The 55,954-nt window shown below is 37.6% G+C and overlaps 2 protein-coding genes across 6 annotated transcripts; one reads left to right on the top strand and one right to left on the bottom strand.

Moving 5' to 3' along the window:
• Positions 1-1,111: 1,111 nt before the first annotated feature.
• cers1 (ceramide synthase 1) lies at positions 1,112-33,787 on the top strand. The gene is made up of 7 exons (XM_022669851.2): positions 1,112-2,444; positions 19,046-19,205; positions 21,108-21,288; positions 23,812-23,973; positions 25,953-26,100; positions 27,047-27,186; positions 30,068-33,787. The coding sequence occupies exons 1-7, from the start codon at positions 2,190-2,192 to the stop codon at positions 30,108-30,110; spliced, it is 1,089 nt and encodes a 362-aa protein (XP_022525572.2). The 5' UTR covers positions 1,112-2,189; the 3' UTR covers positions 30,111-33,787.
• A 22-nt stretch (positions 33,788-33,809) lies between these two features.
• Positions 33,810-46,061, bottom strand: ncln (nicalin). 5 transcript variants are annotated; one of them, XM_007246204.3, is made up of 15 exons: positions 45,766-46,061; positions 43,997-44,187; positions 43,325-43,469; positions 43,007-43,101; positions 40,997-41,077; positions 40,419-40,522; positions 40,228-40,316; positions 39,577-39,716; positions 38,089-38,312; positions 37,849-37,936; positions 36,952-36,990; positions 36,584-36,747; positions 35,409-35,462; positions 35,236-35,314; positions 33,810-34,940 (listed from the first exon to the last, which is right to left on the bottom strand). In XM_007246204.3, the coding sequence occupies exons 1-15, from the start codon at positions 45,944-45,946 to the stop codon at positions 34,878-34,880; spliced, it is 1,737 nt and encodes a 578-aa protein (XP_007246266.3). In that variant the 5' UTR covers positions 45,947-46,061; the 3' UTR covers positions 33,810-34,877. The 5 variants fall into 5 exon arrangements, with proteins under 5 accessions (XP_007246266.3, XP_007246267.3, XP_015460533.3 ...); XM_007246205.3 differs by having other exon boundaries at positions 36,584-36,744; XM_015605047.3 differs by having other exon boundaries at positions 38,134-38,312.
• Positions 46,062-55,954: the final 9,893 nt, after the last annotated feature.

The raw sequence follows: 55,954 nt of genomic DNA, 5'->3' as shown, positions 1-55,954 counted from the left end.
GGTGGCTGACTTCACATGCATCAGAGGAGGCATGTGTTAATCTTCACCCTTCTGGAGTGGAGGCATTACTAGTGATAGGGGAGTCCTAATAAGTGGGTTGGGTAATTGGCCTTACAATAAAAAACATACAACATAATCTAGAAGAGTGTGGAGGGGAAGGCACCTAACCCAAATAGCTACATAGGCAAGGAGGTCTATGCAGGGTTTTTGTAGCTAATACATATTTCTGCTGTTTTTCTGTTGTTGTAGTTTTTATGTTAGGTTTAATTTGTTGTTGAGCCAATGAGGGAGGATAATGGGGAAAAGGGTCCACGGTTTGTTAATTGTTGTTAGCTACCTGTTTTCTGCTATACTGTTAATTTAAACCAGCCTAAAATCTGCTGCTAACCTCTGTATAGTTGATGAGCTTACAGCTATTCTAAATGAGTTTGGAATAACAGTGACTGGCTATGTAATGGTCCTTTTTGTATTTGGTTATTTTCTTAGTTTAGAAGGCACTGGATGCAGCAGAGATGTTTATTTGCATCCAAAGGATGCTGTTTTAAATGCGATAGATAGTTAACCTAGGCAGCTAGCAGAAGAGCCTACAGTGTTGCTAGATAGATACCCACCCACCAATAATTTGTGATTTAAATAAATGAAATAAATAACAGGTTATTCTAAACCAGCCTTATTAAAGATAGTTAACATTTTGTAGACATTTTAAACCACAGCACTCAATCAGACATTATAAATAGAAAAAAAAAAAAAACATACAACATAATCTAGAAGAGAACCCTGGTCTTGGAGGCTGAATGCACACACACTCTATCTCTGTAAGGGGCTATTAATCAACTGATTAATTTGATCAACTGGAAGCAGGGAAAACACTAAAAATGCAGGGCAGTGGGCCTCCAGGACTGTGTGAGGAGTACTGATCTAGATTACATGCAGTCCATGATAATTTGGTCAATCTGGCAACCAGAGTGCTTATCCTTGTCCTACAGACCCCGCCCCCTGCGCTACACCTACTGGTGGAATGCCTATACGGCTCTGGTGTGTGTGAACCACTAGCCAATCACAACACAGGGGGGCGGGGTCTGCCAGAATACGGGTGGGGGGTAAAAACAAGGCCGGCGTCTTTACGTGACACCATCACTGTATGCCCTTTTTTTGGCTCCGTTAACTTCATTTTAGCGTGTTAGATTTATTAGTAATTTTAATCATCACAGCCGCGGTATTTAGTTATTGAGCGGTTTGCTTTTAAATACGTGTTTTTTTCATCCTGCTGAGCGGATTACAGCGACTATCTTCAGGATAAACCGGCTTTTTTCATCTCACGTTTTGTCCAGCCATCACAATGTGGAGGGGAAGGCACCTAACCCAACTAGCTACATAGGCGAGGAGGACCATGCGGGGTTTTGTAGCTATTGCATATTTCTGCTGTTTTTCTGTTGTTAGCGTTTTATTGTTAGGTTTGGTTTGTTGCTGAGCTTAAGAGCGAGAAATGAGGGAGAATAACGGGGGAAATGGGTCCACGGTTTGTTAATTGTTGTTAGCTACCTGTTTTCTGCTATACTGTTAATTTAAACCGGCCTAAAATCTGCTGCTAACCTCTCTATAGTAGTGAGCTACATCTGTTCTAAATGTGTTTTAGAATAACAGTGGTTGGCTATGTAATGGTAATGTTTTAGTCCGTATTTGGTTATTTTCTTTTAGAAGGCAGTGGATGCAGCAGAGATATTTATTTGTATCCAAAGGATGCTGTTTTGAATGAGATAGATAGTTAACCTAGGCAGCTAGCTAAAGAACATACAGTGTGGCTAGATATATACCCACCCATCAATAATTCGTGATTTAAATAAATAAATTACGGGTTTTTCTTAATCAGCCTTATTAAGATCGTTAACATTTTTTAGACATTTTAAACCATTGCACTCAATCAGACGTTATGTTAGCAAGCTAGGGGCTAGCTTACCTAACCTATATGTCTTAATTAAGAAGAAGAGACAATTAACCCTAGATTCCCCCGTTAAGCAGCTTAAAGTTTTTTTGGTATCTAATGTTAAGCTAACGCTTATCTAACGATTACATCGGGGAAACGTTTGGGACTCTAAAACATCAGGAAAAATCGCAGGAGACAAAGAAAAACAGGACTTTTTTTTCATTATTCTGTAAGAACATCTCTTTGGGACTAGCTACGCAGCGCCATGGAGGGCAGCCCCGCAGTGAGTGAGGGTGGCGGCGCGTCCCTGGAGCCGCTGACCGGCTTCACGGAGCTGCTGAGCGCCTCGTACCGCGCCATGCTCGGCGCCCTCAAAGAGTGCGCGGACTGCGGGCTCGAGCCCTCAGCGCGCGCCCTGCGCGAGCACGCGCACCTCTCTCCGTCCGAGGTCGCGCTGTTCTTCGTCTGCGTGGTCATGTGGACGGAGCTGCGGCGGACCCTCACCGCGCACGTGTTCGAGGTAAACGGGGCTCAGTGGAGATGATGCTGCACAACCAGTCTGCGCCTTATTCACTGTTCTATACCTTTAATGGCGAGAACGTTTACAGATAATCCACACACATCCCCTTTGAGCAAATTTAAAAGGGGTGTATCAATACAGTCCTTCAGGTTAGGACTGGGCGATATTGTAAATTACGATATTCTAGAAATATATGAGCGATTTTCTATTACAGCACCATTTAAACCTACCCACAAGCTGTTTTTTTCTATTACATTTAATTTCAACATTTGTTTATTTTTTGTACAAAATTGTAAGCAGACCCCTTCAAACTTATATACAGCTTTAATAATAAATACAGTGCAAACATAATCTCTATCTATGTATTTCAGGAAAAATGTACAAATGTACAATCTCGATTATCCCATTTTGAAAACTGCATTACATTGAGAGGCAGTAAGAGCAAAAACTGTCCCTGTCCTGTTGCTGCTGTCTCGCGACACCCACCTACTGTCCCGTGACACTCACGTACTGTCTCGCGACACCCACCTACTGTCCCGCGACACTCAGGTACTGTCTCGCGACACTCACGTACTGTCTCGCGACACTCACGTACTGTCCCGCGACACTCGCCTGCTGTCCTGCGGAGCTCTTTAACTGGCCTGAGAAGCTCAACGACTGTCCTGCGAAGCCTTTTAACTGTACCGTGGAGCTTTTTAACTGTCCTGCGAAGCCCTTTAACTGTCCTGTGGAGCTTTTTAACTGTCCTGTGGAGCTTTTAACTGTCCTGTGGAGCTTTTTAACTGTCCTGTGGAACTTTTTAACTGTACCGTGGAGTTTTTTAACTGTCCTGTGGAACTTTTAAACTGTCCTGCAGTTTTTTTGTAGACCTAATAAAGCAGATTAAATCAAATTATACAATGCAGACGTGGCAAGCAGTTATCCAACACTTATTAAACAAAGTTAAGTTATTACAATATTGTTGTAGATCATGTAATTTTGCTTGACGTTTACTTTAGGAGTTCAGGGGAACATGTTTACCTCGGTGGATGAAATGCAGAGATGAGTGCAGGTGTTGCTGTGAATTCAGAGGATTTAAAATACAGTAATCATGCTGATAAACTGTGTGTCTATTACTATTTCACCCAGTAACATTTGATCTCTCGCTATACCTCTTTAATTCTGAGAACAGAAGTTTTAACCAGAACCTAAGAAAAGTGGTTTCCCCACTGTTTATTACAGCAGGAGAGGATTAAAAGCACAGTAGTTGCTCAGGTGACCAGCCAACGCCGCTATAGCCAAAAAAAGTTTGATCAATAAAATACTAAAAATATTTAAAATGAATAAAAAAATAATTAATATAAAATAAAAACTCATTTAAAACACAATCAAAGGCTATCTAATAGTACGCAGAATGATATCTGTTTCAGTTTCAAATAATTGAAACAGCTTACCAAAACCTCAACCTATCCTTTATATTTGATTCAATTTATAGGTCCTCACTCATCTTAATTTATTTAACTAAACTGAGTTTTTATTTTTAGCCTCGCTCTGAATTCAGCTCCGCGCTGAGAGAGAGAGAGAGAGAGAGAGAGAGAGAGAGAGAGAGAGAGAGAGAGGCACGGCGCAGCGCATTTTGCCTGATATCTCTTGATTAAATATCAATAAATATGTGAATTATTTTTGTAATAATAATAGAAATCTAGCAGGCGTATTATATTTGTGTGAATAACATGAAATGTTTAAAATGAATACAGACATGTAGAAAAAAAACGAAGACAAGCTGTAACCTAGATATAAATAATTATATCTTAATAATAATATAATAATAATAAATAATATGATATTGTCCATCGGCACAACCCTAATTGTAACTAATACAAGTACACAGTGATGGGATTTTGATGGAATAGGCCAGTGTTTCTCAACCCTGGCCAAGGAGGCCCACTGTCCTGCAGTTTTTGGAGTTGTCCCTGCTTCCAATACACCAGACAATCAGCTGTCAATTATTGTGTTAATGTGGGGCTGTCAAAGTATGACAATTAATAAAATGTGCAGGGCAGTGGCCCTTAAAGACCAGGATTGAAAAACAGTGTAATAAGCAATAGAATAGGCTCTATCAAAAGACCACAAATTAAACGGTGTCACTGAAATCGTTTCATACCTACACTGCAAAAATCTAAATATCAGCAATTGAAATGATATTTTACATTATTTAAGTAATTCAGAGCCCAAAACAAGCACATACGTTTTTTTTCATGATGGTGATTTATGATGACTGATTTATGAATTTAAGTGTAACGCAAACACCTAGATTTTATTGATTATTTTTAAAGAAAATTTACCAAGAAAAAAATAAGCAAAATGCTGTGCAAATGCTTTAACTAAAATTTAGACTTTTAGACTTAATTTAGACTAATTTAGACTTTAATAGAATGTAGATAAACAATAATAAACGAGAATATAGCAAAAAAAAAATAATTTATTAATTAGACTGTTCCAGGAACTTATATACAGACACACATAAGTACACACACATCAGAAAAAAATGAATAATAAAAAATATAATTATACCAGAATGTGATATAGAATATAAAAGAGATATATGAGTGTGATAACTGTGAGATTAGGCTAAATACACATGTAATGTGTGTGCAGACATGAACAAGGTCGTTACCTGTGTCCATATTAGTTATTAATTTAAAGTCATACTATTTTTGATATTTGATATTTTGTATTATGACACTGGAAATATTATATAATAGATTTGATGGTCAAATCTAGGGGAATTATCTCATAAGTCTTAAGTCGTCTCAAAAAAACTAAGATAAGACACAATGTATCACATTGCGGCACAGTTAAAAGCTCCACAGGACAGTTAAAAAGCTCTGCAGGACAGTTAAAACAGTTAAAAACCTCCGCGGTACAGTTAAAAAAAACTCCGCGGTACAGTTAAAAACCTCCGCGGTACAGTTAAAAACCTCCACGGTACAGTTAAAAACCTCCACGGTTAAAGAGCTCTGCAGGACAGTAGGAGAGTGTCGCAAGACAGTAGGAGAGTGTCTCGGGACAGTAGGTGAGTGTCGCGAGACAGTAGGAGAGTGTCGCGGGACAGTAGGAGAGTGTCGCGGGACAGTAGGTGAGTGTCGCGGGACAGTAGGAGAGTGTCTCGGGACAGTAGGTGAGTGTCGCGGGACAGTAGGAGAGTGTCTCGGGACAGTAGGAGAGTGTCTCGGGACAGTAGGTGAGTGTCGCGGGACAGTAGGAGAGTGTCGCGGGACAGTAGGTGAGTGTCGCGGGACAGTAGGAGAGTGTCGCGGGACAGTAGGAGAGTGTCGCGGGACAGTAGCAACAGGACAGGGACAGTTTTTGCTCTTACTGCTGCTGATTACATTACAGTAATTATATTAATCAAATTAATTCAATGAATCTCCAAGCCTCACTTCCGGTATATCATGATTTTCAAAATCTATGTCAAGTCCAAGTCCAAAACTGCAAAAAAAAAACAAGACCAGCTGGTTTTCCCCAAAAAAACCCAACACACCCTATGCTGGTCAAGAGCTTAAGCTATTTAACGAGCTGGCCTACCAGCCAACATAGTGTATGTTTTGTTTAGATGAACAGTTGGTCTTGATCTGGATTTTAGATAACTATTTATTTGGACAACATATTGTCCCAGAAATTGTCATAAAAGATATTATTGATATTTTAAAAGCATTTTATGCCACTAATATAATGATAAAATCATGTCATAAAAAATAGATACCCCCTTTTAAACAGCATTATGTATGAATGTAGACAATAGAATTGGAGTAGGGAAAAAGAATATAAAATAAATAAGCCTAAAAATTTAACTTAAAACCACCAGCTTATCCTTATTAATGGGCTCTTAAAAGATAAATTCTCACTACCCAAATCTATTGTTATTTTCAAAGTATGTCATGCCACTGATACAAATAATTGTATGAATGTCAGGGTTTGACCCAGGCAGAGAGACGTGGAGGCGGACGTATTCACAGGTAGGGCGAATTTATTACATAAATGACAATGAAAGAATAATATTGTAATTACACCCTTTTAAAGTGCAGAGAGTTTTCAGTTATTAAAAAACTTATATAAAAATCTTAAAAAAAAATGCTAAAATCCTAAATAAATTAAACACAAACTGTGTAATCTCGGAGGGCAATATTGACGTCAGCAAAAATTATTGAGGCTATGTCCGTATTGTACAGTAAGTCGAGAACATACTTACTGTGACAGGCCAAGTCAAGACAAGACACCAACCTAAACAGCATCCTACTGTATTCCTGTAGTGCTCCAATTTATCTGTGCAATTAATACGTCACTATACATCAGCATAGGTCTATTATAATAACTAAACTTTAATCAATACAAAAGTATATTTTGTAACATAGTAACATTTGTTAAAATAAGTGAATAACCTTAAGCTTGAAATAAGATCACAAGGATCTGGTGTGGCCTGGTTTGATTACCTGAACTGACAGGACAGAGGTCTGAAGTACCATTGAGCATAAAGACCTGCTACTGTCTAGTTACACCAGATATGTGTCAGATGCATAATTTTGGCTGCTATGATGAACTACATACAAAAAATACATGAATGACACTTGAATCAGGCAAAAAATCATCTAAACCTTGTCATGATTCTGTATATAACTATTGCTTTTTTTATCTTTTTCTTTTTAAGAATACAGGCATAGATGCAACAATTATAACTGTGCTATTCAACATCATTTTCCCAAGCAGCATGCTATATTAGCCCCTAAACATTATCCAGTGCTCTAGTCTTACTGGATCGGAATCTGATGTTTTAGAGCAGGCAAACATTTACTACAGTTGCATGAAAGGGCAGCTACACTGCAGGAATGGAGGTGGAACCTCTGCTGTAAATACAGAGTGATGTGTAGATATGCTGAGTTGGTGCAACTTCCTGACCACACAGCATGTGGTTCACTTAACTAGAAGTGTGTCAATTTCTACTGCGCATATGGCTTTGTTTCGTGTTCGAGAGGGGAAGAGGATGCTCTCTCTCAAAGCCCTCAGACAGAGAGGCTCTTGGGATGTCTCAGAGTGACTTTGTGCATGATTAGTCACTCAGGTTTCTACAGTTCAGAGAGGCAGAGCTTTTGAGTGGCCATAATTAGATTAAAAGCCAGTGTTTGGCTTGATGTGCGAATGCAGAAGCCGCTACTAAAGACAAAACATTGAACAACTGAATTAACTATAAGCTTTTAACTGGTTCTTGTTAAATATTTGAAACAGTTGTGAAACATTAGCTCTGTCTCTTGCACTCTATGTTTATTAAACAGCATTTGAGATGGTGAAAGTGCTGGGTCATCAGTGAGATAGTATTGCAGAAAATGTGTGAGTGTGTGTGTGCATGGGTTGCCAGTATCTCAAGGCATGCTCTTTTGTGTAAAGAGCTATCTGAGCACTTTGACCATCAAACAGAAGTTTCTCAGTGGATGTAATCTTGACAATTATCACAAGTTGCTACGTGTTTAAGCACGTGCAGTTCAAGAGACTTTCCAATGTCCAACACAGAGACCATCATTATAAAAAAGTATAATGTATAATTTTAACAATTTAGAAATATACACAATGCATAATGCATATGCATAATTATGTACATAATTAGACCAGGTGCAGAAGGTGCTTAATTGTTTAACATTTATTTTTGTAAGGGGGTGTAACAAAATACAAAGGTCACATAAAGGAATTTCTGCTGTGTCATGTAAGTTCATCTGTTTGACTGTAAAAAATAATTTTGTTGAACCTGGTGATAAATAGCATTCCCCTGAGGTAGCTGGTACTAGCACGTTTAATGTGTTTTCACAGACATGCTCCAACTGTCCGATCCATCATGATTGCATGAGTATGATAGAAAAAAATACGTAATTCATTATTTATTTTATTATTTTTTATACATTTTTCTGCAAACAAAACAGTGACATTTAAAAAATAAAGAAGAATTCCCACAATACTATTCATATAAAAAATGTATTGGCTGACAACTCAAGATTAAAGTTTCTGAGTAGAACTCATGGCTGTGACACTTGGTTTGGCATTAAATTGATCAATCTTTGTCTATCACATGAACACGTCATCCCCAGCTTAACCCATACCTTGTAGTATAGTGTGACCTCTGTAATGTAACCGTTTGGTACTAATTTGTGTACTGTTAAACCCCGATTCTGTTCACATTAGCAGCAGAAACAGTTCTGAATGCAGCTCTAAAGCAGTCTGTTCTGTAGCTCACCTCTAAAGTAGGCCTAATTTAAGCTTATTGCATTGTAACTGTTACTGTTCCCAGAAGGTGCTTGTTCTGAACAGATCAGCATAATTCAGCTTTTATGACTCATGTGAGAAAAGCTTCAATAAAATTACCCCAACCAATACTCCCAGGTCAGTGTCCTTCACGTTGTTTGCATGGTATCATAATGTGTGTGGTAAGTGCTGGGATACAAAGAGACCAGCCAACTGGCACAAGCACATCAAGAGCTAATCTTTTGGCTCTTCATATGTTGTCTTTAGTGCTGAAGATGTTTATTTACCTTGTGCAAGTCAGTATAGTCAAGCCTCTTAAAGGCCATGTGATAGGCTTCAGACAAAATCTGTGCCATGGATTTGTTCAAAAACAGAATATGACAATATCTGTGAATTTAGAGTATCACATTTGGTAAGGTAGACACTTCTGTTTTCATTACAGATATTTAGCAAATTCAGTGAGAATTCGGTCTAAATTCAAATCATGCGTTTATATTTTGTACTTTGTACTTTCCAAAACTAAAAAGGTGAATAATAAATAAATAAAGAGTTTATTTATTGTTCTTTAATGTGGACATAGTAACTATGTGACATATGCTGAATTTGCTCAGATGAGACATGACTAGACTTTTTACAACCCTGTTGTTTTACCTCAGAATGAAACACAGATTTCCCTTTAATGGAGAGCTATAGTACACGAAAATAAAATTATGGAGGGCTAAAATAGTTAAATTGACATTTTGTACTCATTTCCCAGTCTCACCGATCAGTCTCTGTCGCTAGTGAGTATGGCATGCGGTTATCTAACTAAAGAGATTGTAGCTGGCCTAGTGTTAGCTTTTAGCTTCTCCAGAAGCTTGTGTGTGCCAGATTATCACATTGGTGCTTTTGATAAGGTCAGCCTAGAGTTAGCCTTTAGCTGCTCCTAATGTTAGCTTTTAGCTGCACATTGGATAACAGTGTCACACCCCCTTGCTTTGGTCAGCTAGTAGCCATTAGCTTTTAGACTGTTTTAGACTTTTTTTTCCTTTAATGACTTTTACTAGTGGTATTGGCCTGTTTCACAGAGTTGTTTTACTTATGCTTTTCAAACAGGAAACAGCAGCATTTCACAATATGCCACTGACATATAACAAAAACTAGTCTTTTTGTAACATCTGCTTTAAAATTGCATTTATGTGCTGGCATAAAATAAAACAAGTTCCTGACATGTTGCTCTACCCACAGCACTGCAGCTCTTTGGTGCAGCAGTAAGAGTGTGTGCAGGCGTAGCTATTAATCAAGGCTTGCTCACATGCTCACATCATTACAGGGCTGAGTACCCAGATGATTAGTGGGCTCTCCATAACCACTCTGAGTGCAGGAAGCTGCTGTTGTCTAGTTCAGACCACACTGGCCTTCACATCCTTCTCTCAGCATGTTGAGAAGCAAGGCCACGCTAACCAGCTGGTGTGCTGTTGGTTGAGAGATGGATGTGTTTTTGTCAGACCTTTGCCTGGCCTGACTTTGCCATCTAGCTGCTTACTTGCAGATAATTCAGGTACAAGAGAATAAGTGGTGGGGTTGCAACAGGAGAGTTGCAGTGATAAGTTGTAAAATGGCACATGTTTTTAAACAGTGAGAGATAACCTGTAGTAACCTATGAGTCTGCTGTGCTTACTAGCCTTGAAGTACACACTCTAAGACAAAGTAAATAGTTTCATGAAATGAATACTGCACATATCTATAAGTGGAAACAGCTACTTCACATACTTTTTCCGTGATTAATAAAGGAAATGTTTACATAAATCAGGGCTAAAAATAGAAAGGACTGGAAACATTGTGGGAGAAGAACATGCATCTGTGTCCTAGAAGAATGTTGTTGATAAAGGAGTGGCAAGAATTTGGGCTAGAGGGGTATAAAACCCCTTAGCATTGACCTGGGAAGCAGTGGAAGGAATTATGGTTTCTGGATTCATGGTGCTGCATCCAGTGCTTTTGGGTTTTTTTGTTGCTGAATTCAATCAAATCCTCACAACAAGGCTCCAAAATCATCACTAAGCCTTTCCCTGACAGTAGATAATTCTCAGATACTATTCATTTTGGAAGAACCTAAGAGTCTAAGAGACCTAAGTCTTTTGGACCAAAACAAAATAGCAGATGTGAAATGTGCCTCAGTTAGGAGAAAGGGGCTTTTAGATTTGTTCTACCAAAAGACATGGTGCCAAAGCAGCAGACATTACCACCCACATTGGACCGTGCTGGATGGTATTGATTGTAACTGGCAGTGTCTGGCTAGAACTGTCTGTCCAAACTACCAGAAATCCCATCCACTTTTAATGCAGGAGAACCCACATTCAGAAGTCATGGCAATACTCATTAGACACAATAGAAGTGCTTTTCCCATGACTATTGGCATGTCAGTGTGTATCAAAACATGAACCTAGGTTTGAACTTTAAGATGTGAAAATCCCATAAGATTTACCAACAATATTCCAGAAGAAGAATTAAAAAATGATTTCGATTTTAAGACAGCATCTTAGACTTGATTGAATTGATTGTCAGTCATCAACAACCTAGATTTTCCCTCATTTTTTTTTTTATTCCACTGTCTACTTATTTAATGAGCACAGGAACATCCTGTTCTGTAGTGGCTCCCTAGTGTTCCTTATCGGATGTCACTCACATCCCCATAGTGTTCAGAAACACAGGAGAGTTTTTTCCTCTCTTGGCCCTGTCTAGACTGGTGGACCAGTTCGTGCAGTGCTCATGTGGACATCATTAAAGTTTACAGTTTTCAACCTTGAAGCAATGGAAAAATCCACGAAAGGGCAAGGTACTCTACTTCCTACTACATGTGTTGTTTAAATTCAGCTTTTCTTGTTATAAACTTTGAGTTATTACATATGATTATTGTAAATTGAGTCGTAGCTTAAGGTTATTGGGCACTATTCACGTGGGATCAGACAAGAAAGCACTGGCAATCACTTGTTTGTAAATGATTGACAAAAAAAAGAATTCACCAAGAAGGAGTTGTTTGAATTGAATGAGAATTTGTGCGGGTGTGGTGATGATTTACATACAAGGTTACAATATTAGAGGTACACTACCCAAAAGTAGTCTCTGAGAGACTTTTTATAGGGCATTGAAGCAATCGCTTTTACACCCCATTCTGGCAAGACCCAATGTCTAATTGGACCACATCTGTAATCGTTTGTGTATCTACCTGGGACATGACTGGCTCATGCTGAGTTTTGCAGCAATTAGGGCTCAGTAAAAAAAAAACAGTATTTTCTTTGAGATTTTTTTTTCTTCTTTTTTTTCTGTTTCTGGCTTTTAGTGTTTTTTTTTTCCTTCACATTTTGGATTTTCAGGTTTTAAATATTTAGGCAATAGGCAATTTAAAATGTAATAAATTACATGGTCTTTTATCTAAATTAATTGCATTCATCATCAAAGTATTTTAAACTGTACCACTGAATTGAATTTTAGCTGAGGAGAAAATTATACCAGCCCTTCTTAAAATGCCTAACAATGAAATGCAGATATTTAGAGAATTTAGTTATTTACCGCAGAACACTGTAAGGCAGCTAGCGGCTCAATGCTAGCTAACAGCAGAACTTAGCAGTGAGAATTGGAGGGTGTTAGCTTGGATGCTAACTGATTTCTGAGATTAATTAATGATTAATTTTTATATGGGACTAATGTTACTATGTTGTTTATATATGCTAAGTTATGCTGTTTGATATGATATATGTGTATGATGTCTGTACATTACTCTGCTCAGAGAGTACTCAGAGGGTGCTCAGAGAGTACAGTTCCAGTCATTTTTAGATTGTTTAATTTCTTTGTCTATATTCCTTTTTATCTGTGATGTGTTCCATCAGTGTTTTCTGAATCACAGAAATCATAGGGCCCTAAGCAATCTATAATCTATAATGCATTTTTTTTATCTGTGAGTGTATGAGCTCCGTATGGTCACTGGAGAAGAATCTTCTTAATGATTTTATGCATGAGTATGTCTGAGAACTGTATTGTTGCAACTGTGGAGACCAGCCTGTGACCCCAGCACTGCTTTCAGTTCAGCCCTTGAAGTGGTGGTGCTGTGTAATATCAACTCCTCTTCAAAGGTTTTTTGCTGAGATAAATGTTTAAGTTAGTCAGCTATCTTGAGGTTTAAATGCACTCTGGATTCTGCTCTGGACTGTTATTTTGAACCAGATAGCACACTTTACAGTATTCTTCACTGTACTCTAATTATTATAACCTCCAAATTAACCATCCCAACCACACGACTGGTGTGCTGTACTTTGGATTGGTTCCTGGTCCCATGTTTCTAGAATGTTCTTCCCTTTTCAGACTCATTAGGGTTGTAGGATCGATGTGCCCTGTGTTTTCACAACCACAATAAGGGAAGAGATGCTTAGCTCAGGGGTTCTTGCACTTACACAGTGTTTAAAGATGCCAGAGAAAGGTGTAAATAATTTAAATGGGACACACTAGGAAAAACTCCACTTTCAGTTCTTGTGCAGTGCACATACTGTACATGTGGGTAGCAGGATCAACTCACAAAGGCTACGGTCAATTTGCCAAGCTAAAGTGACCCAAATCTGATTTTCTTTTGTCCTTAATGTGGCACAGATCTTGTCTTTTTAAGTCAGATTTAAGTCACTTTCAAATGGGGTCCTAGATCACATAGATATTGGTGGGAATGCAAGATGAATGTGATTGGTAAGTCAGATTCTGTCAAGGAGTTGGTTAATGGTAAAATGACAGTTTGCAGTTTTTAATGAGGAGATGTAATTGCACTGAGCATGCTAAAAAGTACTTTTAAAACATGGATTGTGCTGCATTCTCTGTTCTGAATTTGGTAATTTTATTAAGGATTAGTAGCACCATGGTTGCTTAGAAAAAAGGTCCTGGGACCTACAAGACCCCCAGTTTTTAAATTAATAAATGTGGCTATGCAGAAATGGTAGCAGAAGCACACAGATGCTATTTATTACAGTATTTTGCCCTCTCCCCACTAAGGAACACTTTCAATTACTACTTTCAATTTAAATGAAAAACTCCTAAGGATTGCTTCTTTAAATTTAATAAAAATATGTACAGAAATAAAAACTAATTCAGAACACAGTACCTTCTTTCTGTATTTACTTTCTTGTTTTGCAGTGGGATATAAGATGTTACCTTGAAGCATAAGCATCCATGTAAATAACATGCTAAATTCAGTCAAAGGAGCATTTGTTTGGAGCCTCTTACCTTTTAAGACCGTGTCAGTGTCACACACTCTGCCCTGAGCACAGTGCGTGCCACCTTCAATTTCTGTTCAGGGTGGGGCTGGGTCTTTATCTGGTCTATTTACTTCCTTCCTTTTGGTGCTGCCTTAGATAATTGCCCAGCTTGGTATTAGCGCACAGCTCAGATCTGCTCTGTCTGTTTGTTTGGGGAGGGAGTGTCGTCAGAGTACTGCCATCTGATTCTGATGAAGAAGTTTAGACATGTCCTCTTTCTGACACTGGTCCCCTGGTGCCTCCGAATGAAAAAAAAACAGCTTTATTTAGCAGATCTTCACATGAAGGTTCTGACTTCTGACTGGCATCAGAATCGAGATGCCTAACAAATGTTTTTTGGTGACCTGATTGATTCAGTTTTGAAGATCAGGCAGATGCACAGAGAAGGCAGTGGAGACGTGGAGTAGTGACAGAAGAGAGGCTGCTGGGCTGGTGTCTTTAGGGTGATGTTGTTTTTCCTATGACCCAGGCTGCCATTTATGGGTGGTTGCTACGGAAACTGCATGTACATCGAAGGGCCTGTGTCAGTCAAAGAAGAAGCAGAGCAGAGAAGGACTGAGTTTCTGCACACCAGTCGGTTTTGCAGAGATTGCAGTTCAGCTCAGATGATATGAGTGGCCGGCAGCTTAAAGAAAGAGTTTAAAGGCTAGTTGTCTATTTGTACTTAGATTCTTGGTTTGCAGTTCTGCAGTTACTTACTGTAACCTAGGGCTGGACAGTAAGTTAATATACCACAATAAAAAATGTTTCAATACAAGTGAAATGACTTTTAAACACACTACAGACAAAAAGCAAATCTATTTATTCAATGCAGTGCCATTAACCTGTCATCAAGTTTCAGTGAGAAATCCATCTTAAAATAGTTAGCATAACATCAACTCTTCACCAAGCCTGCTCAGGGCAGCTGCTCTGTCTTTTAGCCCAGCATCTTAAACATGCACAAGTCTGGCTGTTAGAATCACAGATAACATGCTTTTCTAGGCCTTATAGTAAGATTCAATATTCTTCAGGCCATATGGTATTGATCAATTATTTGATTTATACTATTTAATATTTGGTCAAATATCTAATTTCAGTAAATATTTTCACCTTCAGTTAAGACGTAATTAAGTAGAAGAGGATCTTCGGAAAAACACACACATACATTAAATTATCAAAGCGTTTTCCACATTGGTCTAGTTTTCTGAAAGATATAAACTGTTTGTCACACACGTCACTTGTTTTATTTTAAGTTTAATTACAGGATGTTGTCGTCAGTTTACTGCATTCACACTGAACAGAAAGGGCAGAACAGCATGGGCTTCTGTAACCTGGCAACGTCAGTGTGCGATGACGTAAACCACATGCACTCACTTTTATACAATTGGTATCAATATCAGAATTACATTGTATAGGCTGAAATTAAGTAATATAATTGAATACATTTTTTTTCTTAATGTTCAGCCCTCCTGTAACACCTTAAACACTCTTTAGCAAACTGTCCAGAAGGAAATGGCCAGTTTTTTGTCAGAAGATCAAGGTGTCCTCTCTGTCCCACTATCTTTGTACTGAAGCGACTCTGTATCCATCATTTGAAGTACCCTGGGAAAGTTTTCCCAGTGTGGTGGTTTTAAAAAGCCTTACTCCAAACATCTCTTCGTTTGAATTGGCTTTACTTCTGCCACTGTAATCCATACAAAACAACTGCTGATGATGTCTGGACAGTTCCAGTCTACTCTCTCAGGGCTGTGGAGTGAGGTGGCTACTCTCTGCAGTGCTGTATCCCATGGCAGCGGCTACAACAAGCCGCAATAGGGTGGCAGTCACGCAAGACTACTAGCAGACAGATTGAACTGGGACTGGAGTGAGTGGTGAGGAGAGGGAATGCACTGCTGACAGCTGGACTCTATAAATAACTCTTGCAGGGAGGGATGGTGAGTCGCAGGCTCCATGTGGAAAACCCTGCTGATTTAAACAGGCATGACTCAGTGAAGGCACTCGCAGTCAAAGAGGCTGCTTATAATCCTCCCAGACTCCCATTCAGACAGTCTTAGACAACAGAGGCTCAAATATTTGTAGCCTTGTTTCCTTTAAAATAACAGATTCAAAATCACTGTGATGCTCCACTGACATGACATAAGGTGAATACTGACTACTATGGCTTCTCTGGGCTTGATAAGTGCTACTGCACTATGTATCTTTAGAGAAGCAGGCACGACAGCACTCGTGAAAATTTAAATTTGTGTAAAATCATGTAATATTACTGTACCTTATCAGTCTTCTTTTACTTTAAATGACATCTATATCTCTCAGCGGGGATGCACTGATCCAATATTAGGATGATGGTCATAAAATGAGCTGGATTAGGTATTGGGAAATGGATAACCCAATCCCCGTGTTGTGTGGATAGCTATATTCCAGTGTTTTCAGCTTCATAACACAACTACAGGCATAATACATATACCATGACAAGCATTAAGGCTATCCCTATCTACCCAGTTCCATTGACCTGTCATAAACTATCAGCAAGTAATTCAGCTTGGAGAAACAGCTAAAATTCCATAGCAACTAGTCTGTCCAGTCTCTATCTCAATATATTGCCCACATGTTGTCTCAATAAACATCAGTATATACAGTATATTCATTTTAGTGGTAGAGACAAATGACCGTTAAATGGTTTGTTTGATGTCGGTTCAATGTCCATTTTTGATCTGTAATGGAAGACAGCTGAGAGTGAGGGGGAAAGGGTTATTGCATGTCTGCCACAGCTGGTCTCAGGAGCCAGAAAAAAACATTTCTCACATTATGCTGCTTTGATGCAGTTAGGTGCAGATATTAGTTTTCTCAAACCCATTTTCACAGATCTTAGCCTGAGGTTGACTAAGTCCACATTGGCATAGTTGTAGATTGGAAGGTTTAAATATAATTTTGTCAGGCTTTGGGTCAGGTTTAGATTTTAAACTTGGTTCTATGTGTAAAACCAGACTATTGTTTTTAACGTTAATTACAGCTTTAGACCCACTCATTTAAGCTGATCGTTCTTCATTGATCCCTCAAGGGTGATTTGTTCAGGGTGCTGTCCGTTAGCATCACAGTGTGATTTGGTGCGTCTTGCATATCAGTCTCTGCCCATGCAATGCTCATCAGTGCCTTTCACGTACAAGGGAAAGTGGAGATGGTGTGAAACTGGATATAGACACTTTAGATGAAGACACTGCAGCAAACAAAGCCTTTCACGTCCATCTCTGATTACACCGGTCCTCAGCTTGGGTGTCCGCATGCTGCGCCGAGCGCATATAGTCTGTTGTGTGTGGAGATAAGAATGAAGGTACCCTTTCTGCCACATGGGCAAGCTGTGGAGTGGAGGGACACATAGAGCACCTTAATCTTAGAGGTCTGCCCAGGAAGTGCGTAGTTATTTTTACCCAACGTATGTTTACAAGTAGTTTAAGTCCTTCACTTCCTGTTTTTTGTTTCTGTGAAGCAGAAGTATACGCTAAACTAAGCAGAAGATTTATGAACTGTGAATAGATATTTAAATAAATAAACCTGTGTCAAAGCTAAGTATAATTTAAAGGTTTCAAAATGCAGTTGGCCCCAACCAGATGTGCAAGTAGTGTAGAGCATGGCTTAAAAACGAAACAGAATGCGTGATAAAATGTGCCATAAATATGAATATATGAAATATGAATATAGACAGATGGAGATATTTATAATGAATATCATAAAAAAATCAATATAAAGGCCAATTTACTGTGATTAGCAATGCTTTTAGTTACTTTGTGTTACTTTTAAAACTCATAGTTATTATGTGACTGATAGTAATGAACTAAAAAAAACAGGCATATTTTTGGATGCTCTTTGGCTTCCTGTGGCCAGGCATCTACTAATCAACTATGATCTACATTCTTTAGCCTTAAGAAATTTTAAAGCAATTTCAAACTTACCATTTTAGTAGAAAAATATTATTTACAGAAATTACTGTTTTCCTAAAGTAGTTAATTGCTTTTAAAACTTTAAGTAGGGTTTCAATTCAAGTCACAGAGCTGAAACCACATTGATATCAATCTCACAGATCTCAGAGCAAGCCTTGACCAAGATAGCGTTTCCGTCCTTACACTTGAGAACAGTGAATCATACTCAAAAATGGACTGCTTTTTTCAGAATTGTTCTAGTGTGATATATTTTTTAGACATAAGCTATATAACCAGAGGTATTCGCTCACCTGCTTTGCACTTATAAGGCTTGGATGCAGCTAATCAGACATGGAAACCCATTACATGAAGTTCTCTACACTCTACGTTTCTTGAGCTAATATGAAAACCCTCATGAAGTTTGGAGGTTTGTAGTGATTGACTGCAGGAAGTTGGTGGCCTCTGCACACTATGTATCTCAGCATCCGCTGACCCCGCTCAGTTATTATATGCTGATATAGCGAGATGCTTTTTTTTCCCCAGCCACTCCCACTGTGTTATAATATCAGTGACGGCATCAGTGCTGTGGAATATTTAGTAGTGAGGAAATTTCACGACTGGACTTGTTATACAGGTGGGATCCTCTCACAGTACCATGCTGGAGTTCACTGAGCTCCTGAGAGCGATCCATTATTTTATTATATGTTTGTAGAAGCAGTCTGCATGTGTTGCTGCTTGGTTTTACACACCTGTAGTCATGGAAGTGATTAAAACGGGTGAGTTTAATCATTTGAATGGGTGAGCGAATACTTTTGAGACAAATGAAATATGTGTATTTTATGGTGTTCCACAGGATTGTTGGTTTGTATACACTTCCATTTTATTCAGTGTAGCATTGCGTTATTGGTTCTACATTGTTGCTGATCTTAAATATTTGTTAGTGATGTATAGTCTTACTGTCAGCTGCATTTAAGTGAATGAAATGGGATGATTATTTTAGAATTATTATAAGTATGTTGTCTTTGATTTATTAAAAAAGTTAATAAAAAACCAGGAGGAAAATATTTTGTAAATTCTCCAACATTTAATTATTAAATATTATTAATAATAATATAAGAATATTATTTTAATATTAATAATAATATGCTTTCTCATGTTTTCTTCGCAGCCTTTTGCTTGGTGGTGTCGTATTCAGCCCAAAGATGTGGCAAAGTTGCCAGAAAGTGCTTGGAAGCTGGTCTTCTACACAATGTCTTGGTCCTACAGCTCTTATCTTCTCTTCTTCTCCAGCTACACGTTCTTCCAGGACCCTCCGTCTGTGTTCTATGGTAAGTCTACTGTAGGTCTACTTCCTCTAATGTCCTGAGATGGTTTTATAATGGAATTTGGAGAATTTTTCTTTGAGGATTAGATTGCATTTAGCAGCAAGAGCATCATGAGGTCATGATGTTTGATGATCTTTCCTCCACCACATTCACAAATGACAAACTCATAGTGAAAGTATTGGATGGAGCACCATCATTTGCACATTTATGTCAGCACTGACTACAATTTCTATATAAAGTAAATGTTCAAAGTCATAATTGCTGTTATTTACCGTATTGGCTACGCTACAGTAGCAAATCATATATTGTGCAGCTCAGCCTTACATGCCATGTGTTCCTATATAGGTGTATAGAGTATGAGGGAGATCCTTATTTGAAAGCTCTGTGTAGTACTCCTGCTGTTGGTTGTGAAAGTTAGAAAAGGATCCAATCAATAACCATTAGACTCAGAAACATCACATGCATCACACTAATGTGTTTCAAACTTCCCCTGAGGACCCTCTTCCGATACACTTACGTCATCTTCACGTTCAGCACTCTCCACAAACAGTTATTACTGTTGAAAAGTCCAGGAGAATTTCTTTTAAAGCCAGAATAACGATTATTAATAAAAATAATTATGATTTATTCAATTATGTAGCTGCTTTCTCAAACCAGGGATGCTCCACATCAAGAAAGCACACAACGGGAAACAAAGAAAGAACAAAGAAAGAACAAAAACAACCACAAAACTCACAGCTCCCCACCAGTCGGAGGACAATCTGCCCAGGCCAAAGCACAAAGTCACTTAGCTGGCTCAGATAAAAGTCCCTGCAAGCAGGGAGGAAATAAAAAGCCCTGCCCAGCTGAAAATGCCCAGAGCAATGAAGTACAGACATCGCCAGCTCAGAAAACATCCCTGCTGCAACCATGATGACCTGGCACAAAATATCAACAGCGCGAGCGTGCAAAACGTTCATGCTGCAACACAGGACAGGGTGATACAGCTCTGGAACAAATAAAGAGACCATTTCAGTTTCTGAATCAGTTTCTATGATTTTGCTATTTAGGTATATGTTTGAGTAAAATGAACATTGGTGTTTTATTCTATAAACTACAGACAACATTTCTCCCAAATTCCACATGAAAATATTGTTATTTAGAGTATTTAGTTGAAGAAAATGAAAAATTTAGTTGAAGACCTCAAATAATGCAAAGAAAACAAGTTCATATTCATAAAGTTAAGAGTTCAGAAATCAATATTTGCTGGAATAACCCTGATTTTTAATCACAGCTTTTATGCATCTTGGCATGTTCTCCTCCACCAGTCTTACACACTGCCTTTGGATAACTTTATGCCACTCCTGGTGCAATAATTCAAGCAGTTCAGCTTGATTTAATGGCTTGTGATCATTCATCTTCCTCTTGATTATATTCCAGAGGTTTTCAATTTGGTCAAATCAAAGAAATTCATAATTTTTAAGTGGTCTCTTATTTTTTTCCAGAACTATAGATGGCATACGCAAGGAGATCTTGTAAATTTGGAAGGTGTGTAAATGGCTGGAGCAGGGGTGAAGTTAGATATGACTTTAGGCTAGTTGTTTTCAAAATCTCTCTTTCGATAGGGTTTCTTTTGTGGGCAGTGGTGGCTCAGCAGTTAGCGTACCGGGCTATTAATGGCAGAATTGTGGTTTCAGCACTCAGGCTCAGTACAAGCTGCCTCTGTTGGGCCCTTTTTTATTTCTATTGGAATTTCTATTCAACATAAAATTAGGACACAATATGAAGAACAGACAGGTTCACATTATGTAAAAAAGGGGAAAAAATGCAAAAATGAAGATTGAAGGTTTTGCATGACAACAATATTATTATGGTTATAAATAAATTAAGAAATATTAAGTTCATAAGTGTATTCTGCTTGTGTAGACTGGAAGAGCGGGATGTCTGTGCCCACGGATATCGCCATCGCCTATCTGATCCAGGGGAGCTTTTATGGCCACTCCATCTACGCCACAGTGTACATGGATGCCTGGAGGAAAGACTCCAAAGTCATGGTGCTGCATCACATCATCACTCTGGCGCTGATCACCTTCTCCTACGCATTCAGGTCAGGACAACTGTGATGGACACTGCAAACCAGTTGGGGTGACAGAAAATCAGAAGCTGCATTATTTAAATAGCCTAAATGCCTTGCTTTTACTATTTATTGAACAGTAAGCATTTAAACATTCCAGCAGACACGCCAACACAGTACAATATGTCTTAAAAATAAATAAGTTATACAAATGATATAATATATAATTAATTTGCTTTGGTGCCAACCTACAAACCAGTCATTTCCAGTACAGCCATATGAGGAATGCTGCGCATTCTTAACTTGAGTAATATTAGTGTGAGCCTGGTCTTTTTTGAGCATGTGGATTCTGCATGTTCACAAGTAGTGTTAGGTTGAGGAAACTATAGCATTAAAAACAGCATACGTGTTCTTTTTGTTCTTTACAGCCTTCTGACCAGCTGGTAGAGCTTTTGGTAACTACTAAAGAAAGTTTGATTATATACAATTAACATTACTGTGTGAGTGTAGAATGACCAATCTACTTAGAAGTGAGGAGATAGTGGGAGAAGATAGGAAGATGATGACAGTTTATGTTTTAGAGATACAAGGTTTCATGACTGATGCACATATGCCATTGGATTGGCAAACACATGGAGATAAGATGATACAAATATGATGATTCAGTGTTTTGCAATATATTGCAGTACTGTAAGCAAGGCAATAAATCGTAACTACTTTAAAGTAAATTTTAGCAATACGGTAAAAAACATAATTATTTTATAGAATCTGAGTGAAAAAAGGTTATAATTTATCCAGTCAGAGCAGTGGGATCTGAGGTGGTCAGAATTTAAACAACACAAAATACAGTGCCCTCCATAATTATTGGCACCCCTGGTTAAGATGTGTTCTTTAGCTTCTCATAAATTGAGTTTTGTTCAAAATAATATAGGACCACGATGGGAAAAAAAAGTAAAGTCCAACCTTTAACTCAAGTGAATTTATTCAGTAGGAAAAAAATCCCACATTAAGAAATAATTATTTAACATCAAATCATGTGTGCCACAATTATTAGCACCCCTGATGTTAATACTTTGTACAACCCCCTTTTGCCAACAAAACAGCACCTAATCTTCTCCTGTAATGTTTCACAAGATGGGAGAATACAGAAAGAGGGATCTTTGACCATTCCTCTTTGCACATTCTCTCTAAATCATCCAACGACCTGGGTCCTCTCCTCTGCACTCTCCTCTTCAGCTCACCCCACAGGTTTTCAATGGGGTTGAGGTCTGGGGACTGAGATGGCCATGGGAGGAGCTTGATTCTGTGTGCGGTGAACCATTTCTGTGTAGATTTGGCCACATGTTTAGGGTCATTATCTTGCTGAAAGACCCAGTAACGACCCATCTTCAGCTTTCGGGCAGAAGCCACCAGATTTTGTTTTAAAATGTCCTGGTATTTTAGAGCATTCATGATGCCATGCACCCTAACAAGGTTCCCAGGGCCTTTAGAAGAGAAACAGGCCCACAGCATCACTGATCCCCCGCCGTATTTCACAGTGGGCATGAGGTGCTTTTCTGCATACTCAGCTCTTGTGTTACGCCAGACCCACTTAGAGCATTTGTTGCCAAAAAGCTCTATCTTTGTTTCATCTGACCAAAGCACACGGTCCCAGTTGAAGTCATAGTACCGCTTAGCAAACTCCAAACGTTTGCGTTTATGATTGTGAGTGAGAAATGGTTTCTTCCGTGCATGCCTCCCAAACAGCTTGTTGGCATGTAGATAGCGCCTGATGGTTGTTTTGGAGACTTTGTGACCCCAAGAAGCTACCATTTGTTGCAATTCTGTAACAGTGAGCTTTGGAGAACTTTTTATTTCTCTTATCATCCTCCTCACTGTGCGTGGTGGCAAAATAAACTTGCGTCCTCGTCCAGGCTTGTTTACCACTGTTCCAGTTGTTTTAAACTTCTTAATAATTCCTCTGACAGTAGATATGGACAGGTGTAGGCGAGTAGCGATTTTCTTGTAGCCATTGCCTGACTTGTGAAGGTCAACACACATCTGCCTCACTTGAATGGTATGTTCCTTTGTCTTTCCCATGTTGAAGATAAATGGCCTCTGTGTCACGTCATATTTATACCCCAGGGAAACAGGAAGTTTGAATTACTAATTAAATGTTCCTACATACTCTGATCAACTTCGTAAACTACTGTAGAAGTGACAGAAATACTTTTATTAATATTAATATTTATTTCCTAAGAATTGTTAGGGGTGCCAATAATTGTGGAACAGGTGATTTTATGAAGAATAATTATTTCTTAGTCAGGGATTTTATTTCCCCCTTAAAATTTACTTGAGTTAAAGGTTGGACTTTACTTTTTTTCCCCATCGTGGTCCTATATTATTTTGAACAAAACTCAATTTATGAGAAGCTAAAGAACACATCTTAACCAGGGGTGCCAATAATTATGGAGGGCACTGTAAACCACCGTCTGACACTAATATTTTTTAAAAAGTGGATTGCAATACTTCAATATATTTATCAATATTTCCTTTTTTTATGTGTTTTTTTTAAAGGTACCACAACATAGGTGTTCTTGTTCTGTTCCTCCACGACATCAATGATATCCAGCTGGAGTTCACCAAACTTAATGTCTACTTCAAGACACGCGGTGGCAGCTACTACCTGATAAACGACATCCTTTCCAACATGGGCTCTGTGAGCTTCAGTATCACCTGGTGAGACTTACACATACACGCTCACAAAGAAATACACACTAGGCTCTGAGTGGTCCAGCGGGCTAGGAGCTGCCACTATGATCGGGATATCATAGTGATCGCCGTTCATGTGTCTTGTCATCAGCTACCAGAGCCCTGAGATTGGCCTTGCTCTCTCTGGGTGGGTAGATAGTGCTCTCTCCCCACATCACTCCAAAGGGTGATGTCGATCAGCACAAGGCGTCTTTGAGCTGATGTATTAGAACCGAGTAGCTGCGCTTTCCTCCGAGTGCACTGTGATGCTACTCTGCAATGCTCCATCAGCAGCAGTTTGAAAAGAGGTGGTGGCTGACTTCTGGTAGTCTTCACCCTCCTGATGTTGGGCCATCACTAGTAATGAAGGGAGTCCTAATGAGTGGGTTGGGTAATTGGCTTTGTAAATTGGGGAGAAAATGGGATTAGGGTAAAACTTTATAATAACTTTCATTAATATATTCTTAACTAATGATCAGTAGATGTGAACAAAGCAGTAGTTCATCAGAATTTGAATATTACCAAATAATCACTGATGGCACTTAGTATTTATCCATACCTGTCAAGTCTCCCATTTTGGCCGGGAAACTACCGTATTTTACTCCTCTTTCCCGCCGTCCTCCCGTAATAGTATTTTCCCGTAAATTTCCCGTATTATATAAAAAAAAAAAAAACTTTATTATTGAGGCGACAGGGCACTGGTCACTGTGTCTCTTAACCAATGGTAGTGCCGGTTCAAGGAGAAAGTCCCGCCTTTCAGGTGAAACAGCCAATCAGGTTCCTGGTTTTGCGGAGCGCAATGTAGGAAAGCCCCGCCCCCCTCGCTGTGAGAGCTAGTCGGAGCAGCTGACGTTAAAGCATATCTGGATATACAGCGAGGTAACGGAGCTAAACATGTAAACTATGATGACGTTGATTCTGAAACAGACAGATCAAACCGGCTGTGTGCTTAAGAAAATACAGCTTGTGACTCAGTTAGCTTAACTTTACAATTAGATGTTCAATCTGCCCTGATCAGCCAATAACTATTTCATTTTCAAACTGTGTTTATTAATTTAGGATTGCAGGCCTACTGTAAGCTATAATGAACGAAACTGTATTTATTTTATTAGTTCAGGGCTAGTTTTAGAGTATTGTGGTGTAATTTATTATTTAGAAGGGGCAGAAGAGATGGTTGATCTGGAGAGAGAGAAAATGTGAAGAGGGCTGAAATTAACTGAATTGATCAATAGAAAGAAGTATTAATTAAATTATTAATTGTTTAGGCCCCTTTGGACTAATATTTACTTATGCAATATATCTGGTCCATGTCCTTTTTGTAAAAGCTGATGATTTCATGTAAATGTCTAGAAAAGGGTTTTACTTAGGCTGTAGTATAAGAATTACATATATAGGAATGTCCACAATATTTCAGTGTCAACAAAGATAGACCTGTCAGATTCTGATAATCTAATTGTAGTTTGTTAAAGGTTCCCAGGTGGTTATTTTAGATTTATTGTAAACCTGTCTTAAAATATAAGGGATTCTGTGGGCGACTCGAAGCAGGTGACGGAAAATTTCCAAGTCCAAAACTTGACAGGTATGTATTTATCAGCATATATATTCATATTAAAAATGTTAGCAAAATATTAACAAATACTCACTGATGATACTTATTATTTATCAGCATAGATATTCATATTTAAGAGATTAGCAAATCATTAGCTCATCAGAATTTGAACATTTAATAAATCACTAGTAAATACCAATTTTAAACCAGGCAAATGTTTATCAATTGCAGTTCAGTAAGTACAAAAAGCCAAAAGAGTCAGAAGTGTATAATACTGTGATATGTGAGGCCTGAACACACATTTATGGACAAAATAAAAACAGAATATAGACAAAGTCACCATCGGTATCCATACTTGTGACCGTATCTTTACTTATATTTAGAATAGTTCTAATCTTGCGTTCCTTTTTCTCTACAGGTTCTGGTTCCGGCTGTACTGGTTTCCCCTGAAAGTGCTGTATGCTTCCTGCATCTCCAGCCAGCAGACTGTCCCCAACATCCCCTTCTACCTTTTTTTCAACACCCTTCTGATCGCCCTGCTGATCATGAACATTTACTGGTTTCTGGTAAGGTCAGCTAGGGTACAATCCTAGCTGCATGCTTCAGCATTGCTTGGCCAGATTAGACTGGGTTGTTTAGCATACTCTGATTAGCTATAGTTTGCCTGATGTCAGTGTTTAAAATAAAGAAAACATCATATAAAAAAAAAATTATACCACTGATTCGATAACTTTTTCAGTTTTCTGGTGCTCATGATCACAAACCACTGAGTCAGTTTTAAGGCCAGCTTAAGGTAAAGCTTGTTTAATTTAGGGTTTGCCATGCTACATGATAATTATAAAGCAGATTTCTCTTAGCAGTGAGTTTTTAAACATGCACTTTATAATCCTATTACTGCAAAGCATTAGTAATCCAATCAGCTTGTTTACATGAACTTGGATAAATAGATAAGAGTTAACATGTTTCTATCATGAAGCAATATAAAAATACATCAACTAGACGATCCTTCGTTTTCATTGTATCGCCAAAAGTGTTTTGTTGCCTTCTCTCAGGTGCTGAGTTTAATTTTCAGTACACAGTTTTATAGCATGCCTAGACTGAGAAATCAGAGAACACTCCAGAAAATAGTTTACATGCAATGAGAATTACAATTACTAAGCTAACATCCATCTTTCTTTATCAGATTTCCTCTTTTAAATCCCATTTTTCCCAAATTTTGAAGGCTAATTACCCAACCCACTCAGAACTTAGAACTCCACCTATTACAAGCAAACGCTTCCGACTCAGAGGCCAGATTTCTTAATCAGATTTAAGAAATTAGAGTATGCTGTTTACATGACTAATTAAATAGATCAGATAGCTGCAGTAATCTGATTATGAACAGGCATGTTCTAAATGCACTCTCCAAGTGATATCTGCAGAAATTGTTGAATATTGAAAAGGTGGAATGTCCTGTAGTATTATGTTGGAAAGAGAGTCTAACCTAAACCGTCTCAATTTTGTGTTTTGCAGTTTATTGTAATGTTTGTGGTGAAAGTTTTGACTGGGCAGATGAAGGAGGTCAGCGATGTACGAGAATACGAAGAAGAAAACGCTCAGAAACCACTCCAACCCAAAAGGGACGATAATGGTCATCAGGACACTGGAGAAGGGTAAGACTGATCAGCACTGATTCCTCATATTCAGTTTTAGAAATGCTCAGTTCACTCAGTTTATTCTATTTTTAGTGCATCCGTTCTCAGTACACCTCCGCCACCTGATCAGGCTCTGATTACTTGTCTCAGGTGTTATGACAGCTGAAATAGAACACAAATATACAACGATGAGTCCTTGAGGACATCAGGGAACGCTTGAATTAAAGCAGACAATGCAGCTTTAGATCTCATCTATCTATTGAACTCTCCCTCCAGTCAAATCAGCAGATTTGTTTTGTTATTGTAGATTTCAGGCTTGATGAAACCGACATGAATGAGACGTCTGGCATGCAAATCAATTATGATTATTTTTGCATTTAAAATCAGTGGCTCCCACAGCTTCCACCAAATGCCCAGACCTTCGTGTTTAGGTCATTACACCTGTTACTCCAGACTGTACCTGTGTGAAACAACATATTCAAATTAGGTTATACATAAGCAGCTAATGATGAACTCGCAGTGACACAGATCCCCGTGCCATCTGCACATGTGATTTTAGGTACAGTAAATGGATAAACCAAAGATTTTAGGCAGTTAAGCACATTATTTAAAATGATTTATTTAATTAATGCATTAATACCCACATTAAGCACTAATAAGCACTAAACCATGTTGTACAATAACTTTAAACTAGAAAAGTTCATTTCCTGAATAAAACACAAATGGTTCCCAGTTCCTGCTAGGCTGTTTTGTATGGTTGCTGTGGTATTCCAGTTAATTTCTATGCTATTGTTCTATGTATGTTTGCTATGGTGATGAAAGTGCTTTCAAGATGGATGTTGAAAGGTGATTGTAATGGTGTTTCAAGCTGTTGTATGGTGGTGTTTTAGTAGTTACTAGGCAGTTGCTATGGTATCCCATGGTTGATGGTTGTTATAGGGTTTCAGGTGGATGCTGTGGTACCCTTCATGGTTTGGTGGGTGTTACTTGCATATTTGTATCACTGTTACATTAGGAGACTAAGCACCCCTTTCTTATGGAAACAAACTTCTCCCAGAAAATCACTACTTTTTGTGTTACTGTTGTTTGTACTTATTAATATCAGTGTTTTACTGATTAAATAAACACTTACTGCCCAAATAAGGAGCCTTGTGTTGTGCGTGACACACAAGGCATGCTGAAATCTGATTTGAGCATCCAGGCTGAGACACATCTGTACTCCTCTGATTATATTCGCATGTCAAACCACCTACAAATGTGATTTGGATCTTCGCATATTTCATATTGCATGTGATTTCTGGCTGTCTAGACTGTTAAAAATAAATCATAGAAAATTATACAATATAGTTATGCCAGAAATTAAATTTAGGCTAGCATTCTAAATGTAGCCTTGTTGTTGTAGCATCGCATAGTCACCTAGACCAGGAATTGAACCCATGTCCCCCACAGGATTTGGTAGATCAGTGGCGGGTAGTGTTATCTGTTGCGCCACGTCAACCACAAACACCCAAAGGATTAGCTAATTAGCCTTCTAAAAAATCCTCCAGTCTTAGTGCATTTATATGTAGGGTTTGGACTCTTTCCTAGCGAGGAGAGCAGCTTACTGAATCAGAATAGCCTGTTGTCACTGTCAGCCTCAGCATGAGATAAAGCTTCTTCATGTGTTAAAGACCTTTCCTGAAACTACATTTCAAAGCCAATAACCTTTTATGAACCTTTGTTTTTAAGAACATGCGGTTTTTAGGACTGTTAGATCTTCTACCCTTTAACCAGAGAGTCAAAAGTATTCAGATTCATTGCTTGTTTAGACTTGGGTATAGATACTAGGGTTTAAAGTACTTCTGTAGAAGTTGAAGCATCAATTCAAGCTTTTTCCTCAAGTAAAAGTCTAAAAGTCATGATTTCAAAACTACTTAAAAGTATAAAAGTAAAAGTAATGTCATTAAGGACAAAAGCTTAGGGCTCGCCACAGGGTCCTATATTATTAAGCAAAAAATCAGATTTGAGTCACTTCAGCCTGGTAATGTGAACGTAGCCTATAATGTTATATTAAAATGTTAATGTTGACAATGCACTAGGTTCCTTATTTAAGTCTCATATATATGCATTTTAGTACAATGTAAATCTATTAAAGAAGCTTTGTTGGGACGTTTCATTTAAGTTCTTTAGAGTCTCTTGAGCCAAGGATCATCTTCATACTAGACTACATACATCTGCTATGTTCTTGCTGGAGAGTGGCATGACGTGTGCAGGCGTAATGGATCACATACAAACCAATAGGTTGTCAGAATGGTATAAGTTTATACTTCTCATCTGAACACAATCAAATTCACGATTCCAATTTATCTCAAGCTGAAGTAAAATTGGGCTATGTTTAAAATGTAAGGAGTAGAAAGTTCAGGTAATTGTGTGAATATGTAAGGAGTAGTAAAAAGTTTAGATAACCAACATTTTTACTTAAGTAAGGAAACAAAGACCATGTACTTTGTTACATGACGCCTCTGGAGTTTACATGACCAGGGAACTGAGCTGATTACGGTCTCAGTATTTATCAGTGTTCAAATTTTGCCATCTCAGCCACATGGACATCATATCATGTCAAGAAGAGGGTTCAGAGTCCTTAAACACACATGATTCTATACTTTCTGTCAATTCTGTAGCTTCAAAGAAAGGTAATCAGCATTACTGTGTCTCAGCTCTCTATAGGTTGTGCTGATAGAGTGTGACCTGTGATACTTGGGGGAGATAGGATTGGATAACAGCACTATCTTACATAAACGTGATTTACTTGGATGGCCTTATCTCTGTGGCCTTGGGAGAGGTGATATCCAATTAGGTCATGATCACCAATCACCTGATATTATAGCTCCCCTATCTCTCTCTCTCTCTTTCTCTCTAGGAAACATATACAGAATGGTTTCAACAAGGAGAAGCATCTATAACAATCTCAATACTGCCACCTGCTGGTACCTAAAAGAGACTGCAAGGAACACAGGTGACCTAGTTTAACTCTTGACCCTCCACAGACTCCAGCAGTTATATGTTGCTTTAATCATCCTACAGGGGAATGACATCGTTTTAGGCTGTGAAACATTTCTCTGTTATTTGGCTTTTGTTTTATTGTGTTTATTTCTATTATTATAGCACTGTGAACGTTATTTCAGGTGTTTTTTAATTATTATTTGAAACATCACGTATGTCAACAAATTGAAGTGAAATGAAAGTCCTCCTGTGTGTAAGAAAACTTGTTTAATAATAATAATAATAATAATAATAATAATAATAATAATAATAATAATAATGAAGAAGAAATGAAGAATCTGCAGAAATGAGGGATCTGTTTTGATTCTTGGTTTAAAGCTGCATCCATAGCAGCTTTCTACTTATTCGTTTTTTTGTTTAGTATTTTAATCCCTAGACTGAAGGCATTATGAAGGGAGGCTGTTGCAGTATTCTGTCACACTGAGTCTGAGTGCATGGATTTGCTAGGGCTATTTATGTTTCATGTACTGATTGTCAGAGTGCACAGGTTACTATTAACCTGGCTTTCTACACAGTTCAGTCAGAATTGTATGGCCGCCTTCTTGGTTTTTAATCACTGTCCATTCTTCAGCTCCACAGGATCACCACAGGGCAGGTATTACTTTGGTGGCGAGTCACTCTCAGCACTGCATTGAAACTGATTAACATGGTGCTGGTACAAGTATCTCAGACACAGCAGTGCTGCTGGTTTTTTTAAACACCTCAGTGACACTGCTGGACTAAAAATAGTCTATTTAACAGAAATATTAAGCAGCATTAACCATTGATGAAGGATTAAAAGATGACCAACACAAACTGTGCAGATTCTGAGCTTCGATCTCTGACAGCTACAAGGTGGAGCAGCTAGAAAAGTGTGTCTAATAAAGGGGACATAGTGGAGCTGACAAAACGGACAGTGAAGGTAGAAACAAAAAGGTGGTTATAATGTTCTTACTGGGCTGTGTAAAAGTCTGACCTGCTTTATTAAGCCATAAGGAAGTGATGAAGAAAAACAGATATCACATTTTTTGCCATGTGGATAAAATGAAGGGAAGCTATTTTTTATGTCCTTGTACAGACAATAAACTGTCCAACCTTTTTTATTTTTAATTTGCATTAATTGTTGCATTGAAATGAAGGCATGCAAATTTCTGACTGAATGCAACAATGGCAACATGAGCTGATCGACTGGGCTGAATGTAATATTGCTGATCAAAATGAAGTTAGTACCAATGTTAAATAATATTTATTGCAGTATGTCATGAAACCAGTTGAATCAAATCTTTTGTAGAAAAAAAATGAATCCTGTATATCACAATATTTATGCACATATGATATTCCAGACTGCATGAGATCAGGATGATTTGGAATATCCAGAAAATGTAATAAAAATCTAGAATCTTCCCATCCCTGGCCAGTCCTGAGGATCCTATACTTTTATTGTTTACACATTTTTGTTTATTGCACTTTTAGATCATAACTTACTTGCGGAGTTCGCAATCATTTAGGACAACCTTTTCCAGGACATTTGATGTGGTTTTCATACAAAAAATTAGTATTAAAGGGGCTGTGAGTGGTGGTACCGCTATGATCTGAGGTACGCTGGAACGTATCCCGGATCATGCTGTTGCCATCAGCGGCTACAGTCTGACAGAGCACAATTGGTCTGGCTCTCTCTTTCCTCAGAGCGTGCTGGCTATCCAGCAGTGCTGCACCAGTGGCAGTTGAAAAAAAAAAAAAAAATTTAGGCCGTGTCCCAAATCTCCAGGACTGGACTGGGATAGGAGACCACTTCGACAAAATCACAATTCAAACCTTTGATGTCATTTATGGGTTTTCATGCATACATTAAGCCTCTACCTGTATCAACTGAGAGGATGAGAGAACCATTTTGGGACAAACCTCAGCAACAGATCGGGCTAACTGAGACCGTTTTCAGATGCTGATTTTATTTCTAATTCTAATTGCTGCTGTTTTTTGTGGATTACTTTTTATGTATATTGGCCTGATCCCCTTGTCTTTTATATTTGAGAGTTGATGACTACTATGAAACACTCCTGAAGGTGAAGCATTGGCCTAAACATCAGCGATACAGTTATTTAGGTTTATTAGTAAAATGTACAGATTTTCAGTTGTTCGCTATAAACTAATGAGACAAGAACCATTTAAATAGCTCAGCACAACTGATTTAACAAGAGGTTTATCAAATGTAACAATACTTCAGAGCACATTTCCAAATTATGTCTCAAATCAAGACATTATTAATTTAGTTAATAAGTAGACCTTATTAATTTACAGGATGACTGGAGATGTTGGAAATGTGGTTAAGAATAGAGAGTGGTCCAAATAGTAAGAACCAAGTGGCTTTTTGATTTGAATCTGGAACAATCACTTTTTTGTTTTACTTGGCTCAGTTCTTGTTTGATTGGTTTATTGCAAACAGCTGAAAGTATGTACATTTTGCATATGCACATAATGGTGTTAAATAGTTGTAATTGCAACTGAAGTTCCAGATGGTTTAGTACACTTTTAGTACAGTACGCTTTTGTCACTTATGCTAATATTAATCAATAGTTGCTCTTTAGAATAACTTACATAATACTGGGTAAGACATCTAGGTGAGAGGCAGCAAGACATTAAACCCAGAAGTGCTCTGCATTGGATTTTTCTTTTTTTTTTTGAAAGATCTTATGGGCCTTGTTATTAATGAAAAATGGCAGGAACTAAAATTATAAACACCTTTAACAAGTCTTCATTTTTCCTCTATTCCTAGGTGTGTAGCAAACATTACTCGTTTGACTTGTATTGTGAGCTGGAATAGAACAAAAATGTGCACTTTTAAATTTCAATGGTGAACAGATTAGGCTAGCCTTAAGATCAACTGGGAATTCACCATCACTTCACCATCAGTTATACACAGATGTACAAGCACTGTACTATATCTACGAGCTGCAGTGCTGAATGTGAATGTGAAGTGTTTCCTGCCTTTTAAACTGTTTTTTTCAAAACATTGTTCACTCCACACGCAGGCACAAACTAAATCCCAAAATGTTTTGGTTCCACTTTTGGAAGCATCTTTACCTTTTCTTTGGCTGCTTTTATCCATGTGTTTTGGTTCAGTCTGTTTCTATTTCACTGTCATTGTTAAAATGTTCTACGTATGTGCCAAAAGGGAACTTTGAACTACAGCTGAGGGTTTAAGACTGAGACCTTGGGCTTGGGGTGTCTAGAGATAATAAATTATGATAAGTGTGGGGTTTGTCGGACAGGTATTTATAGCAAATTGCACTGTAATTTATTATTGTTTCTACTGTTCATTAGGAAATTCAAACAGCTGAAGAAGAATGGGGGTTTATTAATTTCTTAATGTGCATTAAAAGTATTAAATGTGTGTTGATTTTAAGAAGATTTTTACATTTCTCTTTGGACCATGAATTTAAGAAAAGACTTGAAAGATTTTGTTTTGCCCTCACTTAATCTGACCACCTCTGTCTGTATGATGAATACTGTCTTTTTGCAATGGAACAATTTTTAATAATTCCACTGAGCCAGTGTTATTGTATCATATTTTCCCATGAAATAAAATCTGTAAACTGAATTGACAAATTGATGCACAAATGTTTCTCAATGGCAAACGTCTTTATTTTTCAATGTTTTATTAATTTATTTTTTTTATTTTGTTTGGTGCAAGACTTGTCAAGTTTTCATAGAGCAGACTCACACAGATCATAAAACGTAGATAATGTGTTAATCTCGGGGAACTAAAGAAACCTTTTAAAATCAGTGCAAAGTGAAGCATTCGCTTCCATAAATAACAGAGGAAAGACCTGTACCACCAACGGTTTCGCTCTCACTTACTGTGTCTTGAAAGTGACTGGCTCTCACGCAGAATGGAACGAGGGAAAAATATCAGAGGTATTTTGTTTACGTTTCAGCTGAAACAGACAATTATGGCTATCGATTGTGGAATATGTAATGACAGACTAAAAGATAAAGGAAAAAAGTTAGTAGAAAGAGGAATTTAATACTCTGGTTCTTCAATTCTTAAGACAATATTCGGATTAAAGAAAGGCAAACAAGGAGAGAAAAAAAAACAGGATGCCCAAATCGCCTAATGGAATATTTTTCAACTCACAGATTCTACAGTCTTTACATGCCCAATTTTACTACACTAGCCAGAATCCAGCTAGCACCTCTCTGATCTGAGGCCAAATATATCCTGGACCAGAACTGAGGAAATACACTTGTCAGACCTGAGCCTTCTTAAAACCCAACAAGCTTCATGAACAGCTTCTTCCAGCTAGCAAACACTTCACCAGCTGCAATTTGGCCCACTCTGACTTAGCTGCCCAAGAAGATGACCCACTGTTCGCTTGGCAGAGATCACCCAAGCTGTACTGTTGAGAGGAACACTTTAGCTTTAGGCTGTGGGACGTGGGAGTGAGGCAGTGTTAGAGAGGAACAGAAAAGGAAGACTTTAAAAGGCTGCTCCTGACCAGCGCCGGCAAGTGGTGGAACAGTAAACGACACACTTGGCAGGGAAAAATCAAGTTCCACTCCCAGAAAAGAAAAGAGGGAGGGGAGAGAAAAGACAGATCAGCAGATTTGAGAAAAGAACACACTCTTGGCTCCACAGTGGGACTGCAGGGAGTCCCTCATATTGCAGGGATGAGGAGAGCTGGAGCCGTTTAGTGCTGCTTGACTCGTGGTGCTGTGACCCGACGCAGGATGCCGTACAGAAACCCGAAATTCTGTGAACAGGGAACAAAGAGGTTAATAAAACACTGAGCTTTTTGACAACAGTAGCTAAAAATAGAAGTTTATCTGCAACAATTTGATCTCCATTTAGCAGCAATGAAATGCCTTTTGTGCCTATTTTCAGGGTTCCTCTCTTTAACTGTATATTTTTTACACATATGAAGTAGTACAATGCACGTCCCCTAAAAATGTAACCATTGGCTATCACATTATTAAAAAACTTTTATGAATAATTGAATAATATGTTTGAATCATTTTTCCAAAAAACAAAAACCCATTTTATCTCACCTGAACAGCCAGATAAACCAATCCAAGGTATGCAGCTATGCACAATGCTAACAGCAGGTCAAAGATGGCTGGTTTTACTCTGAAATTATTTTAGAAATAAAAATAACACTGTTAGTTACAGACTTGCAAAGGGATTGACTGCAATTGGGTGGTGAAAAATACATAATAATCACCTGTATGCATTCATAGTTTGTTTAAGCTGGTCATAGAAGACAAATTCTGGATCCCTGAAGAAAAGAAAAAAAAGACATTGCATTTAACACTTTGCTTAGAAGTATGAAAGTTAAGGCCAAAGTAGACTTCTTTGTCGAACCTATGCAATAGCCTACGGCACAGCAAGATGGAAATGTAACTATATGTCATGTATAGTTTTCATTATTGTAAGTCACTTTGGACAAAAGCTTCTGCCAAATGTAATGTAATGTAATGTAATGTGGCGCCGACAGCAGCAGCTGTGTTTCCAGACACACAGATGCAGAGGCACAAACGCACCCAGGCTACAACACATTGACTCGATGCAGAAGTATAAACCAGCCTTAAGGCTGACAACTACATACATCATACATCTGAGATTCTCCCAAAAAAATTACCAGAAATAATTAGAAAAAAATTTAACTGCATTGTATTAATTCCTGACACATTTTTCACTACTATATCCAGTACCAGTTAAAAGTTTGGACATAACCCTTCTCATGTTATTTATTTTTTTCTTTATCTGTATAATTTTCTACATGAAACTATAAAGGAACGCTTATGCAGTTACGTAGGAAACACAAAAATGTTAAAGCCAAAATATTGGCATTATTCTCTCAGTCTGCTTCATGAAGGGAACCTAAAATGGTTCTCCAATTGTCTTAAAGCTCCAAATCTTTTCAAACCTCCTTGATTTTTTTTGTGACGGCCAAATTCTTTTTTGTCTACTACCTAACTGGACGTGTTCATTCTTAGTTTTTCAAGTATTTGCTATTAATCTACAATGTAGTATATAACACAAATAAAAACAATTATTATTGAGAATGTGTCTTTAAACCTTTGACTGGTGCTATATATACACATTAATCCCTTTCCTGAACCCAATTTATACTTCTGTGTCGAAACTACGTTGTAGCCTGCGCGTATGCAGCAAGTGTGCAGTACGCAGCGGAGCACATTTATACTTCTGCGTGCGCGTATCAGCAGCTCTGTGCAAATCCTTTAGTGCTGTCTTAACTTGCAGTCCCATAACAATGTTTATTTTTGATAAATTTAATGTGTGGTGTTTTGTTTATTGTTGATCTCCAATAATAAAATAAATGAATGAATGAATAAATAAATAAATAAATAAATAAATAATCTACATAAATCATACCTTTTATCGGCTCTAACAAAATGCCTCTTTACATCCTTCAGGTAGCGGCCCAGGTAGTACTCTAGGGTGCTGACCACAGCACTGTCCTTATCCACCAACTGAGCTGCACGAGGCTGGGTGGTCAGCCAGTCCACCAGTGATGCCAGCTGCTCCTCCTGTACCTGCTAACATCAGATAATTATAATGAGCACAGCCATGATCAGACTTTAATTAATCATTACATTACACTATACCGCAGGATGATGAACTAACATTGTGTGTAAATATACAATAAGGGAATTTGTGTGGTTCTGTTATCAATACAAGCTATGAAATCAGGCGCTAAAACCACAGGTCAGAGATGGTGTGGACCGGAATCATCTACTCACCATCTGCTCAGTAAAGATCTCCAAGTCTCCATTGGTGCCCTGTAGAAAATTAACACAGACTTGAATTAAAGCCCTGCATTATGTGCTACATTATAGATAACTGGATCAATGTCTTCCTTCTAAATACAGTGTGTTACTATAGAAGCTGTATTAATATGGAATAAAAAAAAAATTAGCTCAACATTAACTTTTGAATAAATAATGCCCAGATGGAAACTGTTCAGGTCTGATGAATCTAAGCAGCCACTTAAATTTATAATTCATAAAACTTTCTCTAAATCTAAAGTTTTCCAGCATTAAGAATTCATATGTACACTTAAATACACAGTGTTTAACTGCATGGTGCAGAAATGTTTAGTGTTTTGTAAAAGCTTATGCTCAAGCTCATTTTTTTTATATATAATGTAATATGCATGCACTAAATTTTTGCACTTTAGTTTTGTGTAAAAACAATATTTAATTTTTTAAACTGCTGCAGTAATATATTCTTAAAATGTATAAAATATTATAAAATATTTATAAAAAATATAGTAAATCATCATACCATTATTTTTGGGCCATATCGGTCACCTTTATTGCTACACTGCAAGTAAGGCAATAGTTTTTTTTAATCAAAACCGAGTACAGCACTGCTATCTAGTGGGCGGGGTTTAAATACAGACAAAATGAACCACTCTGACACCAGTCTTTACACAAACTGTTGATAAATATCTTATTTTAAAAATCTGTTGGGGAAAAACAGACCCAGTATAGTAAAACATACTATTAAACAATATTTTTCTTAAACTCCTACTTGGAACAGTAGAAGCACTTTTCAGTCAGTCATAGCATGTGTTTAGAACTACCAAGTTTATTCTTAAACATTCTAGTGGCTCCTCACTCTTGGTGTAAACTCACCTTCTCTGTTAAGTTGTAGATGACCCTCGCCAGAGCCTCTGCGATCAGCTTAGTGTTCCGACTGAGCTTCTTCAGATCTACATGAGGCCTGTGACCAAATAAAAACCCCAACAATGTGAACGAAAGATCTGTGTAAACCGATACTCAAAAACTGTATTTAATGATGGGGGGATGGGTGGGTAAAGGGATGAACAGCACTATGACGGGTGACGGACAGATAGAGCACCAGTAGTCACCCACCCAGCGGTGGCCTCTCCCGCCCCATCCAGAGAGGAGGACACTGACCGCATGTCCATGATGGAGTTTCTGGTGGCACTGCGATGGCTCTCTAGGTGCGACAAGGTGAACGCTGGCAGCCGACGGATACCGAAGCGCTCGTGCTCCCAGGCCAGAGTGTCGTCCGCCAGGTTGATCTTCTTGTGCACCATGGAGAACTTCACCTCCGGGTACTGATCAGCGGCGACCTGATGGGAGAATAGAGTAAGGATGTGAGAGACTGGAGATAAAGTAAGTGCAGCTGTGTTTTAATCCTCTATGCTTTTTGAAAAAGAGTGAAAAAGAAAGAGTAATGTGCATTTTAAGTTCCTGATCTGATTATAAACTATTTAAAATCTGATTATTTAAGAAAGTGAGAAAATAGCAAACTTCTGTTTACATGCCACAGAAAAGAGAGCTGGATTTGAACTCAGTAAATGTATGTATACTCTTGTATGACCAATGTGTTTATATGAACTTTGGGAATGGAAAAAAAAACTCATAATTTACACAAGTATGTCCATAACCGGATTTTTGCTCTGCAATCTCACATAACATGGTGTAAATATTATGTAAAACTAAAACTTCACACTGCATTTTTTTGAAACGTGTGCAGGCTGAGAAATCCAAGAATAATCTGAGTAAAGGAGAACTCCAGTGTAAAACTGTAAACAGTAGTTTTTAATACGCTTCTTGTGCACTTTTAAAGTTTTTAATACCTTGTTTTAAATTACAGAGATTTACCTATAAAGTGAGAAACTTCTTTGAGTCTGGATAACAGTGTAAAAAGCGATTCATCACAGGCAAGTGCCCCAAAGTACCTGTTGTAAAGAGTGCAATGGGCAAAATGCACAAAATTACTCTGCGGGAAAGTGGAGATGGGCTATTCAACAAAGGTAAATACTTTATCACGTTTAACTACACCCAAAGTCAATTTCACACCGGAGTTCTCCTTTAATCTGAGTATTCTTGGATTTCTCAGTCTGCACAGGTTTTAGGAAAAATGCAGTCTGAAGTTTTAGATTTACATAATATTTACACCATGTCTTATTATGTGAGATTTCTGGCTGGTTTGCAAATCGAAAATCCAGTTATGGACATACCTGTGTAAACACTTGAGTTTTTCCATTCCCAAAGTTAATGTAAATACATTAATCAGATTACCGCCAAAGACAGATGTTGTGCAGTAACTGGATTTTGCATGTAAAACAGTACTATATATATATTAGTCTTGCTTATGGCTTTTGACACTGTATGACTGTATGTTAAATACATGCTCATAAATTCAGGGTTCTATTGTGGCTGATACGAATAATGTTTATAAAGCATTTGAAAGCAAACAAACAGTTCTTTTTCTGATAAATTATGCATGCAGTAATGCGATGTTAGTTTATGGGGCCTATGCTCCTATTAGATAACATCATTATTGTAGCTTGAGTGTAAACAGGCAGTGAATTATATGAGGTCTATTACCGTCTGCAGCTCTTTAAGCAGGGTGTGTTGTGGGCTGCCTTCTTTAGGTGGTTTAGAGACATGAAGGTAAAGATTGTCTCCGTTGCCCAGCGTGTCCAAACATAGCACAAACGCTACGTTGTCCTGCAGGAGACTGGACTCTGTTGCAGCAGTGTGACAAAAAGATGCAGGAAAGTCAAAATAAGAAGTAGTAGTAAAATTGTGTTTTAAAACAATTAAAAAAAGGTCAAAACAATGACTTTTTTTACATTTTTGTTCTTCACATTTTGGCAAAATTAGAATTAAATAGAAATTCTTTAAAATTACAAAAATAACCATATTCAGTGGTTGTGTTCGACACGGACAGAATTTGGCTCCTGCCTTTAACCCATCTGTGCAATAATTGCACACAAATTTAATACAGAGTGGTGGTCAGCCATCGCTGCAGCACTAGGGGAGCAGTGTGGGTTAGAGGGGGCATTTTGACATCAATTACCCAGGGCTCTAACCACTTGGCCACTACTACCCCAAAATGGCTTGGATATTAATGTATATAAAAATCTTTTTATTCTCCTGTACACTAGTTTTTTTTTTTTTTTTTTGCATTAAAGTGTTGTTATAAGAGAAATGTGAAATACACATGAAGTAAACAGATAAAAGATATTTAAAGACCTGTGTGGTCTAGATTATCCTCCAGCCAGCGTTTGGTTCCCTGATAGTTGAACTTTCCTCCTCCCGAAAGAAAGAAGAGCAAATTATACCTGTAAAAAAAAGATACATAAATAAAATATTAAGCTAAATATTAGTTTTATGATTAGTTAAGTGTAAATCACGATTAGTTAAGAATGGAGTGTGTTCTGTACCCAGCGTGTGTCCTTTTGTGTGAGTAGAGTCTGGAGAAGAGACGAGCCAGCTCCAGCAGCATGGCCACTCCACTGCCATTAGAATCAGCACCGTATGATAACCACTGCAATCACACACACAAAAAAACATAAATGTATATGTGTATGAATGGCTGATACATAAAATATATTAAGATTCATGGCTGTACTTTGTAAAAATAAATAAATAAATAAATTAATTAAAAATGGACAAACACGCAAACTGATTGGTCTGAAAAACCTGATACTAGTATTCTGCAGCTCACAAAGAATAATGCTGAAATTACAATAAACTCCTGGTACACAATACATAAGATTGACATTTTCTACCTGGAAACAGTTAAACTTCAGGGTTTAGTGTTGCTATTTCATTGTATATAAGACCATAGTAAACCCAGCACAGTCATATTTTGAGTTGCAGCAGCAGCATTCCTCTAGTTCAACTTAAACTGATTGATTACAGAACAAAGCAAGCGTGAAGTTCTTCACCAGCACTCTACCAGAACATAATAAACTGAGTGACAAGCGTACAGGATATACATGAATAAACACTTCCTTACCGGAGCCACGCCAAAGGAGTCATAGTGAGCCACCACCACAATGGTCGGCAGATCTTCTCCACCTACTCCTCCTAGTCTTCCCTGAGAGACACAAGTGAGACAAGTAAGCATGAATGTGAATATAGGCTATATGCTATTCTTAAAAAGAGGAAGAGAAATACAAGGAATTATTTGTTGTATTATTCTACTACTGTGTAACTGTTTACCACAGCTACATGTGGTGCATTTTCTTTAAACACAAACACACACAAATATAGAGCTCTGGAAAAAAAAAAAAAAGAGAGACCACTTAAAAATGATAAGTTTCTTTGATTTTACCCAATTAAAAACCTCTGAAATATAATCAAGAGGAAAACGATCACAAGCCACCAAACCAAGCTGAACTGCTTAAAGTTTTGCACCAGGAGTGGCATAAAGTTATCCAAAAGCAGTGTGTAAGACTGGTGGGGGAGAACATGTCAAGATGCATAAAAGCTGTGATTAAAAACCAGTTATAGTTTATAGATAAAAATGTTACTCAAACATATATCTATAAATAGCAAAACCAGAGAAACTAATTCAGAAACTGAAGTGGTCTCTTATTTTTTTCCAGAGCTGTATACATTATAATAATAAAAAAACTAAACCAGGCGCTCGCAAGTTGTCTAAGCATCCACCCCATCATTAGGAGACTGGGTCTAAGCCCCAGTAATAACAGTTATCTGTGGCCAGGATTCCAAGAGAGCATAACGTCTCTGTCATGCAAAAATCTCATATCTCCAAAAAGACAGCTTCACAGAGGACAGAAAAAAAAACATCTTAACTTAACATCTTACGAACTAAAAAAAAAATGGAGATACAAGGTTTTTGCTGATAGAGATGATAACTGATCTTTTACTCTGGATGGGTAAAATGGCCCCGCCCCCCTTTTCCAGTGCAGCCATCTGTTATCAGTCATAACAGAGGGCTTTGAGGTACAATGCCGTTGTATTAGCAGCAGTTGGAAAAGAGGCAACAGAGCCTTACGCGACTCAGCACACAATAGCCTTCTCTATCCTGTTTCTTAGATTTGTGTGTCTCCTAGTAGTGTGTGGGAACTGTGTAAATGTGAAGATAATTAAGTAGCAAAAGCCTTTAAAGAAACTTAATTTACTTAGTTTACTTAATTTAAACTATTGTTTATATATGTTTCACTATATTATTTAAGCTCTTAGGGTAAGATTAAACCTATACTGATGTAACTTTTAATAACAATCGTAAATCACACAAACAAATTAAGTCTAATTCTGGGGAAACTGGTCCTTAGAGTTTCTTGCACCTGTAATATAACTGACCTGCTGTTAGCTGTAAGACTGTCCCAGTTAAGCTTCAGTGGAACAAAGTCTCAGAGTCAAAGTCTGTTAGACCCTGTTACTGATTAAGAACTTTTTATTTTATGAGCATCTGCACACCTAAAAAGCCTCCATATTAACTAGCCTGTTTACAATCAGCTCTAAATTGTACATATGAAAATGTATCCACATGTTCTTAGTCATAAATTACCGGATTAATACAGAACACATACACATACATACATACAAACATATAAATTAATCTAATCCAATCCAATAAATCAAATGCGTAATATATAAATTACAAAGTTACATTCTATAATTAGCCTTTTACAAGTTCAAGGTACTTCCACAATCTTCCGACTTTTATTTCTCCATAAGCTTGTGATTTATGTCTAAGATACATAAAATATGCAAGAACATAATTTAAATAATGTTCTCTTCATTTAAATGGAAACAACCTGATTGGTCAGTGTAATTGCAGTAAATTGTCATAGTCATCTCTATAAACAGTTAATGGTATTTGAAGATGAAAATCTTCAAAATTCACACTACTTCCTTGTCTGTTGTCTGGGATTTCTGTTACAAGATCGTTGTAGTGGGAAATGCTGAATCTGTAACTGCAAAACTCTAAAAAATGTCGTCAATGTGTTCTACAGGGTTTAGGGAATCCCTGGTGTCTTTCAGAAGAAAATCTCACCTCCAGGCTGGTGATGGCCCAATCACTCACAGCCTTACTCTGAGCTCCACTCGTCACCATCTGAAACCCATTGGCTGTGGCTGAGTGCAGCAGAACTGGAGGAGGGTGGAAAAAAAAGGAGTGAGAGATAGTAATTTACACCAGAAGCAAAACACCAACAGTCACATTTCTTTTTCCTTACAAATATTTCGAGCACACTGTTTTTGGAAAAATTCACATTCTTCATAATTCCAGCTTTTAACTATTTTAAAAAATAAATGTACACAGTTATAAAATGTTTGATCCATGCGTGTTGCAGAATTTGTAAAAATAGCCTACCTTCTGCTGCAGATGATGATCCTTGAGAGGAGGATGATGCCTGCGTCTGTGAGTATATAGACAGCAGTTCATCATCTTCCAGAGCAAAGTAGACAGGAACAATGGTCTCTGTGGCCAAAAGTTCCGGCTCCAGCTCCATAAACTGCTGCAAAACAATGAAGACATGAAATCAAACAACTGTGGTTAAATGATTTACACAAATCTGATTCAAAAAGTCTTGCGATTAAGTGAATAAGGTGTTTCTCTTATGTCAGAAATGTTCAGAAGATGATAATGTGTCAGTACACAAAACTCAGAAAAATCTGAAATTTTCTTTCTGAATCATTACTTATTTTCAACAGAAACATGGTATCAGGGAGGGTCTCAGATCTAGCTAAGCGTTTTCTATGATAAGTGGGTTTGGTAACAGATGTTTATAAAAAGAAAAATGAACTAAACTTAGACTAATCATTTGAATAGTACTTTACACTATATGATTTGATGACTTGTGCAAAATAAGTTCAATGCCAAACAATAAACAAAGTAAACCTGTCTGTTGTCCATTTCTATTATTATATGTTTGTATAAACGCTATTTAAAAGTACCTTACATTTTTTAAACATTTGCATAATTAAATCCTCTCTGCTCTGTCTCTGTTCTGTCCCAGACCCAAAGTGATTAGTGTTTGCTTACTTGTACGATGTCCTGCGGCATAGTGGACATGTTCTTCGGGAGGATGATGACGACAGCTCCGGCAGACTGCCGAAGAGCTTTCTGATACTTCTCATAAGAGAAGTCAGCTAGTCGCATCATCACACAGCGGCGGCTCAGCACCTCCGCCTCCACAGTACGAGCTTCTGTGTTCAAAATGGCATTTCTTGAACCTTAAAATAAAAGACAATAATTCTGTTAATTTAGGGAGGATGGTAATATTTTAGATGTGATGATGTAAATATATTTAGTTAATATGACATACTGAAATTACTATTATTCATACTTGTACTGCACAATAACAAGATAATTAAATACAGTATTTATTAAATGGTATTCTGGAGCATTACTTTTGGTTTATTCATTAAGAAAATTAAATATATTGTAAAGAACACTTGCCAGATTTACATCTTGTCAAAAAATTAAAAACAGTAAAAATGTAATTACAAGGTTTTTGCTTGACAGTGATGTATAATCGATTCAACCTACCTTCTAAAAACACATACAGTAACAGTGAAAAATTTAGACACACCTTCTCACTGAATATATATATTTTACATTTTAAATTAATACTGAAGTCTATGAGCACTACGAAGAAACACATAAGGAATCTTGTAGTCAATTTAAAAGCATTACATAAACCAAAATACACTGGAGTGCTGCTGTTAACTTGTTTTTTTCTGAGGCTTGTAATTCTGATGAACTTATGTGCAACAAAGAAAACTCTTGCTCTTCCTTTCTTACTGTGGTCCTGATGAGAGCCAGTTCCATCATAAGGTTTTTGATGGTCTTTGTGAGTGCACTTGAGGATACTTTTTTTTAGTAGTTATTGCCATAATATGGATTAGAACATTACTTAAATACTGTTATTCACTGTATATCAACTGTACCTTTTTACACCTCCACTGATGCTCTCTAACACAGTACGAGGAAAATAAATTCAGAGCTGTTTAAATGAAAGCCATAGCAGGTTACTACCTCATAAAATCAATATGTGCAAAATGTCATAAGCAAGAGGTGAAAAAATATAAAACATACTCTGGTTTGTTTAACACATTTTTTTGTTTTCTAGGTTAATTCATTTAAATTCCAATAATAGTTTCCTTCATAGTTCTGATGACTTTTGTATTTATCTACAATGAGGAACATTATAAAATAATAAATAAAAAAAATGAAATTTGTGAGTGCCCAAACTTTTGACTGATACTGTAGCTATATTACCACGATCACATGGAGATTTAACAGACAATAATGACTGTATAAAAAAACACAAATGTAATTTTTAGGCTTCAGGGACTAAAGTAACGTTAGATAGCTATGATACAATGCAACAAAAAGCTGGATTAAAACTCTTTGAAACATTAGAACCAAATCAGTCTAATAGCCAAAGCATTCAGTATAGGGGAGATATTCGGTTAAATGTGTTAGGATCAGAAATATACAAATATCTAAATAAAAGTAGAAAATCTGAAGTGTAGCCTAGGTAACGGCACTGCTATAGTTATAGCTATGCTAGTCTTGTTAGCTAGGTAAGCTAGCTGGCTAATTAACGCCAGCTACGTTAGCTAGCTAGTTAGCTTAGCATGAGAGCTAACGAGCTGATGCCCTGTTTAAAGCTTTAAACCCCGTGTTTTACACCGATCTGTGTTCACAGTCTTAATGTATAAGGCTTGAATAATCCGTCCCTGGGTCTCAGTGTTAAATCGCGCTGCTCTGCGGTGAGTAAACGCGGAATCTGCGCGGACTCCTACCGTAGTTCTGTCCCTGCAGGTCGTACTGCTGCATGCGGTAAACCGTGAATTCATGCGCCGCGTCCGCTGGAAGCGGGGAGACGAGGATCAGCACGGCCGGCAGAAACACTATAAAGGTCAAAGTCAGCGGGAAAGAGGACTTGAACATGTTGTCAAACACCTCGCTCGCCTCCTCGAACATGATTGCAGCGAAGAGGAAATTCCGCACGGCCGAGGAAAATGAATGAAAGTCGCTACAGTGACAGCTGGCCTTGCACTAGCTGGAGAGGAGGACCTGGCATCCAGTATTCCGCTCAGGCAATGGAGAGGGAACCTAGGGTGCATCCCAATATGAGCACCTAGTTCACTTTAGTTCCCCTAGCTAGTGCACACCTATTACTCTAAAAGTAAGTAAGAAGCGTTTCATATGTAAAGATGATACTTTCTTGCAAAATCTTAAAAATATAAAGACTTTATTTTGGGATTAAGCGTAGCCCATCTTTAGATATTACAGAAACTCAATAGGAAAATCAATGAAAATAATTGTTTGGTATTTGCTATCGATACCAAGTTTAAAACCAAATCAGACAAATTTATTGAGTAGCTTGTTAAAATTAAATACCACATTTGATCTAAAAGCATTAATGTGAGTGTAGATTCAGAGCCCTAACCATTCAAAATGTTTAAATGAACGTTGATTCAGTGTTAAAATTTCCACAGTAAACGATTAGTCTATTAATCAATATAAAATAAACACGTCTATTCAGTGGTGTACTATCTCCAATATTAGCTCATAGTATTTTTTTTATAGATTTTAGATCCATATTCTCCTAAAATAGCTGCTGTGTTTACTACTACTATTCTAATTATTCAGATAATCATACCAAGTTAAATTAATCTAGGTTTTTTTTTGTAAGGCACCTTACAAAATTTCTAGGGCAAGTCATCGAGTGAGTGCAAAAATGAGACGCACCCGAAACGGACTGTACGCTGTATTTTTCCTCCGGCCATATCATCGGGCTCCTAAACTACATGCAGGTGTGATGCCAGTCTGAGGTAATGGTGGAAATATTTACTAGTAAATAACAAAATAAGATAAAGACGTTTTTCTTTTTCCACCTCAGTTCAAGAAGTAAATAAAGCTAGTGTTTGGTAAGTAATATAGTGAGCTAAAACACTGTTAAAACACTGTTTTTGTTTTATATGCTGCTCATTTAAAAGCCCTGTATGTGGTTGTTTTTACCCAAAACAAGTCCCTCAGTTTAGGGTGTGGCAGATAAACGGCTGGAACTTGGTTTATCTACAGTAAAATAGTTTTTATAGTATATTATATTGAATAGTGCAACGATTTTATCAGTCAGTACCTACTTTTCAAACTGCTTTTAGTTTTTTTGATTATTTGATTATTACTAAGTGACCATTATTCACTGTTTTTCATAAGGATATTTTAAGTATGTTAAGACACACGTTTATATATAAATATAGGAATGCTGTTTAGATTTATGTGACCAAAACCAACAGTTTCTTTAAAATTAAATATGACTAAATAATAGCTGATAAAATCTGGCTACAGTACTATAATACAGGTGTAATTCCTAATAAAGTGTGTTAAGCATTTCTACCGCTAGAGGGCGCCGTTACACCACTAACACATGGTAGGTAATGAAGTCTAGTGGTTATAAAGGGGATCTTCATTCACACATTCAGATCAGTGTATATTCTTACTGATAAATAACAAAAGAGTCATTGCTCAATTTACCTCCACGTATTGTACGGTGGCTGAGAAAGCCCAACGCAGTGCAAATTGAAAAGCGCTGCAAAAGCACAAAACACATCCATCAAAATTACAACACAGGCGCAGCAAATAGAAAAACGCGCTGCAAAAAGAAAAACGCGCTGCAAATAGAAAAACGCGCTGCAAATAGAACCACAACACAACGGAAGTGAGTCACAACACAACGGAATTTTCCCGGGGGACCTTAAAAGATGCTGTACCAGCTAAGCTGCGTCTTCAGTAACGTCTCGGACTTCACTATGTGTACAAAGGACAATACGTGGCAAACAAGGCGTTTTGTGAAGCAGAACTTTTAATAATATGCACACAACCGTGGTAATCACAGGTAATAAACATTACTTACTTTTCAGAAGCTTGTTTGCCACTTATTGTCCTTTGTATACAGCTGGTACAGCATCTTTTAAGGTCCCCCGGGAAAATTCCGTTGTGACTCACTTCCGTTGTGTTGTGGTTCTATTTGCAGCGCGTTTTTCTATTTGCAGCGCGTTTTTCTTTTTGCAGCGCGTTTTTCTATTTGCTGCGCCTGTGTTGTAATTTTGATGGATGTGTTTTGTGCTTTTGCAGCGCTTTTCAATTTGCACTGCGTTGGGCTTTCTCGGCCACCGTAGTATTGCCAAGGCATGATGACGATCATTTGACACGTGACTTAGAGTTAAAAAAAAACATGATAAATCTAAACAGGCAGATTCCCAGACAGGAACTAAGCCTAGTTTTCCACTACACAGTTTTTTAAATGGAGATTTTTTTTTCCACTTAAACAAAAATGTGGTCTATAGCTAGGCTATATCCTTGCCCCTAAATACACTGCCTGGCGTAAAAAAACAATTGCCTCCTGGGTTTAACTAAGCAAATGATGTGGGGTTGCTGCAGTTGGTCAGGTCTGGGTTCAGCAACAGTATGTGCTGAAAGGTCAGCTGACTACCTGAATATACTGAATATAGACCAGGTTATTTCATCAATGGATTTTTGCTTCCCTGGCACAGGCATATTCCATGATGATAATGCCAGGATTCATGGGGCTGGAATTGTGAAAGCTTGATTCAGGGACCATGAGATCCTCACCTGGGCTGGATCATGTGCATAGATCTAAATAAAAACCTTTCTCTAGGCTACTAACTTATCTATTATTTTTATTGCCTTGTATCGTCAAAACAGTAAAAGTGAGATAGGCGCATGTTTGTATTGAGTTAGAAATAGCTCATAATTATGTACAGTGATGATGCAATCTGCTATTATATATACTATTTTTTTTTTGGTGTCAGCATCTAGTTGGATAATTTTCAAATAAATAATATTATTACTTATTACATGTAAGTGTGCATATTCACTACAGTAAATTTATCCTCTTACTCAGTCAGGCAGTATAGGGTCAGATATGAGGCCTTTCTTTTGTTTTGTTTTTTGTTTATAAGAGAAAGGTGTCTCTTATATCAAAAAATCGATCATAGACATTAACCAGACAAAAAGCGGGCAGAGACAAAGATGTCATTTAAAATGCATTACTATAGGCCTGCTGGGGTGTGGTGGACCGTTCTAGCCCATAATGGAGCTAGTGGTGTTTTATGATAAGAAATGAATGCTGTTAAGCAGCAACACAAATATGGAAGATTATTGCGAAACGAGTTGTGTATTAAAGAATAAGAGGTTATTATTTGTTTATTAATATGTACAGTTTTAGCATCTCACAGTAGAATAACTGTAATCGTTGGGGTCATTTAGGTGTTGCAGCTAAACACACTCACTGTTGAGATACACAGTTTAAATTATTTTCCTTATTATCTAAGACCTTTATGCATAACTGTATATGTGTGCAGTATGTAGCATGTAGTGTATAGTGTGAGGAGTTTGGGTCTTACTGTGTGTCTAAAGCAGACAGTAAGTGATTGTGTTCCAGACAGGAAGAAGGAGTGGTTTGTTTTGTATTCTGATGATGTTAGAAAGGTCAGTTTAATGAGTCAGTTAGCCTGTGTTATTGTACACATTGAGAGCTAATGGAGGGTCCAGGAGGAGCCAGATTTTCCATTAAGCGGCTTTAATGTGGTCAGGAAAGACTCGCTCTGCTCATCCTTCATATCCCATTTCAGAAATACTCTGTCATCATGAGAGAATCATGTGATCACAAACAGGGTCTCGACCTATTATTCAATTATAGGAGTTCAAAGAATCAGAATCACTGCACTACATTATCCCATACACATTCAGTTAAAAAGGCAAAATCAGAAAAATAGTTGTACATAGAACTTGTCCACCTCCAGATCAAGTAAAAACACTCATATTGTTTTAGATGAATGGAGTGCAAATTTTTATTTTATTTGTAATAATTAAGGCTGCAATTATATAATGTAGGAATTATGTCAAAAACAAGTTACCAACAGGGAAGTTACACATAGTTACAAGTTACACCTCTAGTAGGAAACTCAGAGATGTATGTGATATTCGAGTTCCTGAGTTGAAATGAACTTTAATGCAAAGAAAACAAGTTCATATTCATACATTTTTCAGAAATCAATATGTGGTGGAATAACCCTGGTTTTTAATCACAGGTTTCATGCATATTGGAATGTTCTCCTCTGCCAGTCTTACACACTGCTTTTGGATAGCTTTATGCCACTCCTGGTGCAAAAATTCAAGCAGTTCAGCTTGGTTTGATGGCTGTGATCATCCATATTCCTCTTGATTATATTCCAGATGAATATCTGAGGTTTTTAATTTGGTAAATCAAATTTTTGTGGTTTGTTTGTACACATCATTTAATCTGTAATCTCTTTTCATTTAACTTGATATAAAATAATGCTATTTATCCTTATTAATAAATGGACTCCTCTGCTAGTGCCATTTCCCCAAAAGCATATGAAGACAAATCTCACATCCACCATTTTTTATGTCACTCCAACAACAAAGCATGTGAATGTTACATTCTTGTAATTTCATCTTCACTAGTAGGGAAGGAGGATCTTTCTTCTTGCAAACGAATACAGCACAAATACAGCATGAGGCTTTGCTCACCAGGTCATAGAAGCTCTATATAAGTGTATGCAAGTCTGTGCCTAGTCAGTTAAAAAGAGCCATGTCATGAGTTTAAGTAAAAATCATTATTTTTTTAAATCTTCTTTTAGTAGTATTAGTTTTTATACTTCCAGTAATTGCATGTCACATTATATAGAACTATGATAATAGAGCTTTTTACATTTCATTAATGCAGAAGCATAAATAACAGGGTTAACAGTCACAGTTCACACCAGTGAAATAATAGGAATTATTAAGCTTTTAAGCTTGCTAAACGTCTACAGCTTTTTGGAACACTTATATGCCTCGTTTTGAAGGAAGTGTGCTGAGGGGTTTGAGGCACAGAGCACCTTACCACTGTCTGGTATCTCTGTGCAGTCCTGGGTCCAGGCTCCGCCCACAAATACATTACTTTGTGATTACTATCACTAGAATGGACAAGCATTGCAAAAAGCTTACTAATGGATTACTAATGGATTTATTTTGTTTAGATAAGATTCACTGGATAATATACATTACATACTGTCAATAACCACAGATTGAAAAATGGGCAATAAATATACATTTTTGAAAATACTTTGTTTCCTATAAAACTAGTCTAATTTATCAGCAATCGTTATTCACACATATATTCAGGCCAGGAGTTTGAGAAAAAGAATAACGCACACACCCTCCAGCGTACTGAATGCTGGGCCTAAACTGTTTTACAGTCATTAGGCCTCTGTACATTCCGCTGAGCCGCACGCAGAGAGCATGTCCTGCTTCCTGGCTTCTCTTTCACATCTATTTCCTCTGAGCAGAGTGAGGCACGCTGTCCATTAGCCCAGCAGATCAGTTTCATCACATCCAGTTTAGAAATCACTCCAGTGTGAGAGTTAGAGAGCTTATACTGAACTGAACTCTTACTCTTTACTTTCCAGTCTTACACAGGCCATCAGCGGTGGGGAAACGTTACCTAAGCATAGCATTTTCTGTACCTCTTACTCTAAAAAAAGTCCACACATTTCAAAATAATGAGTACGATGAAGAAAGAGCTGCATGTTGCTTTTTTGAAATTATTTTTCACTGCACCCCAAGTCCATTTCTTCACCATATTTCTCTTTTAAGATTCAGTCACACGTTTTCAAATATGAGACCTTCTGTGTGTTTATTGTATTATAATAGGGGAACACCATGATGATGATGATAGATTTCATATAAATGATTATCTGATCAACAACAGGTTCCAATTGTCTATTCATGTGATTTATCTGTCACTACGCAAAAAGACAGCGTATCTGGGGGTATCTATATCCGTAAAGTTTCAAATTCTGTGCATTTCCAGGTATATCAGGAGCATATACGGGGTGGGAACAAGTCCGGAATGGGAACATTTCTACACGCGACATATCAGGAATCCGTATATCTATCAAGAAAACCTTTTGTTTGTGCAAATAATTCTGAGTAAATACACAATAAAATGTATCCAAAGATATCTCTGAGTCTAAAATGTTGTCATAATGTATAAGTAGCTCTGGCCCTATGGCAAATGTAGAAACATGTTTTGATGAAGACGTAAGCATTTCTTGACAAATGTATTCCCCAGGATATTGTCCATGTTGTATACTTTGCATATATTGAGCCCTTATATTTCAGGATATTGTCCCAAGTATGATATAAAGCATATATTGACTCAATAAATGTCATGATATTTGCAATAGAAAGAAAAGTACAGAAATGCTTGGATATGGTCCGTATTTTGAACATATACGTACTTGATGAATAGTCAAGATATTTACATATATGCATGCTTTTCGTGCAGTGTGTGTTAAAGGAGAATTCTGGCGTGAAATGGACGTGGGGTGTAGTGAAACGTGATTATGAGTATGGACTTTGTCAAAAAGCACGATTCTATTCACCCCCAGTGTTCCAAAATACATTGCTTTTAGTTTGATGATTTTAACAGGCTTATCAAGATTTTTTTATACCATTTTATTTTTACAACATTAAGTCAAGCTCAAAGTAGCTTCACACTTCATCGGTAGAATTCAGAGGGCCCTGACATTTAAAACGTAGCACTGAGCACTTTAAACGGCCACAGGTAGTTTATTAAAAACACTGTTCATACACAGTACATTGAGGTAGTGAAAATACATGTATGTAATAGAGATGTTTTTTAGCAACAGTTAGACTGCATGGATTTCCACAGAATTATTTTAGCAATTTAGTAATCATCAGATGACGTATCATGACTAATGTTGTAAATTCATTTAGAGTCTTTTTTCAATAAACTACCTGTGCTTTTTTAGTGTCCTCAGTGCTTCGTTTTAAATGTCAGAGCCCTCTATATTCTACCAGTTTGATAAAGCTTGATAATGATGTTAGAATAGAGATTTCTTTGCTTTCTCTGGTGTGCACATACAGTACACATTTTAGTGCTTTTTCTCTTCTGACAGATCCATGATAAAGTGTTTGTTAATTGCGTGATCAGTTGATTCGGATGTGTTCAAGCATGAAAACAATAAAAGGTGCAGCACAGCTGGATTACTGTAACAGGATTGGGAAAGACTGAGGAAATGAATAAAGGCTATTATATTAAATTACAGTATTACTGATACTTGTCCTGAAGGTAAATTTACCTTAAAGGTAATTGGTGTAATTTTACTATCTTTGCGTCATGGGAGTGATGTGTTCTCTGCTCAGCTCCAGCCAGCCAAGCCCAGCTATTAACTCAGACGCCAATATTCAAAAAAACAAATTGCAGCAGGTCAGAAATATGTAGCGTGGGCCTGGCAGTGAAGGAGCAAAGGCAATTAGCCGCCCACAGAGGCCTGTGTCACTGCTTCCAGAGAAAGAGAGCCCATTCACACTGCCGGCTGAGGAGTAGGAAGCGCAGTCTGCATCACATTGTCTTTAGCATGAACTGCCCTGAGGCTACTACAGTATAAGGTCAGGGTCAGGTTACCGGAATTCACTGTTTGTTGTTTGATTCACTGAACGCTTTGTCACTGTCTGTGCTTTGTAGGGATGGGCAGTATGATGATATGTTATTGTTGACATGATGAATTGCATTATAGTTTCGGTACCCATTTCTGAGTGTGTGATGAACGGGGTCAGTACCTTTAGAACACCGGAGAACTGTGTGCATCATAAAAAATAAAAAATAAACAACATAAACCAGTGCTTAGTTAGTGCAAATACTGCATAGTACTAGACATTTATTCCTCCAAGAGTAAAACAAAAAAAAAAAACCAATAACTAAACTAAAATCATTGCTAAATTATTTAGGTCCTTCTCATTTATAAGAACAAGGAATGCAATACGGGACTCACAGACAGGTCTGTAAAGCTGAAGGGGTAAAATGGCAAAAAGAAGGAAGAAAGACTCAAGTGTGTTTCTGTATCCCAGCGATCTCTTTGATTTCTTTGAGTTCTTTGACGGTTTGTCCTGCAATCTCTAAGGATTCGTTTTCTGTTCTGAATCCAGTCCAGAGCTCAAGCCGGACACAGATTAAGATCTGATTCAGATTCTAGTCTGTTTCCAAATAATCATTTCAGGCTGCATATGCTAAGATTTTTACTCACTTTGATTTACTGTGTTCTGAGATATGTGCTGAGAGTTGAACACACTGTACAGTATTCACGTTCAGTGAGTGGTTAGGTTTTTTATTTATTCTTTTTTTTATTAAAGTGGCTCATTGTCTGACTACGGTCAGAAAGACTGTTAAGCTGAGCTAAGAGCTGATTTAGATATAATGTAGTTGGGATATTCTCAATTTTAATTTTGTTTTGCTTTAGTTGAGTTTAAAAAGAATGATTGGGTTACAGTTAAGTTTAGACCAAGTTTTGATAGTCCACATTTGAGCCCAGGTTGTATTTTCACAATTTTTTTTATTAATTTCTATTAAATTCTGTATTTTTTTTAAGTGCTTTATTAACTGGATAACTGAAGAACTCACAAAGTATGAAGGCTTTATCCCACTGGCAGTGAACCAGATATAATGTTGTGAATTTTAAATCTGCATCTGTGTGCACAGGAAATGAAACATCCATGTGGTCATTATTCAAGTGGCTGGATCTACCCTTTGGATGTACTGTGTTAAGTCAGAGGAATGTCTGTGCTGGAGGTCCAGATGTCTTACAGTGGGCTGTGTTTAGATTGAGCTTTTTGTGTCTAAATCAGTATCATGGGGAAAATGTATACACATGCTAGTTGTAATATATCAGATTTTCTATAGGCTAAAGGAAGCTTATCACTTCATCCACATGTAATAAAATATATTACGTTAACAGAATTATATTTTGAGCTTTATGCATGTAGAAACAAGGCATTGTAGCATATGAGCTAGACGCACGTTGTGTTTAAATTGGCATCTCCATCTCTTCTGCAGAAAGTATGATCTAGTTGTTCACTGATGTTCCCTGCTCTACCCTCTGCTGCTGGTCGTGATGGATGAGCCTACTGAATAATGCGGTGCCTCAGAAGCAATGATGAATTGCTTTACGTCAAGCCCCATCTCTGAGGTGAACGCTGCCCTGGAGACACAAACCCAGAGACAACCATCAGACCCCAGAGCAGCAGCAGTAATGCAGGATACAGTGGCCAACAGCAACAACGCTGCTAAAACACCTCGCCTCGGGGTGCCACCGCACGTCCCAGCCTCTGAAAGCCTCATGGCCGCAGCCTGGAGAGATCTGGAGTCCCACAGACTGGGGTAATATAGGGTTTCTGTGGACTGGGGTGGGCTGGGATGAATTGTATTAGTAAGCCACCTGTGTGCTCAGGTCCAGCACAGCCTTTGATGTGGAGTAGAGGGGTGGCGGCCAGATGTGGAGCCCCATCTGTGGTCAGAAACAGACGTTTCAAGAAGGGGATTCTGCTGAGATCGCTTTCCTTAAGGGGAATGCACTCAGCCACACATTCTCATAGATTCTCAGAGAAAGACCAAGTGAAGTTTCTAGACTCTAGATCCGAGATTTTAATAAATGTCCATTTACAGGACAAACACCTCTGGAAAAAAATAAGAGTTTCTTTCATTTTACTAAATTGAAAACATCTGGAATATAATCGAGAGGAAGATGGATGATCACAAGCCATCAAACCAAACTGAACTGCTTGAATGTTTGCACCAGGAGTGGCATAAAGTTATCCAAAAGCAGTGTGTAAGACTGGTGGAGGAGAACCTGCCAAGATGCATGAAAACTGTGATTAAATATCACAGTTGAACTTGTTTTCTTTGCATTATTTGAGGCTTGAAAGCTTTGTGTCTTTTTTTTTTGTTTTAATCAGTGAACAGATAACCAGGGTTATAGACACCTAAAGCTCATTGATGTAATGCATGATGTGATAAAACTGAGGAGACTTGAGAGAATTATGTTAAGAAATGATTTACAGGTCATAGCAGCACATGTTATGAGTATAAATACAAAA

The sequence above is a fragment of the Astyanax mexicanus genome, chromosome 16 (genome assembly GCF_023375975.1).
Source record: "Astyanax mexicanus isolate ESR-SI-001 chromosome 16, AstMex3_surface, whole genome shotgun sequence".
Lineage (NCBI taxonomy): Eukaryota > Metazoa > Chordata > Actinopteri > Characiformes > Acestrorhamphidae > Astyanax > Astyanax mexicanus.
This window is presented reverse-complemented; position numbering and strand designations above follow the sequence as displayed.

Bases quoted from the DNA above. Each gene is read 5' to 3' on its own strand.
- cers1 (XM_022669851.2), top strand. From the start codon at position 2,190: ATGGAGGGCAGCCCCGCAGTGAGTGAGGGTGGCGGCGCGTCCCTGGAG. The intron at 19,206-21,107 runs GTAAGTCTACTG...CTGCTTGTGTAG, and splicing joins CCCTCCGTCTGTGTTCTATG to ACTGGAAGAGCGGGATGTCT. The intron at 26,101-27,046 runs GTAAGGTCAGCT...TGTGTTTTGCAG, and splicing joins TGAACATTTACTGGTTTCTG to TTTATTGTAATGTTTGTGGT.
- ncln (XM_007246204.3), bottom strand. From the start codon at position 45,946: ATGTTCGAGGAGGCGAGCGAGGTGTTTGACAACATGTTCAAGTCCTCT. The intron at 35,315-35,408 runs GTGATTATTATG...AAATAATTTCAG, and splicing joins CAAACTATGAATGCATACAG to AGTAAAACCAGCCATCTTTG. The intron at 34,941-35,235 runs GTGAGATAAAAT...CCCTGTTCACAG, and splicing joins TGGTTTATCTGGCTGTTCAG to AATTTCGGGTTTCTGTACGG.